At 37.5% G+C, this 72,089-nt stretch overlaps 2 protein-coding genes across 2 annotated transcripts; both read right to left on the bottom strand.

The window, feature by feature from the left end:
- Positions 1 to 644: 644 nt before the first annotated feature.
- Positions 645 to 2,249, bottom strand: LOC122139947 (zymogen granule membrane protein 16-like). Its single transcript, XM_042740471.1, has 4 exons — positions 2,208 to 2,249; positions 1,914 to 2,003; positions 1,524 to 1,668; positions 645 to 1,261 (listed from the first exon to the last, which is right to left on the bottom strand). The coding sequence occupies exons 2-4, from the start codon at positions 1,966 to 1,968 to the stop codon at positions 943 to 945; spliced, it is 519 nt and encodes a 172-aa protein (XP_042596405.1). The 5' UTR covers positions 1,969 to 2,003; positions 2,208 to 2,249; the 3' UTR covers positions 645 to 942.
- An 11,039-nt stretch (positions 2,250 to 13,288) lies between these two features.
- On the bottom strand, positions 13,289 to 31,783 carry LOC122140082 (zymogen granule membrane protein 16-like). The gene is made up of 3 exons (XM_042741874.1): positions 31,735 to 31,783; positions 13,728 to 13,872; positions 13,289 to 13,466 (listed from the first exon to the last, which is right to left on the bottom strand). Exons 1-3 carry the CDS (start codon positions 31,748 to 31,750, stop codon positions 13,289 to 13,291), a joined length of 339 nt encoding a protein of 112 aa, XP_042597808.1. The 5' UTR covers positions 31,751 to 31,783.
- Between the last annotated feature and the right edge of the window lie 40,306 nt (positions 31,784 to 72,089).

Raw genomic sequence — 72,089 nt, forward strand, 5'->3', positions numbered from 1 at the left:
GACATGCCTCTGAGATCTGCAAGATTGTCTACGCAACTAATTTTGCACAGTTGGCTTGAAGATTTCTGTCTGGTTCTCAACAAAGCTGAACCCATGTCGATAAATGATAGCACAGCTTTGTGGCCGTCATGTTTTTTGAAAAATTGTTTGTTCACACAATAAATATTGAAATGATTTGTTGTTTACTTCATACTTGGTTAACATTGCCATAGTTTTCAATATGTAATAGTTCATTTTCATATGAATTTGTAAAGTTTGATAAAAAGTTTGGGTCAAGAGTAAAAACCATAAAATCTATCCATCTCTTTCCTGTAAGACTGGGAGTGGCCATTTGTAAATTTTATCGGCCTGGCTTCCAGTCTCATCCGCATCCAGCTATTTTTAGCTATACAAAACAGCTAATTTTGCTGCATGATATTGCAAATTAGTGTGTCTTCCCATATTATTGTAATGTATGATCTTAATTATGAGCACACTGGTTTGTAGTGCTAACAGTTTTACCATTTACTGCACGTTGTTATTCTTCTCATTATTTCCCAATAGTGGATAATGAACCAGAAGTCTTACCCAGTCTTACATCCACATTGAAGAAAAAAGTGGATACATAAAAAATGGCAAAAAATAAATGATAAACCCATGGCAAATGTTTTAATAAGGCAGTTTTATTGTGATCTTCATATAACATAAAATGTTTATCGGTTGTTTTAATTCAAATAAACTTCAACACTTGATTAGGAATAAAACAATTTTATTCCAGTCTTCTTAGTGTTTAATTAATTGATCAGTAAATTATTAACCAGAAATCATTCTAATAAAGCTGACAGCTCAAAAAAGTACCAAAATTTCATCCATCATAAAGAGCTCAAGAAAAACATGCTACTTGTTAACTAGCGTTTTCCTCACATACACACATAATGTGCAGCCTGTGAGATATTTCTGACTTTATGAAGTGGAATTGTAGTAGACAGCCCAATGAGCCCCAATGGAGCTGAGGGCAAATCCATTCTGACGACCGCTGATGAAACGTAGTTCACTTCCATCGTGGGTTGGGTAGAAGTTGAATGAAATTCCGTAAGGCTGCCCCACTTTAAAAGAGCGCCCCTCGTTAGTGACAAACATAAGCTCACTGATGTAACCAGAATAATACTTTCCTGAGATCTGAACAAAATGTTCATTGTTGAAGAGTGTCATCTCCTTTTCATTGCCATAAACGTTCACACCAACCAGTTCTGTCCAGTTACTGTTATATTGCAGCTGGATCCTAAACAGATAAAGTATGTGCCATTACTTTTAAATAATTCAGAGCTAAATATCATACAACTAGATCATTAAAAAACAATACAGAATATGAAACATAAAATAGAATACTAAATATGCTGTATGAAGTATAAAGTGTATAATTTGTGGCAAAATGGTTTTATGTGAGGTAACAAGTATAATAATTACAACAGATCAGGTTCTTATGGACTTGGATAAGATGTTATCCAGTGCGTGACTATCTAGTGTTGTTTTGGGAAACCTACCCATTGAGGTAGTTGTTGGAGTAGTATCCATAGTTTGGATATTCATAAACTCTGACTCCAGTGATGCGACCCTCGTGTGCAGTGGAAAATTCAGTTCCACTGCCATCCCCAGCAGCAGGGGAGTATGAGTAAAAATCAGGTAAAGCTGAAAAAGTAAAAGATTATCACCTGTAACTGATCAGCTGTTTTTTTTTTCTTTTTTAATTGAAACCTTTATTTTGACTGTTTTAGTTATACAGCTCAAAAATCCATTGTTATGATACTTTTAATGCCTAATTCTAACAGTGTGGTACAAAATAACAGTAAGCACTTGATGAATAATTAGTTAATCAGTGCTGATTTATTTATTGCACCGTATTTGTATTGATCTTAGCAGTTAGTAATACTCACGCATGGTCATGCTCATGGCACAAAGGGCAGAGAGTACCAGAGAATGATGCAGCATTTTGGATTGTTATCTGTCCACTGCTATCTGAGAATCTAGATGGAAAATTGTAGATTGCTATTTTTAAGACATCAAATAGTACAGACTTATAATTTGTTTTTAAAAATAAACATATATCTATTTTTACTGTATTCACAAATAAATAAATAAATCTATAGATAAACAAATAAATAAACTATTTAGATTATTTATTCATGATGTAGAGTATTATATTGTTAATTGTTATATGATGCCATTACATAGTGAGCCTGAGAGGGTGTTCCTTGAGTAGGATGGTTAAAACAAGCCTTCATTTATACTCTCTTGCTTGTCCAGCCTCTTCTTTTCAGTCATTTAGATGAGGAATGTTTTGAAACATTTTTGGAATATTTTTAAAGCGTCTTTTTCAAAAGAGTATTACTGGAAGGAAAACATTTTAAGAAGTAATTTCCTTGTTGTTTGTATCATAAGTCAGCTGACAATTTTTGGGAATAAATAACTGAACGAATACTAATATCAGATAATTATCAGAAATAGTATTATATGATGTAAAAGGATATTTTTCCAGTAAACCTTTGCAAGTAAAATATTTAGTGTTCTAAAAAAATTTTAACAACTGAGCGTTACAAAACTTTACAGGTGATTAAAAACTAAGAAAATAATTATGACAAGTCTAAGCTGATCAGATGTGCTGATCAAAACTCTATTTTTATCAAAATATTAAAATGAATATTTTTTTTACTTAATCTTAATAGCATTATTAACCACTCCCCCAGCTCCATCCCATTTTATTTAAAGCATTTGTTTAAAAAGCTAAAATATTTAAAATAATATGAAGTTTATAAAAAAAATGAAAAATATTGAAGAAACACATTAAACATGTTAAAAATAATAATTCTTAATCAGTATGTGTATATGTTAGTCATTTTCTCAGTAATACTCAACTCACACACCGTCCACAATATTTTGAGTTTATATAACAAAACAGGACATTCTGCTTCAAATGATACCAGTTCTGTCATGTAACATGCATTACCTAATTATAAATCAGATTATAACCCAGAAGGAAAATAGTATTTTGCCTTGTAAAATCTGTGTATTTGTACATGAGGGTAGGTTTGAAGACAAAATATGGAACGTAAAGTTGAATGACTTGAAATGGACAAACAACGTTGACGTGTCTGACAAAAGAGGGGTGGTGCATTCAAAATCCAATTGCCTTAAACAACTGCAGAAATTCCCCTGCCTGTCACAAGAGATTCAAGGTTTGTTTGTGAAGTTTTGAGGTCTATGCACAACCTCCTGTTTATATCAACACTTTCACTAAAAACAAAACCAGTTATACAGCTTACAGTTGAAATAACTACAACTGTGTCAATATAAAAATAAGATTTGTCAATGAATTATTCAACTATTTATTTAGTTAGTTTGTTAGTATCTTAATGAAAGCCACCTTTTTCAGCTCTGCCTGACATGGAGTGAGCAAAAAGTTGAGTAAGTCGATTCTAAAAGTACTTAGCAAAGATGAAGGTGGAAAAAAATAAAAGGGATTTTTTTTTTTTTTTAAATTGTATGTATACCTGGACTGGGGTCAAAATTACTGGTCAATTTTACTGGGCCACATAGGGCTCAGCTACATATGGTACAGACAAATATTTAAGTTGTTAAATTAAAGTTTGTGTAAAATTTAAATTTATTTTCTAACAATACAAATAGCATTGTGCAACACTGCTCACCCTCACACCCCCAGCTTCACTGGGACTGGTAACTCTTCTCTCAGCAGTTTCAGCAAGGGTTGGTCAGGACTGAATTGAAATTTGGGTCTGACCTCTGAATAGTATAAGCTTTTAGAGTTTGGCTTTCAGGCCTAGAAGTCACTGAGAAAATCCTCTATAGAGCTCCTTTTACTAGGAAGTTATATGCCCTGAAATGACAACTATTCATATCATGGCGCAGAGAGCATGAAGTGAACCCAGCTCACTGCCTAGTTCAGGGGTAGACAAGTTCTGTTTTAGAAAGCCACATACCTGCAAAGTTCAGCCTAACAACCTAATTAATGTATTTAGGATTACTAAGGCTACAGACAAGTGAGTTTTTTTTGGGTTTTTTTCACAGTTGGACCTGAACTCTGCAGGACTGCATCTCTCTAGGAGCAAACTTGCCTACCCCGGCCTAGTTGGTCCTATGAGGCACATGGTTTGCTTTCGCTTCTAGGGGACAGGGCCCACTCCATTTGGAGTCTCACATCTTCCAAAGCCCTTGCTAGGGCTGCACCCTTACAAGATGTTTGTGTTGTGACAGGATGATCCTCTTTGCATATATTCATCAGATCAGGCCCTCCTTATACGCAAAATACGCAAGCTGCGTAAGGCCCCTGAAAAACCAGGGTGCCCACTTGCTCTCAAAATTTAATTTTAGTTTAATTTTTGAATTTGTCCAGCAGTTATGAAAACATAAATGATCATTTCTTTTAATACGGTGCGCTGTCACCCTATCTACGTAAAAATCAGTCAAATCATGCAATGTGAATGTCGTACAGTCTTGCTCAAGACTAAGAAAAACGAGTTGAAAGCATATAGAATCTCAGAAGAGACACTGTTTCTCAAGCACTTTCCGCACGTGCAATTTCGAGACGGAGTGAAACACAGTCAAATGTGTTTCATTCATTCGTTCCTAACCACTCATACCCCACTCCACCGCAACACAACCTCCCACAACCCCACGACCTGAAACAACCCATCAAAATCAACATGACCCATCAAAATCAACACTGCATCAGGTTCCACAGTCTTAATGTGGATTGGACCCCAGGATCAAGAGTACTTCGGGGGTAATCGGAAGTACAGTCTGTGTTCAGTAACTGTCTGTGCCTACACACAGCCTTGCTCATGGAGAAGTTGAAATGGTTTCCTGAGAGAGGACGAGATGCTGCATCATGTTCCCCTTTCCTGGCTATGACTGTGCATCTTTTTCAGACAAACTAATGTGTTTGGTGTGCATTTCAGGCATCTGTTTATGGATTTAATGTTATGTTACGCCATGCCATGACATCCAAACATCTTGCCAATTGGATTAGTATATTTACAATAGATATGTGCTTCAGACACCAGTTCACTTGGAAGCATTCCCATAGCATCGAAAGCTGATGCAATATCTTGTTCCCCTTTACTTACTTTAGCTCTTAAAGATATTCAAAAAGGTAATGTGTTATGGTAACATTACAGGGAATAAAGAACAAAGATTTCCTCAACATGGGACTGGTACTAAAATATTGCCATCACAAGTCGCCAGGCATGACGAAAGTGTCTTTTGCTAGTTTCAGCCCAACACACGTCCTGCGCCACGATGTTTAACCCTCTGGGGCCTGAGGGTGTTTTGGGGGCCTAGAGAAGTTTTGACATGCCCTGATATTTGTGTTTTTTTCAGTTGCTTATAAACATATAGATGGCTAAAGTCTAATAGCACTGTAATCAGCACAAACTGGGCTTCAATAATATGTTAGCAGCATGTATGTACATGATTGTGTTTTTGACAAAGCAATGTTTATGCGTGGTTGGTGAAAAACCAAACACAGAAAACAATATATTGATTTAAATTTTCTAAGACACTTTTTGGGTATAAAGGGTATATGCGAGAAAGTGTCAACTATCATGAAGACAAAGGCCCGCATAATGAGCTGCATAATGAGCCTTTAAGGCAGGTGTGTGACAGAGAGGAGTTACACGAAAGAATGTGAGGACAAAATAAATTTTATATTTGTTGTTTGTAGTTTATTTAGAGTATATTTAACTATCACACAAATTAACTTTAGAAGTTATTAATAACACAGAAGACACAATCAGGGCAAAACTGTGCAAAAAAAATAAAATAAAGAAGAGTGCAAGATAAAAAAGGGTGTAAGGTTTGTAGAAGCCCACAAACCTACTCTCTCACATAGTACACGGAATTGAACACCTATACATCTTTGTGCCACTCTAGGAAACAGTTCTTTTTCATCTGAACACACAAGTGAACATCACATGCCTGGCATTTTCAAGGAGTGTCCTGCCTCTTACCATGCTTTGCTTTGCACAGCACACAGGTCCGGCGAACAGTATTGGCATCTGAGGCCTGCTCAGCTCTTGGAAAAGGATTCGCAGTCCTAAAAAAAGTGTTGTAAACAACTTTTTGAATTTATTAACACAGTGTTGTAAATACTATAATATATATACAGTACACTATATTTTATTATAGTATGGTTCAAAAACACTATATTATTTACTATAAATTACTATAGTGTTTTTTCATGTGGGATATAGGCATAACAAAAGTACAATTTCTATTAACCCATACAGGAAGATTTACTTATTGTGTCATCCCAACCACTGACAATGTTACCGTATAGGCATAATAAAAGTACAACTACTGTGCACTTATTTAGTATGATTTTCCAGGGAACTCAAAACACGACACTCGCGTGCCTTTCTTGTGCCAGATGCCGGTGATGCAGCCATAGTCCTAAACGAAAGTAGTCCTAAGCTTTCTGATACATTTACACCTCGGACGATCGCAAACGGCAATAGCCGGGTATAACGAATTTCAAACATTTACCACATCAGAGCTAAGTTGGTGAACAATTTCACCATTTGGAAAAATGTAGTCTAAACAATCCACAATAAAACGATATATATATATATATATATATATATATATATATATATATATATATATATATTATGCCACAAAACGCATTTCTGGGTTTGTCGGCCACTAAGGGTTAAATAGCAAATGCATTTGCGCCCATTTATGAGCTCATGGGCATGCTAGTCTGAAAATGTGGTGTTTTCAGGCGCATTGTTGGCGCGTTGCCATTTTGAGACAACTGAAATAGACTGTGCCATTGATCAACTAAAACCTGGTCCAAAGTCAATGGTGCATTAGTTATTAATTTTTTGTTATTTAAAGAGTGTGTTACTATAGGTGGTTCCACAGTGCGCATACACTCTGCTTACTACACACACAGGGACGCCCAGCAGCACACAAACATGCCAAATATTAAAAATTAAAGGATTACAATATAAAAGATTATTATTGTGTAGGCTACATAAATATAAAAATGCCTTAATGGATAGTTATTGCATGTATCAGAATTAGGCTACCTATTTGCTCATGCACAAGCAGCTTGTTTTCCTATCTGGAGCCGTGTTCTGTCTTTGCGCTCCGGGATGTAAATAACAAATCCGCCATGGTGCAAGCTCAACTGGTTCTTAAAGGGAATGGGAGATGAGACTCTGATTGGTTTATTGCACGTTATGCCCAAAACACACCCATTACTCATTAAGAGAATAGGGACAACCCTTTTAGACCATGCGGCAGGCATGCAGACCGTTTTTCCCATTGTTAAACTAGTAAAAGTGGATTTGGACACGCCTTAAGTGCACCTGCGCTGAGCGCTTTAGACCTTGCACTTAGATCGTTAAAATAGGGCCCTCAGTCTCTGTCACCTCTCTTCACAGACACGTAAATAAAATGACCCTTTAACCCACAAGAAAAATTAAATCTAAAACACCATAAACCACTTTCTCACAAAACAATGGCTCTTCTTGAGCGCTGGGTTGCAGCAGCAGGCCTCCAACGAGCCGCAACGTCGTATGCAGCCGGGCCTACAGCTCTTGTAAAAGACGCTGGCGCAAGGCTGCCTCCACTAGCGGCACAAGCCGTGTTGCAGATAAATTTTTAGGTTAAAGTCAATAAAAGGCAGATCGTTTGTCGCTGAAAGTTGTTAAACGACGTTGTGACAAAAGGATGTTTATGTCATTTTGTAACCATGTTGCAAACGGCGTAGAATACACAAATTACTCAGATTTTCTGAATTTTGCTAGCATTTTTACCTATATTTTAAATTACACATTTCACTCAAATAAACGGATGAAAAAGATCCATTTTCGAGAAAATAAGTTCAACTATTTACCTAAATGATTAACGATTTAAGGCACAAACTAACAACTAAGGTTTATCATAAAGGAAACAATTATTATTGAACAAGTGCAACTAGCAATCTAATTCACATGTGACGTGAGTACTACTAGGCACCTCTCTCAAAGTCTCTAGTCGACGTGCCGTTTGGTCAATACTTTGGCTGCCACCGCATGCAGCACAGGCAGCACAGGCCCACACATATATGTCTTTTTTGACATATATGTCAAAAAACATGGCCGATTCACACGGAATTAAGATCACAGACAGCCTCCACAATTATTACATATGACTGGAGGTCACCAGGTAATACTAATCCCATGCGAATAGGGCTATATTCTACATTTTGCATTCTGTTCTTTTTCTATAGATTTCAAGTATTTATTATTATTATTATTATTATTATTATTATTATTATTATTATCATCATCATTATTATAATTATTTATTCTTACAGTTACTGCGTTTCTGGTCTCAGATTGTAGCTTTTTACTACTTACAGTTTATAAATGTGTGAATTTCTACCATGATGGTTATTTTCCATACACTGAATGTTGTAACAAAAATAATAAACAAATGACTATAAAAACCAAAAAACCCCATTCCTGCTCTAGACTGCAAAGGTTACGCTATGGGTCTGTCATGTGATGAATGAATAACTCGATAAACCCGAAGACCCGAGAGATGAACTAATCAATTGTCTTTCCGGCTCAAGACTGCATTGGTTAAGTTTATGGGGCTATCACGTGATGAAAGAATGACTCAAACCGGAGGACTGGTCAGATAAGAGGTGAGGGGAGCTATTCATAGACTGAAGAACCAGGTAAACAATGAATTAATCTTTTCTGTTTCTTATAGCATTATAGTTTTGTATTGTTTGTAGTGTGATCAACGTTTGCAAGTACTAGTAGACGTTACGGAAAATTATATGTAACATTTTAATTATACTTTGATAAAATGAACGAAATTAATGAAATGACTCGAAAAAAGATTTGTTCATTTTGCTGAACGAGACTCAAAGGTCCGAGTCGGTAAAATGATCCGAACTTCCCATCACTACAGTAAAAGTTAATGCTCTATTGTGTTGGAAATATGCCCTACACCAAACCGAACCTTAAACCTACCCGATAGTGTTAACAGATGCAAAACTGATCGCATTTATTGATGCCATTTTAACTTTCTTATATGCAGATTTGAACTGCTTTGTTGAACCGGAGCTCCTCACCTCTGAAGTCTCCTTACTCCATGAGCTACCGAACAAACCTACCGTCTATGAAAACCATAGACTGTATAAAAACATGGATGTAGTGTCCGTGATGTCACCCGTAGATTCCTGAAGAGCGTTTTTGAAGCTCAAAATGGACGGAGCCGGCCATTGCCATCTTGGCAGCGCGTCACCGCACGTCACTCCCGGATAATCGAAAATTGGCGAAAAGGCGGGAGCTGGTTGCTGAAGCCATGCCCACTTAGCTTGACAGCAGTGTCAGCAGTGGCTATCTACCTGTAACTCAAGTGGCCACGCCCTTAATTATGCATAACTTTAAGGCTGAATATAATATAAACAGAAGAGTTATAAAAAAAAAAATCACCCCCTCACAGTTGTCATGAAGGGCAAAATTTTTGAACCAGGCTGTAAACATGTTTCTTTCTGCTGTAAAGTTGGCCATTTTAACATGGGGAGTCTATGGGATTGACTCTCTTTTGCAGCCAGCCTCTAGTGGCCAGTTGACGAATTACAGTTTAAGTCACTTCCTTGTTTGCTTCAGGAGAGAGAGCGGGAGGTTCTATGAAAACACAGATATGAAGCTGGATATGTGCGATGCTTACAGATTTTCAATTCTCCCAGCATATTAATATTGTTTTGAAGTCATAACATGATATTCTTCAAGTAATTGTGTGAAAATTACGCTTTATCAAGTGACACTGTAAATTTGTGTGAAAAGGAATAAAAGGTGTCTGAGTTTTACTGCCTCTAGTGTTCATTTATTTTGGAAACTGCACACAACATGCTTAGTAATCACTCCTCTCTCGAATAATCTGCGCATAGTTTTACAACTTGCGTGTTTTCTAGTGATGTTACGTTCAACATGGAAGCTCCAAAGCTTGTATCAGAAAAAAAAAAACACATATCACATTGAAGCACTGTATAGGAGGCGGAGCTTGATTCGTTTTGCCAAAAGCATGTGATCTATGACGTCTGAAGCTTCATTCACCTTAAAACCACGTGCCTGCTTCAGTATCTGGTTCGAACAGGTTGTGGCTAGAAGGGATACAGCAAAAACTGGAAGATAACAATAAATTGAAATTTCTACCTCTACCTCTACCTTCTATAGAATTTTCTATTAGATTTTGTTTTATTAATGTCTACACCTACCCCAACCCTAAACCTACCCCTTACAATAATGCAAAAAAAGTCATTATTGCTGTACAGTGCGAGAAAAATTACACTGACTATATTGCTGTGTACATGTCCAGTAGTTTTTGCTGTATGCCATCTAGCCTTAACTGTTCAAACAAAGTGAACCTCAGCACTTACATCCTTTACATTATATTACATTATAAGGCGTTAGCATTTTTTAAAATCATTATTTATTTATTGAGCTCAAATGAACTTTGCCCATGAAAACATAGAAAGATCACAGATTTAATTTCAGAATTTATGTTTTATGTTACTTATTTTAGTTCCAGTACACCGACACAACTGAATAACTTTGACAATGACCATTATTTATATACAATAAAATAAAACAAAGAATTGGATGTAGAACCAGATATGAAACCAGCAGCTGAAATGGAACAATGCACTTTGGAAGGTGTTAGTAATTTTACTAATAGATGGCCACAACATGAACCGTGTTGAAAAGCTTAGAGTAATGAACCTTTTTCCGATACAATTGTGATGAAAGCTTCACTGGTTCAGAATGCTTCTCTTCGCAATCTCTAATGTTTTCTAGGGTAGATGTAAAACTGACGATACAATAATGCACAGAAATAAGAAATGCAGACCGTTCACTTATCTAGCTGTTGAGTTTCAGAGGAACTCTGAAAGCATGCTGCCAAAAGCTGAAGTGAATGCTAACCAGCCATTTAAATGTAAAGCAGTAAGTTCATTGGCTGGGTATGCAACATGAATCAATCAGCTTGTGCATTTAACGCTGTGAATATCATCAGTTACGTTAAGAACCCATCAGCCTGTGCCATCTAGAGTTTCATGAAAGAACTTGGCATTTGTCCACAAGATTCCTGTCTGCTTCTCAACAAGAAAAAGCTAACATCATTATAGGGTGAAAAAAAAAAATATCACCAATTGAAAATGGAAGATTACAAAGAAAATATGACCAGCAAAACAATGAGAAAGCAACTGGGATACCATTTCACAGAATATCAGGGCAAGTGCAATAAAAAAGTCATTGTATCATTTGTCCATTTAAGCATATATTAAAATAAATCAAGTTTTTGGACAGAAAATTATTTCCATTAAATGTGTAATAATGAGCATAAAATGTCAATGTTTTGTCGAATGCTAAGTTGTTTTTATTTGCTGCTCTAGAACTTGCAGTCATCCTTGATAAGGAGCCAGATGCTCTGTTCAGAGCTAGCTCAGCTTTACAAAGGCATATCATGAAATATTTAAATTTCTAGTTAACTAGTTCATTGAAAGGAAAATATTTGTCAAGGCAGGTTGCAATAAGAAAGTCGTGTCATTTGTACATTTGAACATATATTCAAGTAAATTAATGAATTAATTTTAAAAGATATTTATTTATTATTTGTTAATCATCTTCCTAAAACGTGTCTTAATGGGTGCACTATGCAAATGTTGTGCAGCAAGCTAAGTTGTTTTTAATATCTTTTTTAGGCCTTGCAATCATTCTTGATACGAAGAAAGATGCTCTTTTGCTAACTTAGCTTTTTAATTGATATAACCATTTTATTGAAGTGAATTTAACAGTATATGTTTCTGCCCTCTTCTTTTGCCACAGTATTTGAGACTTCCAACATCTCTGAGACTCACATCGCCTCTCAGACTGGCACTTTTTCTGAAACTGAGACCACCTGTTCTCAATGGCAGAGAATTCTTGCAGCAGTGAAGTGCACAGGAAGTGAAATGTTGAAAGCAATGTACTGCCTCTGAGACTACCATTGCCTGTCTAATGGGACTCTCTCTGGGACTCTCTCTGGGACTCTATCTGAGACTGTCTCGGAAACAGCCAGTGCATGTGTTACTGCTAATGCCTGTAATTTCTATGAGACTTCCACTTTTTTGAACTGACATGCCTCTGAGATTGCCAGTATACTGCAAAAATCTGCAAGATTGTCTACGCAACTAATTTTGCACAGTTGGCTTGAAGATTTCTGTCTGGTTCTCAACAAAGCTGAACCCATGTCGATAAACGATAGCACAGCTTTGTGGCAGTCTTGTTTTTTGAAAAATTGTTTGTTCACACAATAAATATTGAAATGATTTGTTGTTTACTTCATACTTGGTTAACACTGCCATAGTTTTCAATATGTAATAGTTAATTTTCATATGAATTTGTAAAGTTTGATAAAAAGTTTGGGTCAAGGGTAAAAACAATCAAATCTATCCATCTCTTTCCCGTAAGACTAGGCGTGGCCATTTGTAAATTTTATCGGCCTGGCTTCCAGTCTCATACGCATCCAGCTATTTTTAGCTATACAAAACAGCTAATTTTGCTGCATGATATTGCAAATTAGTGTGTCTTCCCATATTATTGTAATGTATGATCTTAATTATGAGCACACTGGTTTGTAGTGCTAACAGTTTTACCATTTACTGAACGTTGTTATTCTTCTCATTATTTCCCAATAGTGGATAATGAACCAGAAGTCTCACCCAGGCTTACTTCCGCATTGAAGAAAAAAGTGGATACATAAAAAATGGCAAAAAATAAATGATAAACCCATGGCAAATGTTTTAATAAGGCAGTTTTATTGTGATCTTCATATAACATAAAATGTTTATCGGTTGTTTTAATTCAAATAAACTTCAACACTTGATTAGGAATAAAAAATTTGATTCCAGTCTTCTTAGTGTTTAATTAATTGATCAGTAAATTATTAACCAGAAATCATTCTAATAAAGCTGACAGCTCAAAAAAAAAAAAAAAAACCAAAATTTCATCCATCATAAAGAGCTCAAGAAAAACATGCTACTTGTTAACTAGCGTTTTCCTCACATACACACATAATGTGCAGCCTGTGAGATATTTCTGACTTTATGAAGTGGAATTGTAGTAGACAGCCCAATGAGCCCCAATGGAGCTGAGGGCAAATCCATTCTGACGACCGCTGATGAAACGTAGTTCACTTCCATCGTGGGTTGGGGTAGAAGTTGAATGAAATTCCGTAAGGCTGCCCCACTTTAAAAGAGCGCCCCCTCGTTAGTGACAAACATAAGCTCACTGATGTAACCAGAATAATACTTTCCTGAGATCTGAAACAAAATGTTCATTGTTGAAGAGTGTGTCATCTCCTTTTCATTGCCATAAGCGTTCACACCAACCAGTTCTGTCCAGTTACTGTTATATTGCAGCTGGATCCTAAACAGATAAAGTATGTGCCATTACTTTTAAATAATTCAGAGCTAAATATCATACAACTAGATCATTAAAAAACAATACAGAATATGAAACATAAAATAGAATACTAAATATGCTGTATGAAATATAAAGTGTATAATTTGTGGCAAAATGGTTTTATGTGAGGTAACAAGTATAATAATTACAACAGATCAGGTTCTTATGGACTTGATAAGATGTTATCCAGTGCGTGACTATCTAGTGTTGTTTGGGGAAACCTACCCATTGAGGTAGTTGTTGGAGTAGTATCCATAGTTTGGATATTCATAAACTCTGACTCCAGTGATGCGACCCTCGTGTGCAGTGGAAAATTCAGTTCCACTGCCATCCCCAGTAGCAGGGGAGTATGAGTAAAAATCAGGTAAAGCTAAAAAAGTAATAGATTATCACCTGTAACTGATCAGCCGTGTTTTTTTTTTTTGTTTTTTTTAATTGAAACCTTTATTTTGACTGTTTTATTTATACAACTCAAAAATCCATTGTTATGCTACTTTTAATGCCTAATTCTAACAGTGTGGTACAAAATAACAGTAAGCACTTGATGAATAATCAGTTAGTCAGTGCTGATTTATTTATTGCACCGTATTTGTATTGATCTTAGCAGTTAGTAATACTCATGCATGGTCATGCTCATGGCACAAAGGACAGAGAGTACCAGAGAATGACGCAGCATTTTGGATTGTTATCTGTCCACTGCTATCTGAGAATCTAGATGGAAAATTGTAATTGCTATTTTTAAGACATCAAATAGTGCTGACTTATAATTTGATTTTAAAAATAAACAAATCTATTTTTACTGTATTCACAAATACATAAATACATGTATAGATAATAAATAAACTATTTATATTATTTATTCATGATGTAGAGTATTGTATTGTTAATTGTTATATGATGCCATTACATAGTGAGCCTGAGAGGGTGTTCCTTGAGTAGGATGGTTAAAACAAGCCTTCATTTATACTCTCTTGCTGGTCCAGCCTCTTCTTTTCAGTCATTTAGATGAGGAATGTTTTGGAACATTTTTGAAGCTTATTTTTCAAAAGAGTATTACTGGAAGGAAAACATTTTAAGAAGGAATTTCCTCGTTGTTTGTATCATAAGTCAGCTGACACTTTTCAGGAATAAATAACTGAATGAATACTAATATCAGATAATTATCAGAACTAGTCTTATATGATGTAAAAGGATATTTTTCCAGTAATCCTTTGCAAGTAAAATATTTTGTGTTCTATTTTTTTTTTTTTTTAAACTGAGCATTACAAAACTTTACAGGTGATTAAAAACTAAGAAAATAATTATGACAAGTCTAAGCTGATCAGATGTGCTGATCAAAACTCTATTTTTATCAAAATATTAAAATGAATATATTTTTTTCTTAATCATAATAGCATTATTAACCACTCCCCCAGCTCCATCCCATTTTATTTTAAGCATTTGTTTAAAAAGCTAAAATATTTAAAATAATTCATATAAAATAAAGTTTATATAATTTTTTTTTTGAAAAAATACTGAAGAAACACATTAAACATGGTGAAAATAATAATTTTTAATCAGTATGTGTGTATATGTTAGTCATTTTCTCAGTAATACTCAACTCACACACCGTCCACAATATTTTGAGCTTATATAACAAAACAGGACATTCTGCTTCAAATGATACCAGTTCTGTCATGTAACATGCATTACCTGATTACAAATCAGATTATAACCCAGAAGGAAAATAGTATTTTGCCCTGTAAAATCTGTGTATTTGTACATGAGGGTAGGTTTGAAGACAAAATATGGAATGTAAAGTTGAATGACTTGAAATGGACTGACAAAAGAGGGGTGGTGCATTCAAAATCCAATTGTCTTAAACAACTACAGAAATTCCCCTGCCTGTCACAAGAGATTCAAGGTTTGTTTGTGTTTTGAGGTCTATGCACAACCTCTTATTTATATCAACACTTTCACTAAAAAAAAAAAAACAGTTATACAGCTTACATTTGAAATAACTACAACTGTGTCAATATAAAAATAAGATCTGTGAATGAATTATTCAACTATTTATTTAGTTGGTTTGTAAGTATCTTAATGAAAGCCACCTTTTTCAGCTCTGAGAGCTCCTTCTACTAGGAAGTTATATGCCCTGAAATGACAACTATTCATATCATGGTGCAGAGAGCATGAAGTGAACCCAGCTCACAGCCTAGTTCAGGTAGGGCTGCACGATTATGACAAAAATCATAATTGTCGATTATTCCTTTGAAATTGTAATTGCGATTATTAATTACGATTATCACAATTTACATTGGATGATGTTTATACCATTGTTTGATGCAGCTGCATGCTGTATTATTATATGAAAATAAACAAGCTGAAAACACTCTAACTGAAAAACCTTTAGTGCTTTTCTATAGTGTTAAGGCTCAAATGTCAACTAAACATCGGATTGATTTCTTCTTTAAATTATAAAAAAGTAAAAATATGAATGGTATTATAATATTATACTAAAACTAAAATCAAAATAATGGGGAAAACCCATAAGATAACATGTAAAGGTATCTTAAGCACACAGAATAACATAAGTGGACTTTGAACGATTAATTGCCACTTTGAACGATTACATAATTGTGGCATCCATAATTGTAATCGCAATTAGAAATTTGATTAATTGTGCAGCCCTGAGTTCAGGGGAAGGCAAGTTCTGTTTTAGAAAGCCACATACCTGCAGAGTTCAGCTCCAACCCTAGTCAGACACACCTGAACAACCTAATTAATGTCTTTAGGATTACAAAGGCTACAGACAAGTGAGTTTTTTTTTCCCACAGTTGGACCTGAACTCTGCAGGACTGCAGCTCTCTAGGAGCAAACTTGCCTACCCCGGCCTAGTTGGTCCTATGAGGCACATGGTTTGCTTTCTGCTTCTAGGGTACAGGGCCCACTCCATTTGGAGTCTCGCATCTTCCAAAGCCCTTGCTAGGGCTGCACCCTTACAAGATGTTTTGACAGAATGATCCTCTTTGCATATATTCATCAGATTAGGCCCTCCCTATATGCAAAATACGCAAGCTGTGTAAGGCCCCTGAAAAACCAGGTGCCCACTTGCTCTCAAAATTTAATTTTAGTTTAATTTTTTTATTTGGCCAGCAGTTATGAAAACATAAATGATAATTTCTTTTAATGCGGTGCGCTGTCACCCTATCTACATAAAAATCAGTCAAATCATGTAATATGAATGTCGTACAGACTTGCTCAAGACTAAAAAAATGAGTTGAAAGGGTACTGAGTCTCAGAAGAGACACTGTTTCTCAAGCACTTTCCGCAAGTGCAATTCGAGACGGAGTGAAACACAGTCAAATGTGTTTCATTCATTCGTTCCTAACCACTCATACCCCACTCCACCGCAACACAACCTCCCCCCTCCCCCCGGCTTACACAGTTTTGCGTAGGGCCCCCACAGGGGAGTATACAAAACTGCATCAGTTTCCACAGTCTTAATGTGGATTGGACCCCAGGATCAAGAGTACTTCGGGGGTAACTGGAAGTACAGTCTGTGTTCAGTAACTGTCTGTGCCTTCCCACAGCCTTGCTCATGGAGAAGTTGAAATGGTTTCCTGAGAGAGGACAATATGCTGTATCACGTTGCCCTTCCCTGGCTATGCCTGTGCATCTTTTTCAGACAAACTAATGGTGTTTGGTGTGCATTTTAGGCAGCTGTTTATGGATTTAATGTTATGTTACACCACGCCATGACATCCAAACATCTTGCCAATTGGATTAGTATATTTACAATAGATATGTGCTTCAGACACCAGTTCACTTGGAAGCATTCCCATAGCTGATGCAATATCGTGTTCCCCTTTACTTAGTTTAGCTCTTAAAGCTATTCAAAAAGGTAATGTGTTATGGTAACATTATAAGGAATAAAGAACAAAGATTTCCTCAGCTATGAGGAAATCTTTCACTTCTCCACAGTGCTTGACTTGTATTTCTAGACTTTCAAGTACCTTTCTTGTAATTGTTGGTTGACTTTCATCATAAAGAAAATAATATACACTTGAATGCTTGTGCATTCCATCAGGGTAGTAGGAGTCACGCACTGAGGGCTAAATGCTCTTGTATCTTGAAAGAAACAAGAGTTCCTCAACATGGGACTGGTACTAAAATATTGTCATCGCAAGTCGGCAGGTGCGACGCAAGTGTTTTTTGCTAGTTTCAGCCCGCCAAACATCGCGCCATGATATTTAAATAGCAAATGCATTTGCGCCCATTTGTGAGCTCATGGGCCTGCTGGTTTTCAGGCGCATTGTTGGCGCGTTGCTATTTTGAGACAACTGAAATAGACTGCGGCATTGACAAACTAAAACCTGGTCTAAAGTCAACGGCGCAGTATTTTTTTATTTTTTGTTATTTAAAGAGCGTGTTACTATAGTTGGTTTCCACATTGTGCATACACTCTGCTTACTACACACACAGGGACGCCCAGCAGCACACAAACATGCCAAATATTAAAAATTAAAGGATTACAATATAAGAGAAAGTGATGTGACATACACCCAAGTATGGTGACCCTTACTCAGAATTTGTGCTCTGCATTCAACCCATCCAAAGTGCACACACACAGCAGTGAACACACACACACCCGTAGCAGTGGGCAGCCATATATGCTGCGGCGCCCGGAGCAGTTGGGGGTTCAGTGCCTTACTCAAGGGCACCTCAGTCATGGTATTGCCGGCCCGAGACTTGAACCCACAAACCTTAGGGTTAGGAGTTGAACTCTCCCTTCATCATAATGGATAGTCATTGCATGTATCAGAATTAGGCTACCTATTTGCTCACGCACAAGCAGCTCTGTTTCCTCTCTGGAGACGTGTTGTCTTAGCGCTTGCAAATTCCGCCATGTAAATAGCAAATCCGCCATGGTGCAAGCTCATCTGGTTCTTAAAGGGAATTAGAGATGAGACTCTGATTGGTTTATTGCACATTATGCCCAAAACAACCCTTTAGACCATGCGGCAGGCATGCAGACCGTTTTTCCCGTTGTTAAACTAGCAAAAGTGGATTTAGACATGCCTTAAGTGCGCCGATCGCTTTAGACCTTGCACTTAGATCTTTAAAATAGGGCCCTCAGCCTCTGTCACCTCTCTTCACAGACACGTAAATAAAATGACCTGAATCTCCGTGAATACTTACCTCAAAGACATAAGTAATATATGTATAGAAAACTTGAAATTTCTACTTTTAAATGAAGTAAGTCATGTCCAAAACAAATATTTCCCTGTTAAAAAATAATCCATGTGAAACAAACAGGATGTCCAGTTTTTCCTGTCTCAACTCATTGGGCCCTATTTTAACGATCTAAGAGCAAGGTCTAAAGTGCCACGGCACAGGTGCTCTTAGGGCGTGTCCGAATCCACTTTTGCTAGTTTAACGACAGGAAAAAAATGGTTGGTGCGCCCGGCGCATGGTTTTAAAAGGGTTGTCCCTATTTTCTAAATGAAGTTTTATTAACAAGGTTCGGGAGGATCACGTCAGATACTTAGCCTAATTAACACAGGTGGAGCGCACTCAAGTTAATCAACACCATGGTATAAATACAGCTGACTTACGGTCTATCCATTGACAGTTTATTAGCATTCGGTTTGCACTTTTTGCCATTATATCCCAGACTCAGCTTCTCCCATCTAAAAGACGAGACCTATACTGGGGATTTTTCGGTTCTCCGGCAAATCTGTCAGCCCCAGGATTGCTCCTTCTCCGCCAGACACCGCTTCCGAGCTCCAGGCTTCATCGCGGCTGCTGCTCTCTGCTCGACTAGCCACACGCTATCCACGACACCGAGGCTTAACCTTCCCTCTACCAGCGTCACTTCCAGTTTTTCCCTGGCATTCTCCTATCTTTCGGCTGTACCTACAACTCCTCCAATCAGAAAGTGAACCGTATTTAAGCCTGAGGCAGATGCTAATTAATTCCGACACACAGTCCTCACAAAGGGTAAACAAAGCGGATCTGTACGATCGAAAGTTATTCGTCTCCCAGCAATCAGCCTAAATCCACTCCAGCAGGGCGGCCAATATTTCGAGTGTAGCTCACAAGGCCCCAAACTCCCCTCGATCGACACCACCATTGTCCTGTGGCACACAAGACACGGCTCTCCTTGAGCGCTGGGTTGCAGCGGCAGGCCTCCAACGAGCCTGGGCCGCACACCAGATCTAACCACAGCAAAGCCTCACTCACTTCCCGCTTTGGCTCAACCTTTTAAAAAGATCTATTTGAGAAAAATAGATTACCTACCTATGTACCTAAATGATTAACGATTTTAGGCACAAACTAACAACTAAGGTTTATCATAAAGGAAACAATTATTATTGAACATGTGCAACTAGCAATCTAATTCACATGTGACGTGAGTACTACTAGGCACCTCTCTCAAAGTCTCTAGTCGACATGCCGTTTGGCTAGCTTTTCAATACTTTGGCTGCCACCGCATGCAGCACAGGCCCATACTTCTCTGTCTTTTTTCCTCCCGCTACTAATAACCCCTTTTTTCCATTTCAGTGACCTCCAGCTCCCATAGCAGACATTAGCGTGAAGCTGCCTCCACTCGCAACAGACAGCACATCTCTTTCTTTTCCTCCATTTTTCTCTTACACTTCTCTATTTCCCACCTCAAGCCCCAGAGGCCAATATTAAGTGTAAAGGCTGCCTCCCCTGACAATTGCAGCTCCTGCTCCTCTCCCTCAAAGCTCTCTACTTCATTTAAAATCACAATATTCTATTTTCCTAGCAATAACACTGCCCGTTCCACCAAATGCTGTTGCCTCGGAGCCATCTCCAGTGGTTCACAACATATGAGCACAAATCCTGGCAGGTGCGGACATAGACCCCTTATCTAAGGCTGTCACTAACGATTTTACAATATAACATAAAAATCTGTGGATAATTCTGTTGATTAATCAGATAATTATAATTTATATTTATGGTAGGAAAAATATGCCTAATCAAACAATAGCCTTTAAAATTACCTAAAATAGCAATTAGGCCATAATAATTGGTTCAAATAAAGTATCAAAAGCAGTTTTAAAAAAAACTTAACATAATGTATTATAAACAATATAATGTACATACACATTATATCAAAAGCCTACAAAGGGCACCAACAGCCCGACAATAGTTTCTACGTCACTGTGCTATCTAATCGTTGTTTGGCTTAACAACATTTAATTCAAATGTACACTTAATCTTTAATATTTGGAAAAAAAAATTACAACAAAAATGCTACAGCAATCATAAATGGCTTGAATGTGGACAACAAAAGTTGCCATTTTTCTGAGTTTTTTTGTTTCCATTACGTTCAGCCATTTCACTGAAATAATCTGTTCAGTTTTCCGCCATAGGCGGCGTGAATTAAACAAGGGTTCATGATCAACCCTTTCGATGCCCCCGCCTTCTCAGTTTTGCACTAGGAAAATTCTGGGGTAAGAAAGACCTATTGATCTGTCAGCACCGCATAACTCTTTGTTTTCAAAAATAATCTCCTCGATTGCTCTTGATGAAATCTCTCTCTCGATAGTAGGATATTGATCATGCAGTCAGTATAAAAAAATCAAAAAAATTCATGGGTCTTAGCATTTGGCTGGAAAAAGTCGACATCACCTCAGCTTTTAAAGCTATATCTATCCATCCAGATCCATGACACTTATTTGGGGTACACTGGCACAGGAAATTCTATTTTTTCACATGCTTAACTTTCGAATGCAAAGCAGCACCAAGATTTTCTGACTTGTTATCAGAAGCAGTTTATTGGATTTGTCAAACAATTATGCGAAGTAATCCTCATAGCATCTACCCTTTTAGACAACTCAAATTGTTCTGAGTATTGAACTCCCTGTTGTCTCTCAGATCTGTTGCATTTTTATACTCCCTCTAGAAGTCTAAGATCCAGTGATCAGAATCTCCTTTTAGTTTCTCAGTCCAGATTTTTTCTGTGGTTGGGCCTTGGTTATGGAACAATCTGCCGCTTGAGATTAGAGTGGCACCTTCCCTATCCATTTTTAAGGCAATTTTAAAACTAAATATCTATATGGGATATATATACTAATATCCCATTCTTATTACATTTCATTATGGTTTTGATTATTACTTTGTCTTCAGAATGTTTATCTGTCATTGCTTTTGGTTTTAAATTCATGTGTTTTATTATTTCTGTTTTATGTTTATGGTTTGATTTTAATGTACAGCTTGTCTTGTTGCTGTTTTTACAGTCAATCTGCTTTATAAATAAATGGACTTGAACTTGAAAATAATAAAGTTATAATTACATAATTTTTCTTCATTTTTTTTTAGGCTATAAACATTTAAATGTTAAATGTCATAAAACTTTATGGATTTATTCAAACATAAATTAAACATAAAGAACAGTAAAAATTAAAATGAAGATGTTATATGGTGCATATATTTACCAACATGCCCCTCTCTACAGTTTATTTTTCTAGCTGACTAATGAGTTTATGGTCACCGAACATGTTTTTCTGAGGTAAATGTTACGTGACATTGTTTACAAGCCGTTATATTGACGTCTTTGTGCTGCTGCTGAAACACTGATTAAGCGATTACATGATACAGATTGTGAAGTGGTACTCCTTTTAACTTACCGTTGGACGTTTAGTCATGTTTATTTTGTGCTGAAACTGGTATTAATGTGTAGGAGATGATCAGTTCACGTGTGCCTCGCGCTGCTGCATCTGTTGAACTGAGGCGCTACATCGAGCTGTCACTCAGATTAAACAGCGCCAAAAACGGCGTGTATTGTTTGTATACTGCAATACAAAGGACAGAATTTAAAATCTGAGACTTTGTTTCATATTAAAAGTACCAAAGAACAAAACTTATTGCGATATATTGGATATTGCCCTTCAATGTTCCGTCTGTACACAGGTTATAATAATCGATTCTTGGATTTAAGAATCGATATCGTTCTGTGAAAATGAGAATCAATATTTTTAACCCAGCCCTTATATGCACCTTCTGTGAAAATTAATTTCTATCTATCTATCTATCTATCTATCTATCTATCTATCTATCTATCTATCTATCTATCTATCTATCTATCTATCTACTTCCCAGTTCACTTTACTGTTCTAAGTTGTATTCTCACATACATGAACTAGATAAACCCAGCCTAGTCTCATAAAAATATGTACCTCTGTGCACTTTTTGTGCGACACCATTTTTACGTACCTTACTGCACGTTTAGCGAGAAGGGTCTGTCTGCAGAGTCAGACTGCAAGAGAGCGGCGTAACTTGAAGTTGTCCAAATCACACAGAACCACGCGAGAAGTCAAAACGAGATGTTGTCGGGCTGCGTGCGAAACTGCATACTCTCTTTCAATAAGTACTAACTTAACGAGCGCCAAAAGAGTACATAATCTACAGCCTGGAATGCGTATGTATGAATCACCCGCTATGTTGACGTTATCATGTGACCTACGGCTACGAAGTTAAAACAAGCACAACAATTTAAAAGATATGTATACTGCAATACAAAGGACAGAATTTAAAATCTGAGACTTTGTTTCATATTAAAAGTACCAAAGAACAAAACTTATTGCGATATATTGGATATTGCCCTTCAATGTTCCGTCTGTACACAGGTTATAATAATCGATTCTTGGATTTAAGAATCGATATCGTTCTGTGAAAATGAGAATCAATATTTTTAACCCAGCCCTTATATGCACCTTCTGTGAAAATTAATTTCTATCTATCTATCTATCTATCTATCTATCTATCTATCTATCTATCTATCTATCTATCTATCTATCTATCTATCTATCTACTTCCCAGTTCACTTTACTGTTCTAAGTTGTATTCTCACATACATGAACTAGATAAACCCAGCCTAGTCTCATAAAAATATGTACCTCTGTGCACTTTTTGTGCGACACCATTTTTACCCACCTAACCACACGTATATCGAGAAGGCGTAACTTGAAGTTTAACAAATCAAAAAAACGGCGTAACTTGAAGTTGTCCAAATCACACAGAACCACGCGAGAAGTCAAAACGAGATGTTGTCGGGCTGCGTGCGAAACTGCATACTCTCTTTCAATAAGTACTAACTTAACGAGCGCCAAAAGAGTACATACTCTACAGCCTGAATGCGTATGTATGAATCACCCGCTATGTTGACGTTATCATGTGACCTACGGCTACGAAGTTAAAACAAGCACAACAATTTAAAAGATATGAGTGACAGGTTTAATTAATCTATTTGTAAGTATCTTAAAACTGATGAAACTTGCCCATGTTGTGGTGTTGTTGAAGAAACAGCTGCCTTTTTATTTTGTGATTGAAGTATAGCCAATACATTTTGGGTTGATTTAAGTTCTTATATTTTTAACTCCATTAATGTGATCAAGTTTTATCCTTAAAGCATTTTTTATTTATTTTTTTTTTATTTTTTTTTTATTACGAATACCCAAAATCGTCATCTCTTGAATATTTTGTTAATTATTTAATGTACAAAATGTTTCATCCACAAACAAAAGTGGCTTGAATCTCCTTTGATTTCTTCTTTTTCTTATTGAATATAACGCTCTTGTTTCATCCCCTCAGGCTTCTAAAAAAGGCATCATAAATTATTCAAAGATATTTAACATTGTCACTGTGTATATTATCTCATGAACACATGACATTTTTGTTTACTGTTTTACTATGATTGTTCATTGTTAGATACAACCATCTTACCCTTTTCTTTTATGTAATTATAAGTTCAGCAATAATAATAAAAAAGAGGGACAGGTGTGCTAACACCTCAAAGCATCACTAACTCAACAATAGTACGGTTTCCCTCAGCATTTGCAATATTTGTAATATCTGCACAAAGAAAACATCGATCAGCTGCTAGAAGATCTTGACTTTGGAGAAGACTGTTGATTTTTATACTCAAAAAATGTCAGTATTACTACTTAAAAATTAAGATTACCCCAGAATGAATTGCATCGTTTGCTCACCACAACACTTAGATGCAATAATAATGATAAATGCCAACCAATAATTATATTACTTTTTTTTCTTAAAATGACATTTTAGTAAAAACAAGCAAAATGTAATTTTTGTCATGACATAGCTATACGTGAATATCCACTATAGTTGAACAAATGTAGTCAATGTGAATACATCAATTTTCAGTCAAGCAATTAATACATGAATTAGTAAAATATTTATATTTTATTTACTGACAATAAGAAACATGAATAAAAGAGTAAAGGAATGAATAAAAGAAAGCATCACAATAAATACATACATATACAAGTCAACAACAGATGAAACAAAGCTTCATTCAAACTTATTGTTCTAACAATCATGTATTTACAGATGGTGAACCCCACATCTTCCTGCAATCTCAACACAGCTGTGCCAATTCTGTAGTTGCGCTGTGCTTCACAATCTCACTCTTCTCAATGGGGAAATCGTTGAGCAAGAGGATGAGGAAAACCATGATGATGGCATTCTGAACCACACAACCTTGAAGTCGGAGCAGGGAAGATGTGCGGGACAATCTGCCTGCCACTGTGTCTGCTCCAAACATTTGTGTGTCTGCTCTCCATGAGCACGACTACCTGTAAAACATTTTACAATTCATGTTGTCAGCGTTCCATTTATTGCCAAATTTCATTTCATGTTTACAATTACATGCATTTTTTTGTTGTTGTTGTTGTTGTTGTTGTTGTAGCTTTATTACTTCTGTAGTGGGCTAAACCACTGAAATGGTGAGCAGAAGGTTGCTGGTTCAAAATCACCAGTATGTCCTTGAGCAAGGCTCTTTTCTCCAGGTTGTAGGTCCCTGTAATAAGAGCACTGTAAATCATTTCGGATAAAAGCTTCATGACTTTTTGCGATGATGCTTTTGAAGCTTCTGAAAGTCAGCCTTCATTGTATAAACAGAAACCAGCAGAACAAACTTTACCAAAATCACATCCTCAGTGTCTTTTGGTCTTTCTCTAGATGCTCTCGCTGGCTCTGGGGTCACTGAGAATGAAGAGACCACAGCAACATCCGGTCCAGATGAGGCAGTAAGAGCAGGTGGAGAGATGGAGAGTATCATCCGTGTCACTGGACATTTCCAGGATGCTGCTGTGGACTTTTCTGCAGTCATTTCAGATCCTACAAAAATACACAAACACAATACAAAAGTCATTTTAACAGCATAATGTAATCTGATCTCTGTTTTAGAAGTAAAAAACTTACGGATCCTTACTTTATCCTTTTGTTTCAGGTTTTTCCCTTTTTTTTTTTTTTTTTTTTACAAATTTCACCTATCCTTGCAGTTCCTTTTCCACCACAAAAGATCTGCAGCAAATGCACGGGAATCAAGCATAAGAAAAGTGCTGTAATAGTTGATTAAAATTACAACAATAAAAATAAACTTAAGATTTAAAATGTTTTATTCATTTCTGTAGTGTACTCACACAAATCCTTTGATGGCAGCATCCCTTCATCAGTCACTCTGTAGCAGATAAACACACGTGTCTCATCTGTCCCTGTAACATCCAGACAAGAGTCACTCTCCTCTGTGATTTATCTGCTCAATAGTAACTCGCTTTTTATCCAACACAAATGTTCCTTAAATTATCAATATTACAAATTAACAAATAAAATGGATAACATATGTTTAGTTACTTTATGTAGATTTGTTTGTTTACATGACTTACATTCATCTAAAGAAGTGTTGACAACAGTGAATTCTACACAATAGCACACATACATCACTCAGATGCCTGTTTCATGTCTATTAGATGTGCTCATCTCCAATACTTACCAAAGATTATCCTGTCATATGTTAAATAGACATTTAGTAATCGTCTTTAAGATGTATATATGGTTTATGTAAATCCACTTTTGAGATGTGTACTTAATGGAGCTCTCCTGTTAGTGATGCATTATAAAATGTGTTTTTATAGCAAAATTACAAATATGTTATATTATGTAGGTCACAAACAGGATTTAGATTAAGCCAGGTTAGGCCATAGTTCAGTTAGGATATTTAAGTAACTTTTATAAACACAGAAACAAATATAAATTCCTGTGTTTTTACGCTATAACACTGGTTCAATTTGTGAACCCTGGCACGTTTTTATTACATTGAAATAGGTATGTATTGCTGTGTTTTTATAATGTTGCTTCTGGTACGTATTGTGGCGGTTCAGAATTCAAATATCTGTGGCTGTCGCTAAAAGTTAATGCCCTATTGTGTTGGGAAATATGCCCTACACCAAACCCAACCTTAAACCTACCCGATAGTGTTAACAAATGCAAAACTAATTGCATTTGTTGATGTAACCGTGCCATTTTAACTTTCTTATATACAGATTTGAACTGCTTTGTTGAACCGTAGTTACACGGGATTGAGCTCCTCACCTCTAAAGTACGTCTCCTTAATACATGAGCTACCGAACAAACCTAACGTCTATGAAAACCATAGACTGTATAAAAACATGTACATAGTGTCCGTGACATCACCCGTAGATTCCTGAAGAGAGTTTTTGAAGCTCAAAGTGGACGGAGTGGGCCATTGCCATATTGGCAGTGCATCACCGCGCGTCACTCCCGGATAATCGAAAATGGGCAAAAAGGCGGGAGCTGGAACTTTAAGGCTTAATATAATTTAAACAGAAGAGTAATAAAAAATTTCAAACCCTCACAGTTGTCATGAAGGGTAAACTTAACTATATCAACCAAAAAAAAAAATTTTAACCAAGCTGTAAACATGTTTCTTTCTGCTGTAAGTTTGGGTATTTTAACATGGGGAGTCTATGGGATTGACTCCCTTTTACAGCCAGCCTCTAGTGGCCAGTTGACGAATTACCGTTTGAGTCACTTCCCTTGTTGGGCTTCAGAGAGAGATCGGTAGGGTGCTATGAAAACTCACAGATATGAAGCTGGATATGTGCGATGCTTACAGATTTTCAAATCTCCCAGCATATTAATATTGTTTTGAAGTCATAACATGATATTCTTCAAGTAATTGTGTGAAAATTACGCTTTATCAAGTGACACTGTAAATTTGTGTGAAAAGGAACTGAGCTCAAATGAACTTTGCCCATGAAAACATATACAGATCACAGATTTTATTTCAGAATTTATGTTTTATGTTACTTATTTTAGTTCCAGTACACCGACACAACTGAATAACTTTGACAATGACCATTATTATATACAATAAAATAAAAACAAAGAATCAGATGTAGAACCAGATATGAAACCAGCAGCTGAAATGGAACAATGCACTTGGGAAGGGTGTTATTAATTTTACTAATAGATGGCCACAACATGAACCATGTTGAAAAGCTTAGAGTAATGAACCTTTTTCCGATACAATTGTGATGAAAGCTTCACTGGTTCAGAATGCTTCACGCAATCTCTAATGTTTTCTAGAGTAGATATGTAAAACTGACGATACAATAATGCACAGAAATAAGAAATGAAGACCGTTCACTTATCTAGCTGTTGAGTTTCAGAGGAACTCTGAAAGCATGCTGCCAAAAGCTGAAGTGAATGCTAACCAGCCATTTAAATGTAAAGCAGTAAGTTCATTGGCTGGGTATGCAACATGAACCAATCAGCTGGTGCCAAGCCATTTAATGTTGTGAATGTCATCAGTTACGTTTAGAACCCATCAGCCTGTGCCATCTAGAGTTTCATGAAAGAACTTTGTCCACAAGATTCCTGTCTGCTTCTCAACAGGAAAAAGCTAACATCATTATAGGGTGAAAAAAAAATCACCAATTGAAATGGAAGATTACAAAGAAAATATGACCAGCAAAACAATGAGAAAGCAACTGGGATACCATTTCACAGAATATCAGGGCAATTGCACTAAGAAAGTCATTGTATCATTTAAGCATATATTAAAATAAATGAAGTAAATTATTTGGACAGAAAATTATTTCCATTAAATGTGTAATAATAAGCGTAGAATGTCAATTTTTTGTCGAATGCTAAGTTGTTTTTATTTGCTGCTCTAGAACTTGCAGTCATCCTTGATAAGGAGCCAGATGCTCTGTTCAGAGCTAGCTCAGCTTTACAAAGGCATAACATGAAATATTTAAATTTCTAGTTGACTAGTTCATTGAAAGGAAAATATTTGTCAAGGCAGGTTGCAATAAGAAAGTCATGTCATTTGTCAATTTGAACATATATTCAAGTAAATTAATTAATTTTAAAAGATAATTATTTATTAATCATCTTCATCAAATTTGTCTTAATGAGTGCACTATGCAAATGTTGTGCAGCAAGCTAAGTTGTTTTTAATTGCTTTTTAGGCCTTGCAATCATTCTTGATACGAAGAAAGATGCTCTTTTGAGAACTAGCTCAGCTTTTTAATTGATATACTGTAACCATTTATTGAAGTGAATTTAACAGTATATGTTTCTGCCCTCTTCTTTTGCCACAGTATTTGAGACTTCCAACATCTCTGAGACTCACATCGCCTCTCAGACTGGCACTGTTTCTGAAACTGAGACCACCTGTTTGTCTATGGCAGAGATTTCTTGCAGCAGTGAAGTGCACAGGAAGTGCACTCTCTGGGACTCTATCTGAGACTGTCTCGGAAACAGCCAGTGCATGTGTTACTGCTACTGCCTGTAATATCTATGGCTGCATTTACACTGCAAGTCTTGATGCCCAAATCCGATTTTCTGACTATATCCGATTTTTTTTTTGACCGACCCCGCTTACATCATCTTTTAAAAGTGAACCCGTATCAGATTTTTGCATTTACACTATACCTAAATCAGCAAAACATTGGTCTTGTACGGCGGAAAAAAAAACTTAAAAACACAAAAAACATCAAAACTCCTCAACAAAAAAAAAAAAATGAAACTTAAAAGACATGCACCTCAAACTCGCATTGCTCCACTTTGTGTATCCTTCATCCTCCATCGCGCCTAAAATAAGTCATGTGATCTCAGTTGGTGGTGTCCACCTGAGTTGACATCACTTTTTTAATGACGTACGACTCGCATTTACTGGGGAATATCCGATTTGTCTGCTTACATGGCACACGCAAATGCATGTATCCGATTCATATCCGATTTATTACCACATATGAATGAGGCCTGAATCCGATCTGAGAAAATCGGAATCCATGCGTTTTTTTTGCTTTACACGTTCACGGTTCATATCTGATCTGTGCCACATGAGAGGGAAAAAAATCGGAATTGGGTCACTTGAACCATGCAGTGTAAATGGGGCCATAGACTTACACTTTTTTGAACTGACATGCGTCTGAGATTGCCAATGTACTGCAAAAATCTGCAAGATTGTCTACGCAACTAATTTTGCACAGTTGGCTAGAAGATTTCTGTCTGGTTCTCAACAAAGCTGAACCAATGTCGATAAATGATAGCACAGCTTTGTGGCAGTCATGATTTTGGAAAAATTGTTTGTTCACACAATAAATATTGAAATGATTTGTTGTTTAGTTCATACTTGGTTAACATTGCCATAGTTTTCAATATGTAATAGTTCATTTTCATATGAATTTGTAAAGTTTGATAAAAAGTTTGGGTCAAGGGTAAAAAAAACAATAAATCTGTCCATCTCTTTCCCCGTAAGACTGGGCGTGGCCATTTGTAAATTTTATCAGCCTGGCTTCCAGTCTCATACGCATCCAGCTATTTTTAGCTATACAAAACAGCTCATTTTGCTGCATGATATTGCAAATTGGTGTGTCTTCCCATATTATTGTAATGTATGATCTTAATTATGAGCACACTGGTTTGTAGTGCTAACAGTTTTACCATTTACTGCACGTTGTTATTCTTCTCATTATTTCCCCATAGTGGATAATGAACCAGAAGTCCACCCCAGCTTACTTCCGCATTGAAGAAAAAGGTGGATACATAAAAAAATGGCAAAAAATAAATGATAAACCCATGGCAAATGTTTTAATAAGGCAGTTTTTATTGTGATCTTCATATAAATGTTTATCAGTTGTTTTAATTAAATAAAACTTCAACACTTCAAGTTTAATCGTTACCTTGAATAAAAATCAGCCTCTGTGTAATAAAAATTTTAAATCATTGTTACAAGAGCCTTTAGCAATTGTTGTGTTAAAGGAGAAGCCCTTAAAGCATCATTAGAAGTAAAACAATTGAGATTCCAGTCTTCTTAGTGTTTAATTAATTGATCAGTAAATTATTAACCAGAAAATCATTCTAATAAAGCTGACAGCTCAAAAAAAGTACCAAAATTTCATCCATCATAAAGAGCTCATGAAAAACATGCTACTTGTTTAATTAGCGTTTTCCTCACATACACACATAATGTGCAGCCTGTGAGATATTCTGACTTTATGAGTGGAATTGTAGTAGACAGCCCAATGAGCCCAATGGAGGTGAGGGCAAATCCATTCTGACGACGCGCAGATGAAAACGTAGTTCACTTCCATCGTGGGTTGGGTAGAAGTTGAATGAAATTCGCGTAGGCTGCCCCACTTTAAAAAGAGCGCCCTCGTTAGTGACAAACATAAGCTCACTGATGTAACCAGAAATAATACTTTCTGAGATCTGAACAAAATGTTCATTGTTGAAGAGTGTCATCTCCTTTCATTGCCATAAACGTTCCACACCAACCAGTTCTGTCCAGTTTACTGTTATATTGCAGCTGGATCCTAAACAGATAAAGTATGTGCCATTACTTTTAAATAATTCAGAGCTAAATATCATTAAAAAACAATACAGAATATAAAAACAGAAAACAGAATATTAAATGCTGTATGAAATATAAAGTGTATAATTTGTGGCAAAATGGTTTTATGTGAGGTAACAAGTATAATAATTACAACAGATCAGGTTCTTATGAACTTGATAAGATGTTATCCAGTGTGTGACTATCTAGTGTTGTTTGGGGAAACCTACCCATTGAGGTAGTTGTTGGAGTAGTATCCATAGTAGGGATATTCATAAACTCTGACTCCAGTGATGCGACCCTCGTGTGCAGTGGAAAATTCGGTTCCACTGCCATCCCCAGCAGCAGGGGAGTATGAGTAAAAATCAGGCAAAGCTGAAAAAGTAATAGATTATCAGCTCAAAAATCCATTGTTATGATACTTTTAATGCCTAATTCTAACAGTGTGGTACAAAATAACAGTAAGCACTTGATGAATAATCAGTTAATCAGTGCTGATTTATTTATCGCACTGTATTTGTATTGAGCTTAGCAGTTAGTAATACTCACGCATGGTCATGCTCATGGCACAAAGGGCAGAGAGTACCAGAAAATGATGCAGCAGCATTTTGGATTGTTATCTCTGTCCACTGCTGTCTGAGAATCTAGATGGAAAATTGTAGATTGTTATCTTTCAGACATCAAATTAGTGCTTGACGACTATAATTTGTTTTTAAAAATAAACATATATCTATTTTTACTGTATTCACAAATAAATAAATACATGTATAGATAATAAATAAATAAATAAACTATTTAGATTATTTATTCATGATGTAGAGTATTAGTATTGTTAATTGTTATATATGTCATTACCACTAGTGAGCCTGAGAGGGTGTTCCTTGAGTAGGATGGTTAAAACAAGCCTTCATTTATACTCTCTTGCTTGTCCAGCCTCTTCTTTTCAGTCATTTAGATGAGGAATGTTTTTGAAACATTTTTGGAATATTTTTAAAAGCGTCTTTTCAAAAGAGTATTACTGGAAGGAAAAACATTTTAAGACGGAATTTCCCGTTGTTGTTTGTATCATAAGTCAGCTTTTACACTTTTCAGGAATAAATAACTGAATGAATACTAATATCAGATAATTATCAGAACTAGTCTTATATGATGTAAAAGGATATTTTTCCAGTAAACCTTTTCAAGTAAAAATATTTTTGTGTTTTCTAAAAACATTTTAACAACTGAGCATTACAAAAACTTTACAGGTGATTAAAAAACAAAGAAAATAATTATGACAAGTCTAACGCTGATCAGATGTGCTAATCAAAACTCTATTTTTTATCAAAATATTTAAAATGAATATATTTTTTCTGAATCATAATAATATTATTAACCACTCCCCCAGCTCCACCCCATTTTATTTAAAGCATTTGTTTAAAAAGCTAAAATCTTCAAAATAATTAATATAAAATAAAGTTTATATAAAAAATGTGAAAAAAAAAATATTGAAGAAACACATTAAACATGTTGAAAATAATAATTCTTAATCAGTATGTGTGTATATGTTAGTCATTTTCTCAGTAATACTCAACTCACACACCGTCCACAATATTTTGAGCTTATATAACAAAACAGGACATTCTGCTTCAAATGATACCAGTTTTGTAATGTAACATGCATTACCTGATTACAAATCAGATTATAACCCAGAAGGAAAATAGTATTTTGCCATGTAAAATCTGTGTATTTGTACATGAGGGTAGGTTTGAAGACAAAATATGGAATGTAAAGTTGAATGACTTTGAAATGGACCAACCACATTGACGTGTCTGACAAAGAGGGGTGGTTGCATTCAAATCCAATTGTCTTGAAACAGCTGCAGCCCTGCCTGTCACAAGAGATTCAAGGTTTGTTTATGAAGTTTTGAGGTCTATGCACAACCTTCTGTTTAACTAAAAACAAAACCAGTTATACAGCCTTTATTTTTCAGGTTTGAAATAACTACAGCTGTGACTGTACATATAAAAATAAGATTTGTGAATTAATTATTCAACTATTTATTTAGTTAGTTTGTTAGTATCTAGTAAGTTGATTCTAAAAGTACTTATCAAAGATGCAGGTTGAAAAAAAATAAAAGGGAAAGGGATTTTTTTTTTTTTTTTTTTTGTAGGTATCCTTGGATTGGATCAGAATTATTGGTTTATTTTAACTGGGCCCGCATAGGGATCAGCTACATAAGGATACAGATAAATACTTAAGTAGTTAAATTAAAGTTAATGTAAAATTTAAAATGTATTTTCTAACAATACAAATTGCATTGTGCAACACTGGTCACCCTCACACCCCCAGCTCCACTGGGACTGATAACTCTTCTCTCAGCAGTTCCAGCAAAGGTTGGTCAGGACTGAATTGAACTTTGGGTCTGACCTCTGAATAGTATAAGCTTTTAGACATTGGGCTTTTAGACCTTTTGGCTGAAGTCACTGAGACAATCCTCTATAGAGCTCTTTCTACTAGGAAGTTGTATGCCCTGAAATGACAACTTTTCCTATCATGTGCGAGAGCATGAAGTGAACCCTATGGAGTCAATATAATGCCCCATATATACGCAAAAAAATAAAGTTTTGCAAAAGAAAATAAAGTTTTGCAAACAAAAATTAAAGTATTGAGTAAAATAATTTTGCTTTTTGCAAACAAAAATAAAGAATTGCAAAACATAAAGATACCGTGCACGAAAGCAATGATTTTGCAATACATATTTTCCATGGTCATATCTACAATTTTTTAAATTAAATAGTAAACGGCCCCCTTTAAGGATTCTGTAGCAAAAGGTTTTCTTTTTAGAAAAAAATCCCTGGTGCAATTTAAATTTTAAAAATTATATATTTTTAGAAAAAAAAAAAACCAAAAAAACCTTTTTTTTTGGGGGGAAAACCAAAAAAAAAGTTTAAACCGGTTCAAAAAATTCCTGAAAAAATAAATAATGTCAATTTTGCTAAAGGGGGCCATCATTAAAAATTTAATTTCATCCCGGGTCCTTTTCCCCCACCTTTAAAAATTTTTACTTTATTAAAAAAATTTAAAACATTTAAAAATTGCCTTTTTTTAAAAAACTAAAAATAAAAAAAGGTAAAAATTAAAAAAAAATGCTTTTTTAATTAAAATTTAAAAGGTTTTTAAAAATTTTAAAAAAGAATGGGGGGGGAAAAATTGAACCTTTCATTGGGTTTTTAAAGAAAAAACTTAAGGGTCTGTAAACATGAAAATCCCGGAAACATTTGGCCGCCGGGAAAAAGAGTTACTTTGGGGAAAAAATTTTGGGACCAAAGGCGTTTTGGGCAGGAAAAAAAGCAACCAAAAGGGGCAAAAAAAAATCCTTTTTCAAATTTAAAAAATTTAAAATTACCCTTTAAAAAAAGTACCATTTTTTGGGTTTCATTGGTTTTAATCCCTTTTTTTTTGGTTTCAAAAACAAAAACCCAAACTTTTAATTGTTTAAAACATTTTTTTTGAAAATTTTTTTAAAATAACCCCAAAATATTTTAAAATCCCCAAAACCCAACCCCTTTTAATTAAAAATAGGGCCCTTTTTAAAAGCCTTATTTAAAAACTTTTTAATTGAAAAAATAAAATCGGGTTTCAAAGGATTTCTTCCCCCTTGGAAAAATTTAAAAACAGGAAAAAATTTAACGGCCCCCAAAAAAGGGGTGCCCCATTCCCCTTTTGCCCAAATAAAAAAAAAAACGGAAAAAGAAAAAAATTGGGAAACTGTGCTCCTAACCCGGGTTTTTTTTTTTTTTTAACATGGAAAATTTTGTATTCCTCAAAAAGTAAGGGTTTTTTTATTTTTAAAATTCTAAACCTTTAAAAACCTTTTAAGAAAAAAAAAAAAAAAAAATAATAATTAAATTTGTAAAAAATTTTGGGGGTTTAAAAGTGCCTGCTTTAAAAAATTTTTAAATTTTTTTTAATTTTTAATCCCAAAAAAACCCCGGGTGTTTTCCAAAAATTCTCGTCATTTAAACTAAGGCCTTCCCACAAAAGGGTTTTTTAAAAAAGGGACAAAACCTTTATCCCCAAAAAGGCCTGCCAAGGGCAAACCCTTTTGGGGGTTTTTCCCTTAACAACCCTTTAACTTTTTTGATTTTCCTTCGGACTTTGGGGAAAGGGGTTAAACCCACCTTTCTTTAAATTTGCCAACCCCTTTTGGGGCCCAAAACTTTTATAGGATTTTGTTTAAAAAGAAAGGTATAAAACTTTTTGTTCAAAAAAATTTCCCCCTTAAAAGGCTCCCAATTCGGAAGGGGACAAACCCCCCTTATGGCTTCCCCGGCCCGGAAACGTCTTAAAAGGGGGCCCCGGGGGAAAGGCCAAACGAAACCACCCCCTTGTATCCGTCTTTTTTTTTTCCTCCAAAATCTTTCACCAAAACCCAAAACCCGACAAAAAAAATTTTTAGTAATATTCAAATTTCCCTTTTCTTAATCCGCCCCACCTCCCAAAATGGGGGGAAATTTACAGCGATAAAATTGAGCTGGTTTCAAAAAAAAAGGGAACAATACCCCTTTTTAAACCGGTTAAGGTTTTTTAAAAAGATAAGTTTACTGTTTTCCTTTTTTGGTTTTATGGACGGAGTTTCCAAAATTTTTGGGCCGAACTTGGGACGGATGTTCATCCCCCCTTTTAAAGGAAAAAACCTTTTTGTTTTCAAATAAAATAACCCTTTTTTAAAATTTATCCAAAAACCCGGGAACCCAAAGGTTTAAAAATTCTTCCACACTTTTAAAAACCCAGAAGGTATCCCCCATTAATTCAAAGTATGCCCGTGAAAAAACCATTTTTTTTTTTTGTACCGGGGGGGTCCAAAAAACGGTTCAAAAGGGGACCCAAAGGAAAAGTTTGGGTTAAAAAGGCCCCCGTGGAAGAACACTTTCTAGTTCTTTTCTACCTTTTGGTTTTTTGTTAAAAACCCGATTATCGGAAAACACGTTGGGAAACCCCGGATTAAAAATCCCAAGAAGAAATTTATTTTTTATGGCAAAAACCTTTACGGGCCCCAATCTATTGGGCCTTTTCCGAAAACTAAAGGAAACCCAAGGCGTTCATTGAAAGGAAAAGGGACGGAGACCCTTCCCCACCCGGGTTCCCCACGATGTAAAATTTGGGAAATTTTTGCTTGGGTTAAAAGACCCTCACTTTTAAAATGAAACTAAATGAAGCTTTTAATCACCCTTGGCAACCCAATTTTTTCATTTTGGGGGCAACCTAATCCACCCGGGCCGATAAAGGGGGATGGAATGTTGCTTACCCGGTTTTCCCCCCGGGCCGAGATTTTCCTTTCAGTGGGAAAGGGGGCCACGGCCCGGGCAACCCCCCCTTCCCGGGCCAAAAAACCGGGCTCCAAAAATCTAAGCCAAAAGGGTTCCGGGGGGCCATGGGAGGTTTTCCCCTACCTTCCGAAAGGCGGGGGCCCAGGGAAAAAAAAAGGAGGGATTTTTCTTAAAGGAAACTTTAAATTGGAATGGGGTGCCTCAAAAGGGCCCCCGGGAAGGGAATTTTAAAAAATAAGCAAAGCCCCCAAAAAGGGTTATGGGGGGGGCCAAAAAAGGTTCCACCTCCTGGGCCCTTTTTCCTGATGCCCCCCGGGGGGAAGCCCCACCCCATTCGTTTTGTGGGTTAGCGGCGGGCAGCTAGGGGCAAACGTGGATGTGATGTCATCGTTTCAGAAAATATACGGATTCGTTGTCCACATGAAAACGCAAGGGTGCTGTTTTCAAATTTATCCACTCTGGACCCGTTTCAAAAATATCGGTTTCACACTCTCAAAACGCCAGATCCATGTGGATGAAACGCCTATATGATACAAAATGTATGCATATACAGTGAAACACATCTCCGTGTGGACAGGGCAGCGGTCCACATAGAAAAGTTCAAAGCACAAAGTGAAGAGATATTGTGTATAGTGCTTGTGAAGAACAATTCATAGTGCTCTCTACTCCGGTCTTGTGATCTAACCAGAATTGGTGAAATTTCACGATTAAGAAACAGCACTAAACTCCAGCAAGATGAATTTATGTTATGCGAAACCATTTACAGATCAATTATAACATCTCAGATACATATGATAACCCTCGTTCCCTGAAGGAGGGAATGGAGACGTCACGACGGTGACGACGAATTGGGATATCGCTTCGATAGACCAATCTTCTTCAAGTGTAAACTAAACGAGCCAATGCACATTGGCATGCAATTATTGCATCCAGCTGCAGCTGATCACAGCGTGAGTATAAGGCGGCAGCAGGTGCAACACTTTGGAACCGAGGTGCTGAGAAACCGAGATGTTTCCTTTCAGTCGGTCACTCTCGACGTCACGGCACAGGGCACACCCTCCTCTGCTTAGAGATGGCATTCCCCTTCTGCCGGCCTCCATAACAGACAAAGAACTGCTCCGAGGTCCTAAAGCTTTGTGTCTGGTCTACGTAGCATCTGAGGGCTCGGACGGGACAGAGCAAAGCTAGGGCTAGGTCTGCCTCTTCTGGGGGCAGCGCTTGCAGGTTCAGCACCTGATCCAAACCGGTCCAAACTCTAAGCACGAATCGTCGATCGAAAATGCATGCAGGTTCCCTAACCTTCTTGATGGAGGCCAGTGCAAGCAGGAATGATTCAACCTCCTGACCTTCTAAGGACCCTGATGACCAGGTCAGGCTTACCCCCCACTTCCCTTCTACTGGGTCCTGTATGCAGCAATCACAGCAACCTGGACTGGGTGGAGGGAAACAGCCTTCGCTCCAGCCCTTGCTGCAAAAAGGAAAGCACGAACCTGATCAGGCATCTCCGGGGGTCTTCTTGTCGAGAAGAGCACCACTCGACAAACAGGTTCCACTTCATGGCGTAAGCATGTCACCGTATGGTGCTCTTGCCAAAGTGATGGTGTCCACTGCCTCTTTGGGGTAGCGTTCACCTAGAACCTTCACGTCCCATCCAGGTACCAGACAGAAGTTTCCAGAGGTCTGGACGCGGGTGCCATAGGGTGCCCCTTTTCCGAGTCAGTAGATCCTTCCTCAGAGGAGTCTGCCAGGGAGGGGCTGCTGTGAGGAGCACTAGTTCGGGGAACCAAGTCAGAGTGGGCCAATACAGTGGCACATGCAAGACCTGCTTCTTGTCCTCCCTGACTCTGCAAAGTGTCTGTGCGAGAAGGCTCACTGGGGGAAACGCATACTTGCGCAGACCCCGCGGCTTGCTGTGTGCCAGTGCGTCCGGACTGAAAGTATGTTCCCCATCGATCAGGGAGTAAAACAACTGGCAGTGAGATGTCTCTTGAGAGGCAAACAGGTCTACCTGAGTGGCTCCAAAACGGCTCCAAATCAGCTGGCCCATATGGGGATGGAGTTGGCACTCTCCCGGAGCGTAGCTCGAGACAGCTTCGTTGCCATACGGTTGAGCAGGCCTGGAATGTAAATGGCACGCGCAGACTGGGGCACTGCAGCTGGCGGACGGGGTGGAGGCAGCAGCGCTGCCTGCAGGGGGCAGGATGTGTGCGGATCACCTCCGTCCTGCTTCTGTTGCAGCTGAGAATTGCTAGGCCAGCTCTCAGACCCCGCCCACGGGGGCGTCGCTGAGAGGCCTGTCTGAGACACAGGGGTGCGAGGAATGTAGTCACTGTGTGTCGAGTCCCTCTTGTCAGCCAACACAGCCAAGATGGCATTCCTGACCACAAGTGTGGACATATCGCATGACCCAGAGACTTGGGGTGATGCCCCTTCATCACTCGGAGCGCGAGTCATTGTTGGGTATCCAAGTCTCTTCCGAACTTCCGGAGCTCCCTGACACACACCCCCTTGCTGCAGGTTTCCCTTCAGTGCCTTGTGCCGGGTGCACCTCGGCAGTCACGCCCATAAAGCATGTAACGGGCAGAAAGCTAGCTTCCCAACACAAGCCATATAGGTACACTGCCAGTTATAACCAGCACTAAATGTTGCCTACAGGCTACGCGCGGAAATGTGTTTAGCATACGGAGGAACTCAGCCCTCCAGGATGGAGATGGACTTAGGACACAACTGCAATCGATATCCGACCTACCTGCCACCAGGCGGAATGCGTATGAACGAATACCCCAGTTCGCTACACTGGATCCCGACAGGTGTAAGTAGTACATACTTCAGAAGCGGACGAAAGCCTGCGCGGAAAACGTTCTTAAAAACAATTATTGTCGCACACCGCCCAAAGTGAGACTGACAACAGTACCCCTCGAAGCGTTTGATAAACACCAACAACCCGTAATGTGTCAATTACTGCCGTGCGCACGCCAAGCAAACCTTGTCGGAAACGTAGAGTCATCAAGATCCACATATCAACCCACGGGGCGGTGGGAAGATTTTAGGTAAATGCCTCTTGTTTAATTGAATGGGTAAATATTTGTTAGTGACGTCAAGCATTGGTGACATGTACATGTGGGTCTGTCGCGTATGCGTTGGTGTCTGCTGCTCGATATGGGCCAACCAAGATAGAGCAGACAGAAGTTGTGTAGGCTTGTTTTGAGAGTGAGATGATCCAAAAAGCTGCGCAGAACCACGATCACCGGTGATCACTGCAAGATGCATGCCGGTTAGTAAAGTGTCTGAAGTTTTACGTCCGCCTTGCTCTGAGTGCTCAATGCTGACGTGTGCCCAAACAACTCTCGCGACACACGGAGGCGTGTCTGTGGCTCAGAACTGAGCAGTCGAGCGCACGTTGCTCTCAACCGACCCTGCCGCATTCAACAGGCATGATGGGAAACCGACTCTGGGACCTGACGTCCATTGATCGCGAGCTTCAGGACTCATTGGCTGAGAATGTCAACGGGATACATTTTCCTCTTTTATTTATTTATTTATTTAGTTATGTATTTATTTCCATCAAACAAACAACAAATAATCATACAATTAACATGTGAAAGCCTAACCAAAAACACAAAACAGCCCTAAATTAAACGTTAAGAATTAGGAACATGGGTTTAATGTTCATTAATTTCTACTGGTAGATGTAGCCGAAGATCTTCCTTGTAATTGTCACTTACTTCTATTGTACTGTTTGTCCGGAATTAATAAAATCAATACATTACAATAACATGCCAAACGGGCATAATATACGAACATACGAAATTGATTCTGTTTAAGCTACGATGCCTCATCATTTGTGTGGTTTCTATCTGAGAATAGTGTCAGGTCTGGCCTTAAAAACAAGGGAAAGAGAAATTATTTAGCAATGATTTGCTCCAAAACAACTTTACCTTGCATAGTATGTGAAAACACCATAACTATGGGAGTTGAAGACTGTGGCCAGAAACCTGCTTGTTTGCAAACATCTTCTAAATTCCTTTGTGTTCAGCAGAACCAAACAGGATAAATGATGCACATGATGACAAAACAGTGGTATTTCGAGTTACATCCAACTTCGCGTCTGCGATAAAAACCGTTTATGAACGTGTATCCTCCATTGCTGACGGTTTGCAGGCAACAAAACACAGCAGAGAGATTCAGGAAGTGTCCGACTTCAAAGGTCTTTTTTGACCCCTCCCCTTACTGCAGCTGCCTACTCTCGCCTACATTTCAGGCCCTGTCCCAAATGGTGCACTTCAGCAACTTCATGTGGACTTTCGGTCTCGTAGACTTAAATTGCGTGTGCTCACCGAGTCTACGAGTCTGTAGGCCGTCCCATTCAGCATTTTAACGCTCTGAAGTGTGCTCAGCAGTGCCCCCGTTTGTGTACCCTTGAAGCGGTCTTCCGTGAAGCCCGCATAGATGCAGGCCTCCGCACACTTTAACTACCCAGGAATCCTTGCGAAATGCCAATCAGACAACGGATGGGAGGATATTCGCGCAAGAGCAAATTAATGACATGGCTTAGAGAAGAAAGTGTAGGTATCATTCCGGTTTTTTTATGACCTCCAGGTGTAGCATGTTTACCAGTTGTTACCTACAGTTTATACAAACCATTATGGTCAAACGACCAAATTGGTTGATATCTCAAACAAAAACATAGCGGTTGTGAATAATAGTCGATCGCATTATGATTCTTAAATAAATAGTGAGCGCAATAAATGTAATGATTTCGCTGCAAATGGCAAGCCATCTCGCAAACACAATGGTAAAAATAAAACAACAATAGGCAGCATATTCCCCGAACCTGCAGCTCCTGTCAAAAAACAAACAGACCGTTATTTCCAGCGTGACGATCGAGTCTGTCCCAAAAATACCTCTCAATGCTCCCTCGTGGACTCGCGCCGAGGGCCCTATAGGTCTGCACTACCTTGACGTCCACCAAGTGTGGACTCTGAGGACAAGTCCACAAGTCCGGAGTGTGCCATTTGGGACATGGGCGCATCGCGAGGCAAGGCTCATCTCAACAAGCCCTGTTGAAAACTTTTCACGTTTCCAGGCGCCAACGGAGGCGTCAGCCAAATCAGATCGCCCTATACAAAATATCCCGATGGCGACGCTAGCCCATCACGTTCATGCAACACCAGAAAACTAATGTGATTGGCTGTTGTCACTATGAACGGTCGCGTTAGCACCAAGCTTCAGAAACGCCCTCCGTCAAGGAGTCAATCAGCATTGAGGCGCCTACAGCGATCAAACCGACGCCTTCTCCTTCATCATTTTGGGTCATACCGTAAAGGCATAATTTGAAAAGTGAAAAGTGTTACAGTTTGAAGAGTCAAGAATATTAACAAAGTTGATAAGAATTCCAAGGTGGCCTTAACACCGGCATAAGCCTTAAGAGTTATTTATTTATTTATTTATTTATAAATTAGTTAATTAAATTAAAACAAAAAAAACACAACTACTTAATTTAAGCATCGATTACTGTGCAAACATAAATCTTGCTAAATGCAACACCTGTGGCTATTAGCCTACAGTACAATAAAAATGTATTTCCAATCCACCCACAGCCAATTTGCATTTACAAGTTGGCTATTGCAAAGACCCACCCCATCTTCAAAACTGAGTGTATTGTCTAAAACAGTGCTCTAATTTAGGTAAATCCAATGGGGGGGGGGGGGGGGGGTCCCTTTTTTTTGTTGTTGTCGAACAGGCTGGGGGGTTATGTTAGTGTTGCTATATATATTTTATATATTATAAGACTGTTTATTGTATCATGGTGTCCATGACTATATTATTTATAAGAACAGGCTTTTTGAGTTCATCAACAATAATATACAAAACATATAATATTCAGTCAATGCAATGTGAGGCTATATAACAGATCTATATAAGCTATTGTTTGTCTTTTAAATTTTTTACCCTAATTAATATTTGATATGACTTTCAAATACATTGAAATATGTAAAAAAAAATATAAAAAATGTAGTAAAAATAACCCAATCACTTGAGGGTATTTACTGTCAAATTCAGTAGCAATTTATTTGATTATTTTAATCTCCATTTACTACTGAAAATTCCAGTCTGAGCAATGGTTGACAGAGCAATGGTGCCAGCTGTCCCTTTGTGCCACCAGGTGGAGATTTCACTAATGCCGTCTGTATGAGCTGCATACTGTATACTTCAAAGAATGCGCATGCACAATCATTTTTGATTCATTTTCAATATTTTGGGTAGTTTTGATGCCATCAGACAGTTTTGATGACTTTGATGAATAATCATAAATATAGACTAATAATCAATTAATGATCAGTTATAATTACATACTTGTCACAGCACTCATTTGTAAACCAGTTTGGATAAAATGTCTGCTAAATGATTACATTTAAATGTATAAAATGTTAAGAATTGTAATAATGAAAAATGAGTGCACGTTTCCAATTTATGTAAGATACAAAAGCTTTAATAAATATAGTAAAAAGATAGAAAAAGACAAAATTAGCCTTCAGAAAAATCAGAAATATGGTGACATGGTTGGTTTACTTAGTTTTGTCATGGCCACGACATAATAACTCATGGGAATGGGATAATATGTCATGGCCACGAGATATTAATTTGAGGGACCATCATATTAACTTGTAGGAACGTGATATTATGTTGTGGCAACAAGATCATTTTGTCGAGGTAACAACATCCTTATGTCGTGGCCTTGAGATGTTATTTTGAGGGTTGGTGGGAATGACATCCATTTCTCATGGCCCACGAGTCAAGACTTCTTGTGTTGAGGGAACAACATGTTTTTCTTGTAGCCACGAGTTTAATGCATAATCAAACCTGTGTGACCAAATTATTATGAAATTATTATATTATTTATTATAGAAATTATTACATTATTAAATTAATTATATTAACCATAGGCCTTGGCTACCGGGCTGTATTACATGCGAACGTCAGCATTCAAATGAAGTTCATCATAAATTAAATGTTACATAAATTGAATAATATAAAATATAAAAACATTTTTATCCATCCTACAGTCTTGTAAGTCCATTAATTTAGCGTTTTTTTCCCCGTAATATTTGTATATTAGGCTATTATTAGTAGTAGTAGTAGTATTGTCCTCTTATTATTGGTTTTATTTTTATATTTTGTTATATATTTTTTATAATATTTTTTTTTCCCCTTCATTTCGATCTCTTTTACTTAACAATTCTGAATACTTTTGTAAACAATAGCCTACTGTAAATGCTCGACATGCCAATAAAGCTGATTATGCTGACTGGAATTTTTTGCTGAAATGCAGTTTAAATTTAACATATATTTCATTTTATTTCGCCTAATAAATAGTCTATAATTATAAATATTATAGTGTTTTGGGAATTCACTGTAAATGAAAAACAACACCGCTCGTTTATCATTTATCTGAACAATTATGCCAATAAACTTTTGATTTTATGATTGTATTTGATGCCCATGTGTGATGATAACTGAGCGTGTTGTGTTTTCAAAACATAGCATCTCGAGGCCACTACATAAGGATGTCGTTACCTCGACAAAATGATCTTGTGGCCACGACATAATATCACGTTCCCACAAGTTAATATGACGTTCCCACAAATTAATATCTCGTGGCCACGACATATTATCATGTTCCCATGAGTTATTATGTTGTGGCCATGACAAAACTAAGTGAACCGACCATGTCACCTTACAGGCACCGTACAGAAGCTTTCTCTTGCCGGCTCATTTTTTTTCTGTTAGCCCCACCTAAGCAAGCACAAAACCAGCAGTAGCCTAAACGATGTCATGCTTTTTGCAGTCTAGATGTTGTTGAGGCATTTACATTTTGACAGCCTAACTGACTTCATTCACATGAATGACTGTAAATAAATAATTAATGATCAAAATGTGCCGTATCTTAACTGCGTGAGCTTAATCAGATTTGTCATAATTATTTTTTACAAAAAAATATCTGGGGGAACCCCCTAAGTCTATTTTATTTATTGTAGTTGTAAATACATGTATTTATTTTATTTTTATTTGTTTAGTAATTGTGTAGTTTATTTTATTTTATTTTATTTTTTATTTTATTTTATTTTATTTTATTTTATTTTATTATTTTTTATTTTTTTTTTATTTATTTTATTTTATTATTTTTTTTATTTTTTTTTATTTTATGTTAGTTTATTTTATTTTATTTTATTTTATTTTATTTTAAAAGGAGCAAAGGTTTTTCAAAAGGAGGTTTTATTTTATTTTAGTTTTTATTTTATTTTATTTTTTATTTTTTATTTTTTTCAATCTGCACTGTCTGTGGGCATAGGACATATTCTGACAAGAGTGAAAGCCAACAGAATGTTCCATTGCAACAGCGGCACCCCCAGCAGCAGCCCTTCGCTTCCGCCATTCTGGAGTGAAAGCGACACGGCACTCCACTAGCTTCTTGCTGTCGCTATGGCAAATATCAGCTACTTTGTTTAAAAAAACGTACATTAAAGCTGAAATACAGCCTGAAGGATGACAACAATAATGTACATTTACTAGACTAGTGGTCATCAAATCCTTTTAACAGTTTATTTTACAGACTTAATTAACAAAACCTTTTTTCACAAAACCTTTTGCTTTCTAGAAACCATGTCAGTTTTGTGACTTAAAAACACAATTTAAGTTCAAGTTTTAGCATTATAAACACTGAATTAAAACCAACATATGAAATTAAATTAATCACAGAAAAATTAGGAATGTTGGACAATAAATATTTAACAGGAATATAACAGCTTGACAGTAAAATGTTTTTTGCAGTATTGTCTTATAAAACTGTAAACAAAAAGAAAAAAAAAAAATTTCTATGTAAAAAAAAAAACACAAAAAAAACAAAACAAACAACAACAACAACAACAAAAGCCCATATGTACAGCCACTTTCTCCAAAATTGTTTAATTATTTAATTATGACAGAGAGACACAGCAATGCATCATCTAATCTATTGTGTTCCAGGGGATTAACACGTACAATATATATATTTCAGACCTAGTGGAGTAATAGTAAATAGTAATATAGTAAGTAGTTGTAAATGTGTAAAGTTGCATAAGCTTATTACTTAGTGTAATGTCCATTTAAATCATTATTATGGTTTATATGGCTAGGACCTGCAGTTCCTAAAAGGATTTAAGTTTACTACTAGACTAAAAACACTTAAAGTTAGCAGGTGCATAAGAAAGCGCTACGTCCCACTTCAAAACACATACTATTTTTACACTTTTGTGAATAATTACCTGTCAGGGTCTTTGGAAAAAACAATGAAAGGCAAGATATTTACTGTCGCACTGATAGTTTTTGAAGTGGATTGCCCGACATAGCGTTTTTTTATTTATTTTTTTATTTCACTTGGACCTCTCTTATTATGGAGCCCGAGAAGTCACCTGTAGGAGAAAAAAAAAACAATCCTGTCGACGGTTTTGCAATCTGTCCCCTAAGTTTATAAACCGTACTGACAAATTCTTAACCTGTTCCCTCGGTTTAACAAATTGTGCCCACGGATTATTAAACCGTACCCATGAATTTCCAATCCGTGCACTCAGATTTTGTAAACAGTACCTTCGGATTTTGAATCCGTATCCACAAATTCATAATCCGTGCTCACACTTTCGCAATCCGTTCCCTCGGGTTTGTAAACTGTACTCACGGATTCATGGAGCAAGCTCATAGGTAGCCTACGTGTTAACAAATCATATTTTATATTGTTTTATTGCACATTATTATGTGGACTAGGCCTACAGCAAAGTGTCTTAAGTGATTCTCTATCAATTGTAAGGGGTATGAGGTGGAATACAATGATTTTATAAGAAAGATGTGCGTCAAAATGTTGTTTAATTTGTGATAATCTTAGCACTTGATAATTACTGTATAATAAACCTTGCACTGTGACTGACTTTTGAGTCATTTGATCCTCTTTTGTAAGTCGTTTTGGATAAAAGCTTCTTCTAGATGCATATGTGACCTAAATGTATAATAATAATAATAGTAATAATAATAATAATAGTTATTATTATTATTATTATTTTAATTTATAGGCTAAATAAATGAGTGCACTTACGACAGTAAAATGTTTGTCATAAAATAATTCATGAATGCTTTATTTTTAAATTACCTTTTGCAGTTTTGGAAATGTGTTTGTGTACTATTCATTCTTCACATGAAGACTTATTTTATTAGTGATTTTATTATACTATGCTTTTTCCCCCAGAGTTTGATGCATGCTTCACTGTTAATGTTATTATTAAATAACTACTATTATAACATTGCATTCAGTTAGAGAGCAAAGGAATGACAACATAACTGGTACATTATTTGTTTTGTATTGCTTTTTACCTCCTTCTCTCGAAACTCTATAGTTTTTGTAGAAAATTCAGGAAATTTTCTATTCTTTTTAATGTGTATTTTAGGCTATAAAACACAGGTGGCGGTGTTTTATCCTATTGATGATTAATGTAAAATAAACGCTAAAAAGAAAACTATTTTGTGAGTGCGGATCATTTTCTCATAGGCTACTATGAAAAATAATGTTTAATAAAGACAATACAATGCATCTCGCACCTAAACAGGTGGCGTGGTCGAATCTGCCGGTGGGGGCAGGGCCACAAATCCGTGAGTTTACAAACCTGAGGGAACGGATTGCGAAAGCGTGCGCATGGATTATGAATTTGTGGGTACGGATTCAAAAACCGAAGTTACGGTTTACAAAATCTATATGCACTGATTGGAAATTCATGGGTATTGTTTATTAATCCGTGGGCATGATTTGTTAAACCGAGGGAACAGTTTAAGAATTTGTGAGTAAGGTTTATAAACTGAGGGGACGGAGTGCAAATCCGTCGGCATGGATTGGCTTGATTTTTTGGTTTGTTTTTTTTCCTACAGGTGACTTCTTGGGCTCTGTATTTCATTGTTATTCTGTCTGTTTCTGTGTATCTGTGCTGTTGTCCAGTTGGAATTTTCACTCCAAAATGGCGCCTGCACTACCGAAGCGCCACCTAGTGGCTGTTACCCAAAAAGCATCAGAGTTTCACTTCTTGGTCTTCTATACTCTTTGCTATGGGTAGCGCAGCTTCACCATACAGATTTAACTATGCACAACTAAATAAAACAGGCTGGGTGCTGATAAAAATTTCTGAAATAAATATTTCTGCGAAATGCGTTAGGTTGCACAGAAGAAAGCCTGATCTAGGACCTGCCCCTTACGGTAGCAGAGGACTATTATTTTGCTGAACGAATGGAGGATGACGTCACGGGCTCAGATTTGGTTGACCAATCGGTGGAAAGGGGCGTGTCATGACTGCCCTCAAATGGAAAACAATTTTTGAAGTTGTTTATCCGTTTTCTACTCGTGAAACGGAAAAAAAAGAAAATCGAGCCAAATCTTTTCTTTTTTTTTGAACAAATTGAAAAAAATACCGTTTTCTCCTTTCTGCTTATTTCATTTCAAATATTTCAAATAAATCGCTGCTCATGCTGCTTTCTGACTAGATACATAATCAACATATTTTTACAAAGCTGACACTTCAAAGTTTCCTGTTTAAGAATCAGAATGACTCAGATATGATAGAGATATATAAGCTCAAACATAAAAATAAAAATAAAAATATAAAAAATATATTTGTTAAATGTATAAAAATATTGTTTAATGCATAAATATTTCAAATGAATCAGCATTTATTTGAAATAAAGGTAATTTAAAAATTATATTTTTGAATGGTAATATACTATGGTTTCCAAAAAAAAAAAAAAAAAAAAAAAAATGAATAAGCACAATGTTTTCACTGAAGACTGGAGTAATGATGCTGAAAATTCAGCTTTGAATCACAGGAATAAATGACATTTTAAAATGTTATTATAAATTGAAATAATATTCCACAGTATTACTGTTTTTATTGTATTTTTAAACAAATAAATGTAGCTTTAGTAAACATAAGAGACTTCTTTCAAAAAGATTTAAAAATCTTAATGATCCCAAACTTTGACCAGTTATAGGCCTGTTTTAAATTAACCATTCAATTTGGCAGTAATGCAGTGGTTATAATCTTGGATAATTATGTGAGAAAATCTACATAATTTAAATCACTTCTATATCAGTTCTTACTTAATGAAATCAGCATATTTGTGACATTATTATTATTTTTTTTTTAACTAAAGAAAGGGCAATTCTTTTAACTTTTTTCCTAATCTAATAAAAATGTTTGCATTATCTGTCATATCAAATTCTTACATTTCATTATGGAATTTACATTTACATTGCAAAATTGCAACTGCATGAATAATATTATGAGCTTAGTGTTTTAAATCATTTTTAATATACAAATATGAAAAGTTGGAAAAAAAAAAACAATGATACTTTTAAATATGTGAGTAAACCGTCAGTAGGTGGCATCAAGTGACTATGTTAATTAGTGAACATTTAAATCATTAGTTCAAGCGATTCATTCAGACAACTGATTCATTCAAGAATCAAGCAAATGCTGTCTTTACAAATGGATCACTGAATCATTGACTCAAATGATTAAAGGGGGGCTGCAATGGTGTTTCATGTATTCAGAGTTGTTCACAGTGTTAAAGAGATGGATTCTCATGCTAAACATTGCCAGAGTTTTAAAAAAAATAATTTGGATGAATGATGGAGAATTTCTGTGCCGAAAATCCTACTTCCGGGTTAGTACAAGTTTCTGCTTTTTTTTTTTGTTTTTTGTTTTTTATTGTGGATTTAATGACGTAGACAATGGTGGAACTCCTTATATGAGCATTTCTCTTGGAAAAGCGCGCCCGCGCACACCTCGACCAGAGGAGAGTGAGACCGCGCTCATTAATGCGCTTCATCAGGAAATCCTCAGCAGCGCTGCATAGGATTTGTTCAAGAATGTCTCCAAATAAGTGTGTTTTTGGATGTGAGGGAAAGTTTACCGTGTTCAGCTTCCCAAAGAACCCAGCGTTACACAAACAGTGGATGCAGTTTGTTTCTCTGGGGCAGCAACGGAGTGTAGCAAGTGCATTTGTGTGTTCTCGTCATTTCAGTGACGAATGTTTTATAAACAAGGCCCAGGTCGATGCTGGATTTGCACATCATTTGCTGTTAAAACATGGAGTGGTCCCAGTGATAAAAGATCCCATTCGTACAACTGCATCAGATTTCTGTCTTTTGTAGGAAATCAGCACATAAGTGAATATACTGTATGTTAATGGAAACATCACGAAACATCAGTATTATAGCTCAGCCCACGGCATGCCTCCAGGAGCTTGGCTTTTTCCGGAGAGAATCGGAAAGCTGTATTTTTCTGTTATAAATATGATAAAACTAAAGAATTTTGGAGATATGAAGGATGCAGTACTACTCTATAGGTACTCAAGATTAACATGAGATTAGGTGAAACTGTGTATGTTATGTACCCTTTAATTCAAAAGCGCTGAGTCATTTAGTAACAAAACAACACTGTGTGCTGCTCGGAGATTAGTGAATAATTATTACTTGTTTATTGAATGAATAAAATCAATGTCAAATCTGCAATCATGCTGATATTTGGGAATCAGCACTCTCTTGGTCATCTCCTGTTGCTTAACTAGGCTACTTCATATGGTATAAATATAAAAACTCGATTTTTACCGCAGTATGTTTGTTCTATGAGTTATCTGTGCAGTTGCGCTCATTTGTTTTGATTTCTTCACGAGATTCTCTCACACACACAGTCTGTACAATGTAACAAAAGTTTTTTTTATGCTGATCTTTTGATCTTTCTATTCAACTTCTTTCTATTCATCAGACAATATAAAATAAAAAAAACCAAAAAAAAAACTTTGTACATTAAATATCGATAGTAATAATAATAAATGTTTCTTGAGCAGCATATTAGAATGGTTTCTGAATGATCATGTGAAACAAAATCTCTCACTCCACTTTCAGGTACAATGTGAATGCAATGAAAATGTCTCAGGTTACGAATGTAACCATGGTTCCCTGAGTAGGGAACGAGACACTGCGTCCTCTAGGGGTCGCTATGGGGAACACCTCGTCGTGACCCGTGTCTGAAGCATACAATGAAAAAACACCAACGAGTTGGCCGGCGAGAGCCTCTGACGTCACTACCGGTGCGACTATACAGGCACCAGGAAAACACGTCATTCACTTCTTCGTCTGAAGCTTGCGTCCGAAGCATGGCAGGGAGCTAGAGGATGCAGTGTCTCGTTCCCTCTCGCACTCAGGGAACCATGGTTACATTCATAACCTGAGACGTTCCTTTCAAGGGAACTTCGAACTGCGTCCTCTAGGGGTCGCTATGTGGAACAGTATACCCACGCCGCCATGCTGAGGGGAGTGCAGGCCAGAATCATGGCGAACACTAAGTACCAACTCTACCATTTAAACGGCTGTTTGCCCCCGGGACATTTAGATGGCTGTCTGTGACAATACCCCTTACGGCCAAAGACCTAAGCTACATACCCAACTTAATTGTTAGGGCCTCGGCCCGGTGGTAGAGCTAAAGGCTTGGAATCAGGAAAGATTCCTTTAAAGGGATATGGCTAGGAACCTAGCATTTTATACTAATTCTTGCCTGTCACAGGGGCTACCGCTTGCTTCTGCAAAAGCTTGCTGAAGGAGCTGTCTCAACAGATCTCCAGTAGCAACACCCTGTTTAGATAGGTATCCAAGGATACATGGGTGGAGTGGCGCCCAAGATGAACGGGGCTTTTACCAACTCAAGAAAGGGCACGAAGCAACCGCGCGAAGCCCTCACCATATATGATTTTAGAAAGAACGCAGAGTACTAGCGTGCGAACTTACCACAGTGTGGATTTCAGAAAGTGTGCAAAGACTTCACGTGCACACTTACCATAGCATGGATTTTCAAATACTGTTCTAAGGAAGGGCTCTCGTGGCACTCTGATAGAGCAGCTCATAGAAGGAATGGTGCATCTCAAAACAGTATGCTTGAGAGTCATCAACTCGATCTGTGGAAATAATGCTGAAGCGGTCTGGGGAAAAACAGTGAACTCAGTCTCATATGAGAGGAGAACTCCTAAATCAGAGTAGCGCGCTCATAGGCGACCCTTCTTGGAAAAGGGGAGCGCTGCTAAACTACCACGAGAATCGCCCGAATAGCCCCTCATTTTGAGGGGAAGCGATGCTTGAAGTGTATAAACGAATACACACTGGCTGAATGGAGCCCAAGGAACCAAGGTCTAATCATTTCAAGAAAGGGAACGAGGCGGAGCGCGTAACCCTTACCATACAGGATTTCAGAAAGTGCACAGAGTCTTGCGTGCACACTTACCAATACGTGGATTTTTAGAAAGTGCGCAAAGTGTTCACGTGCACACTGACCACCATGTGGCTTTCAGAAAGTACACAGAGCTTAGCGTGTGTACCTAAAGGTTCCTAAGCATCGCAGAGGCGCCTGAACCGCACGTGAGAGGCAAGCTCAAATTTTACAAACCTCTACAAAGGGGAGCATCACCTGAGGCAGCATATACAAGAAGACTTCTGTAACTGCCACCTTCACTTCCCGCTGGATGCGACAGCACCTAAGCGGCCAGGAGACCCCTCAGGGTGACCTGGCTGGACATCCATGAAATTCCCTGCAGTGCTGTGCCAGGCCTGATGATCAAGGAGGCTCCCGCAGAAACCTGTGATCTCAGCCGCCTAATACCGGAACATGAAACCGGATGGCTGGTGCTGACGAGTGTTTAGTAAACACTGTAACTAAGCACTGCAAAGGAAACTCACAGAGTTTATTAGTAGACACATAACCACCAGCAATTTACACATAAGTATATACAGAAAGGGTTATTTTTATACTCCCACCCTCCTGCGCTGGAGCCCCGCTCAAGGGGCACCTCCTTTTAGTCCGGTTGCTATGAACATAGAACCAGCCAAAAACATTATAGGTCCAGCATAGGAGATGGTTATGCATTAGAGGTTTCCACCTAACCTCGATCAGGTGGAGAGCTGGTGGTTACTGGGGAATTAGGAAGGGGAGGATAAAAGCAGAATTTAAAAATCCCTAAAGGGAACGAGTAGATACCTCAGTATCACTCTGAGTCAGACGAGAACGCTGCCTCATCTGAATCACATCCCTTAGGTTCTGCTTACCTCCTTGTGACCCACAATTCCTCTTAACCCTGCCCGCAGGTGGGGGAGGAGCGCGAGTCGCGACACTAGCCTTCTGTGCTCGTCTTTGATCCTCAGATCGAGACAGGCCAGGACTCCTATGTTGTTCGGGCTCAGACCTGGACCTTCGTGGAACGAAGGATCTGAAAGCAGCGGAGTGCGCCTTCGTCTCCCCGAACTTCTCGATCACCGACTCAACGGAAATACCGAAAAGTTCAGAAGGCGAAACCTGAGCTTTGAGAAGAAAGCCTTATCTTTCTTCCCGATGTCTGCCAGGTTCATCCACAGAAGTCTCTCCGCCACCACCATGGCCACCATAGTCCTGCGCTTGGCAGAGGTGGCCTGCTTGGTAGCCCGGAGAGAGGCCTGTGGTGCGGTCGAGCTCGGCTACCTGATCAGGAAAAAGGCCTTTGCCTCTATCCAGGTCTCTTAGCAGATCAGTCTGATATGCTTGAAGCATTTATTTTGTAATAAAGCCACAGCCTGACCTGCTGCTGCGTATGCCTTGCCATTTAAGCAAGATGTATTACTTGAAGGGGCTTAGATGGCAAGGAGGGAGATTAAGACAGGATGTCTCCCCCGCAGAATGAAAGCTCTTTCTACAGGGGCCATCCTCTCAAGCCGTTTTCGCGCATCGCCTCGATGTCGGCAAAACTCTTACGCCAAAACCAATGGATGCGAGAAGAAAATGGCCTCTTTCATTTCCTTTCGATCTCTGTATGGAGATCAGGCAGAAATGGAAGGCTCACCTGAGCTGGAGGGTTATGGTCGGAAAGATAACGCTGATCAAGGCGCGATCCATAAACTCCAACAGCTCTACATACGCAGGGCAGGAGAATTGAGAAGGCTCAGCCTCAGCTTCTTCACCATCCTCAAATATCTCCTGCTTTTCCTGGGTAAAAACCCAGCAGAGCACTAACCTCAGTATCAGAAAGTGTTAAAGATATAACATCATCCTCCCGAGGCTCTCTCTCGTCCGCCGCCATTATGAGCGCGAAAGGGAAAGTCCCTCTTTAAACCATTCAGACAGATCCACCTGAAATTCTCACAAGCTAATTCTCCTCCATGCCTCAGCAGCGGCGGGTCCTGAACCGCGGGAAGCAGATGGCTGCCTTTTTTTTCTCAGAAAGAGAGACGAACGAGAGCGGAGCTTTTTCCTTGAAAAAACGCTCGCAATACACGCAGATTGCCTCCTCAAAGACATCGTGTGCGTGCTCTTTACCCAAACAAATGACGCAAAGATCGTGTGTGTTATCGGGTGTCAAATAACGCCGACACGGATGCACACATCGTCTAACCGCTTGCTAGTAGTCGCCATGATAGACAGAGAAAGAGCGCTCTTACCGGTTCTTTCAGTTGCACGCTTCAAACAAAATGGTCAGTTTTGAAGACGAAGAAGAAGAATGACGTGTTTTCCTGCTGCCTGTTTTATAGTCGCACCGGTAGTGGCGTCAGAGGCTGTCGCCGGCCAACTCGTTGGTGTTTTTTCATTGTATGCTTCAGACACGGGTCACGACGAGGTGTTCCCATAGCGACCCCTAGAGGACGCAGTGTCTCGTTCCCTTGAAAGGGAACTGGTTTTCACAATTTTCACTTTTTGGATCATCAGCTGAAGTGGAAATAAAAACTGATCTCACTTCACTTCAAGGTACAATGCAATGAAAACCAGATTTTTCACTTTTGGATCAAATTAATAAGGTCTAAGTTTCATTAATTTCAATGTGAACACCCTTAAAGAGAAACAATTGTTTACAATATGAGCTTTCAAATGTTTAATTATGTCACAATATGATTTTTTTTTTTTTTTTTATCAAATCATGCAACCCTAAATCCTTTATCATAGTGAATGATCATTGAAAATTTGTTCTGATAAGGCCAATGAGTCTGAGTTTTTTAAAAAAATAATTAATTGTATAATTTTTCGTTTGATAAAAAGTGAAAACGGGTCCCACAGGTCCGAACATCATACAAGGGTTAAATAGTAAAAATATTTCACAATATAACTGCTTTTTCTGTACTTTGGATCTAATAAATGCAGACTTGGTGACCAGAAGAGAATTCTTTAAAAAAAAAAAAAAAATGTTACTGTTCAAAAACTTTTGACAGGTAGTGTATATTTTTGTAATTTTTTTTTTTTTTTTTTTTAAAATACTAAATAAAAATACCCAATGAAGCAATGTTTTTTTTTTTTTTTTTTTTTTTTTTGCTTTGTTACATATGTGTCTTCCCTTTTCTTCCACTGTCCACAGCTCTTGTCATGTATTTCTATCTTTTTAATTAACCCCATTTATTTAAGCTTTCCTAGAGGGACATAACATTTTTCTTTAAAGGCTTTTTTTTTTGCCAACTCATCTATTTAATTTTACACAATCCCACATGTGTCACGATCATCAGCTGGAGTGCCCATCAACTGCAGTAGGGGGCACTCCACTCAGGACTCTTGCATTTGATGTCCATTTCCATTCTGAACTCCAATTCCCATCCTGCCTCATACCTGGGACTGATTGCACACACACACACCTGCATCTAATTACACACACACCTGCAGCTAATACACACACACATATAAGCAGCACACTCACTGCAAAGTCTTGTTCAGCCCCGTCTAGCATTTCTGAGCGGTTTCCTAGTGTTTGTTCTTTCCGTGTCTGATTTTGGATTGTCTATACTGCCTTTGATTCTCTCCCGCCTGCCCTGACCTCTGCCTGGTGCTGTTATTGATTTTGGATATCCCTTTACACACTTGATGCTGTTGTTGGATTACTGCCTGTTTGTTATGTGACTCTACGTTCACTGTGGGAGAGGCAGAGGACAGCACTGAACCCCCAAATAACTTTTTTTTTTTGGGGGGGGGGGGGTCAACATTGTTAAGCGCAGTCGGCAGCGGAGCTTGAACGCCCGGCACCACTGCACAAGATGGCCGCCAATCCAGAGCCCTCTCCTCACATGCGCCCTCTAAAGGGAGATCGGGTCGTGCCACTTCCTCCAGAAATGGCAGCCACAGCTGACCTTCCGGAGTCAAGTCAAGTCTCTGCTGACCTTCCAGAGCCTCGTCACTTCTCCGCTGAATTACCAGAGCCTCGTCTCATCCTGTCTGTTGCGCCAAGCAATGTTCTCTCAGCCTGTTGTGTTGCTGTCAAGGATACTGTTACTGCTGTGGAACCTCCAGAGGTGGCAGCAACTGCTGCAGAACCTTCGGAGGTGTCAGTTGTATCCATCCATGAACTCATTGCCTATCCTGTCACGGCCACGGAGGCCATCCACCAACTCACGGCCTGTCCTGGCACGGCCATGGAGGCCATCCATGAACTCTCATTCTGTCATGCCACTGCTATGGAGGCCATCTGTGAACTCTCTGCCTGCCCAGTCTCGGCTATGGAGGCAGTGTGGAAACTTTCTACCCACCTTATCACAGCCACGGAGGCCGCCGTTAATCTGTTTATGTTCTCTGTTTCAGTCCTACCTGACCAGACTTGCTCTCCTGTGCCATCGACTCCACTGTGGTGGTCCTCTGCTCCACCCTGGTGGGTTTTTGTCTCGTCTGATCGACTGTGGTGGTCCTCTGCTCCGCCCTGGTGGGCATCTGACCTTGATTTGCCCCGGCTGTCACTACTGAGCGTTTGTATTCCTCTATTCTGCCTTCTCGTTTTGACCTGGACTGTTTATCGTTTACTGATTGTTCTCTGCCTGCCCTGACTCGGATTTACCTGTTGTTGTGACTGTTTGCTAACTGCCCTGATCTTGTGCCTGTCCCTGGCTTTGTCTCAGCCTTACCTCCTCCACTGTATCCACTGGTGATTGACCCTGTCTTGTCTGACTATCCAAATAAAAGCTGCAAATGGATCCCGCCTCCGCTGATGCTTCGCAACAATGTTTATATATAATTTTAATGTGGGTATTTCATATATTGTATAAACCTATATCTACATGTATTGTGGTGTGTGTGTGTGTATTTAGGTGCTAATAATATATTGTCTTATATGAAAACATATGAGATCACTACTCTGATATAGGGCCATATATGCACATTACATTTCCGTATGGGTTGTAAAACAAACATAATTCATTATACCCTTGTGTACCCTTAATAAATGCTTTGCATCGAATGTACACTTGTACTGTACTTCAGATCTTAAAACTTGCCAATAATACTTATTAAATGAAATGCCACATATGTGTTAATAAAGGGAGCATACTTTTATGTCTGTTTCTTAACACCCTTTAGTACACTTTAAAAAAAACAAAAGTGCACTTCGAAATAATTTCACCTTTTTAAGTTGAAATTGTTTCAATAATCTTTTGTCATACTTTACACTTATTTGGATGTGTTGACCAACATACTGCACGTGTAAAGTACTTGATTATCATTTTAATCAGAGTTGGAAAGTAACGAATAACATTTACTCGCATTACTGTAATTGAATAGCTTTTTTTTTGTGTACTTCTACTTTTTAAAGTAATTTTTAAAATCTGTAATTGTACTTTTACTTAAGTATATTTTGTTTGAAGTATTGGCCTTCGCTACATTTTAAAACGCATTAATTACTGAGTAAAAAAAAATAAAAATTGCACCCTCAAAACTACTGCAGTAAATGATGGGCAGGAGAACAAACTGGTGCTAAAATCACAAGAAAGATGGACAAGACAGGCGTTATGGTGCAGGCCCAGCTGAAAACAAAACCCCCTCGTATTCTACTGAAGTTGAAGGAAATTAAGTGAACCCCTGGCCATATTTATGCTCTGTTATGCAGTGTAAGCTGTGTTTGCTTAGGGAGACCAAACTAGCAGCCTATAAAACCTCGACATCAACCCTTCGCAAGCATGTAACTTAGAGGTAACGTTAAGCTATATATTTACATCGTTACATCGCATTGGTGGTTAAAATGAAGCTTTGACAGTTTAGCAAGAGGTCATTTTGCACAAATTAGCCAAAAAGACAGTGGTGCCAGACTTAGGGGTGTGTGATATACTGTATATTGTCTGCAATAATATCGTAATTGTGCGATTTGACATTCTCGGATGATTCTGTAATTGCAGGTACATTTTGGTGTCCGTAGCCTTTTTTTTCAGCATTTTTTCCAAATGGTTATATTTTTAATTATTTTAATAATTTGTTACTTATTTTTATGAATTACAATATGTTACAGTCAATAACAATATAATAATTTGTGTAAAAAGTGTCTTAAATAGCTAAAAAAAAACCTGATTTCTTGTTGTCCAAATTAGTGGATTTTTTCCATCATGTATCGCGTAATCAAAATATTTTATTGTATTTTTCTTTTTGTAATATTTCATTCATTTTATTTTTAAAAGCCCTAAATACTATAATAATTCTACAACATTAAATTGTTTAAAAATAACTTCTGTCTTATAAAAATGTGTGTCCATAAATCTTGCATCAACTCTGTTACCATACAATATTTTACCTTTAAATTGGTGAAATTATCTCCCACAACTATGTAAGATACAGAAAATGATGACACTTTCCCTCACTGATAAGATGTGATGCACTGAAAAGTATGTGCTCTCTTTGAGAAAATATTTTAATCTAAAAAGTTCTTATACCAAGAGTTATTTTGAAGAACATCAACACTGTTACCACAATATCAAAAGGAAAACAAAATGTATTACTGATCACAAACTGGGTTATTTATAATCATGATTTCATTAGTGCCATGTGCTCTTAGCATTTATGCTAGCAAGTGGAGTTTTTGGCAAAAATAAAATAAAATTGTCAATTCTGTTAACGTCAAATTCTGTTACCAAAGTTGAATAACAATGCTGACAATAGGGTTAAGCCCGGGACACACCAAGCCGACGATCAGCCGTTTGCCATCATCGGGCTGACGGCGAGCGACGGTCAGGCTAGTTTGTTTGGTGTGTTCCACTCGTCGGCTCTTGTCGGAATCACATCGGCGGCAGTTTGCCCGACTCAACATGTTGAATTGGCATCGGGGAAGTCGGGGCCGTCGGCGAGACTGAGAACTCTGATTGGATGTTCAGTTTAGCTAATGATAATTAAAGCAAAAGTGATGAAAACAAGCATGTGAATGAAGGTGGTACAGAAGGCTGTTTAAATGTTATGTGATCTTTCCCAATCATTCTAATAAGCGAATGTTTTCATAACAACATGAGCCGCTTAAAATGATTAAAGTTATTCAAAATGATAAGCAAGCACTGCTTTGTTTACATTTCGTATATCTGCATTTATCTCGTATATCTTTGTTTTTCAGTTTCTCCTTTTGAATGTTGTACATATACTTTTAATAGCTGCTGATATGAACAGCTCGTTCCTCTCACGCATGCGCAGAACGCACGTGTTAGTTTGCCGTCGGCTGTAGTCTGTGCGGTGTGTTCCAGCCAGGGGGGCAGGGTTTCATATTTTATTGAAGCATCCCTGGGCGCGGACCCCCACCTGCTGTTAGCATTCCATTGACTCCCATTCATTTTGGCGTCACTTTGACAGCGAATAACTTTACATCTGAGGCGTTTAAAGACTCCCATTTGTCCATTCATTATTTCTAAAGAAACACAAAAATGTAATAAAAGGCCCCATTACCTTGTATCTTACGTTATGGCCCCGTAGAAGCAGTTTTTGTAAAAATAGGCTAACGATTGCATCATAACCTGCGACTCTCTGTCGCACAGTAGAGAAATTACTGTATGGACAGGAGGAGAAGCTCGCAGGCAATCTTTTATTGTCTATGAGGCTATCGGGGGGGCGTGGAGGCATGAAGTCAAGGGAGAAGCCCATAGAGAGTCCATGAAAGCAACGGGACAAAATTATTCAACAACGTCTGCAAGATTCGGTGGGTGATTCAGCTTTCTCTTGGCACAGCGATTAGAAGACTTACAATTGTCAGACAGGTTGCTCACGTGACATTTAGGTCATCAAGCTGAGTTTGAGTCTGCGCAGTATGCTCGACCCCCAGGAAGTGCGTGCTTCTAATTGACTTCACTTGTCTCCGTTGAATCCAATGGGGTCGCTGTGTCCATTTCTTTTACTGTCTATGGTTCCAGCGCAGCTTTTTGGTCCGACGCTGCCAAAGCGAGGCGACAACACCGTCGGCATTCGTCACCGCTAGTTCTTTGAAGTCGGCTTGGTGTGTCCCGGCCTTAACAGAATTGACTGTCCACCGGACAATTCTGTCAGTTCTGTTAAGCCCGTACACACCAAGCTGACGATCGGCCGTTTGCCATAGTCGGGCCGACAGCGAGGGACAGTCGGGCTAGTTTGCTTGGTGTGTTCCACTTGTCGGCTCTCGTCGGGCTAACATGCGCCTGGGACGTCGGGACGTCAGCGCGAGGGAGAGCTCTGATTGGATGTTCAGTTTAGCAAACGAGTCAGTGCAAAGAATTAAAGCAAAAGTGATGAAAACAAGCATGTGAATGAAGGCGGTACAGACAGAAGGCTGTCTAAATGTTACGTGATCTTTCCCAATCATTCTGATACACAAATGTTTTCATTACTACATGAGCCACTTAAAATGATTAAAGTTATTAACGTTACTGATATTCAAAATAGTAAGCATGTGCTGCTTTGTTTACATTTCTTATACCTGTATTTATCTCGTATATCTTTGTTTCGGTTTCTCCTTTTGAATGACAAATATATACTATTAATTGCTGCTGATATGAACAGTTCATTCCTCTCATGCATGCGCAGAACGCACGTGTAAGTTTGCCATCGGCTTTGAAGTCGGCTTGGTGTGTCCTGACCTTTACTTTACAATACTGTTACCGAAAGGGTCAACTCTGTTTATGAACTATTTTCACAAAAAAACTATACAATTGTTGTTTAAAATCTCATAAACATTACTGAGATATGATGCACCCTTATGATATTTAAACAACATTTTTCCTTTTTTACTGGATATTGTATATAATACATTTTCAGATTAAAAATATTTGCTCCGAATTCTGTGAAGACATAGGTATTTTTATTTTTATTTTTAAGGTATGCATAGGTGAAATATTATCTCATGACAATGCCAAATGTATCTCCACTTACAGAATCACCCTCTCAAGTATTTTGCATAAACCAAACAAAACACTCCTACAGAGTGCACACATACATTATGTGAAGTCTAGTAGATTAGACTAGATTTGTTTAGAGTTTGTTCTTTCACCGTGTGATTCAGTCTGTTAAAGTGCATTTAGAATAATCACAAAATTGAAGATATAGGGACAGAAAATTAATATATTTATATAATTTCATATAGATAATCAATATCACAGGAAGACTGCCATTTTTTTCTCCAAAAATCAGCACAATTTTTATTTTTTTTTTAAAGTCTGACTTGATCATTATCAGGTTGGTCCAGTCAATGTGCATTGTACGGCAAAGTTTCTGGAAGGAAAGAGATACAGAATTTTTAGGCATGTGAGACTAGCAGACTTTTGAGAGAAGGTGTACGCATAGAGACATCTACATGAACGCAGATGTGCATAGTTTAATACAACAAGCCACACAAGGGCAGATGAGGCCACACTGATTTTGAAAATGAAATTGATGTGCACGAACAATCAGTCTAACATGCCACAAAACAATGACCTATTCAAGAATGCAGATAGCTACAACAACAACATTTCTTTGTATGTTCCGGCACACCAAAGAAAACAAACAAAAGGAAATGTATAACCATTGCCAACAAAAATGCTGTATGAGAATGCACAGTATTCACTTGCTAAAGAAAATAATTCTAAATTGATTGTAACTTAGAAATATAAAATTAAAATTTTCTAATTGTGAAATCATACATGTTAAGTCTAGTTTTTTTAAGCAACAGCAAAAAAAAAAAAAAAAAAAAAAAAAAAAAAAAACACTCCAAATCAGTCAGAACCAAAAATAGTGGCTTTCATTAGTTTTGAAGATACATAAAATAATAATAATAATAATAATAATAATAATAATAATAATAATAATAAACTGAATAATTAATTCACAAATGTTATTTTCATATAGACAGTTATACAGGTGCTGGTCATATAATTAAAATACCAGGAAGTTGCTGCTGCTGACCAACTTTATGGAGATGCAGATTTCATTTTCTAACAGGACTTGGCACCTGCACACAATTCCAAAGTTACCAGTACCTTGTTTAAGGACCATGGTATCCCTGTTCTTAATTGGCTAACAAACTCGCCTGACCTTAACCCCATAGAAAAATCTATGGGGTATTGTGAAGAGGAAGATGCGATATGCCAGACCCAAGAATGCAGAAGAGCTGAAGGCCATTATCAGAGCAACCTAGGCTCTCATAACACCTGAGCGGTGCCACAGACTGATCGACTCCATGCCACGCCGCATTGCTGCAGTAATTCAGGCAAAAGGAGCCCCAACTAAGTATTGAGTGCTGTAGATGATCATACTTTTCATGTTCATACTTTTCAGTTGGCCAAGATTTCTAAAAATCCTTTCTTTGTATTGGTAATAGTAGTCAATACCATATACTAAGTGTCAACTTTGATTGATGAGTTTGACCTTTGAAATAGTAATTATATCCAGATGTGCACTTTGCCCTATTAATGTCCATATGCGGACCCATCCCGGTGTGCGTGAAATCCATCCTCATCCTTTGAGCTCAGCGGGGTGAAATGTGTGTGTTTGTTCAGTGACCAAGTGATCAATGAGATCCCTGAAGAATGTGTTTGTAGATCTTATACACATTCTCATATCTGGACTCATCTGCGGACGTGTCTGTGTCAGGCGCGGATTTATGGGTGGGCCTGGGTGGGCACGTGCCCACCCAGATTGACTGGTGGCCCACCCAATCAGATTAATAAAAACAATTTATTTTTTTAATTTTAATAATAACGAATTAATAAATAATTTAATTTTAATAGTTTCCTGAGGACATTTAAGTACAGTAGCTACGAAAAATAGCTACAAAATAAAAATATTATTTCGGCATATCACGTGTCAGTCCAGTGATGCTATCACGCAACACCGCGGGCGCGTTTCAGACCGAACGTTTTCCGCGGCAAACTAACTGAGCTACTGAGGATCCAAACGCGCCTGAGGTCATCCATGCTGACTGGACGCCTGAACAACTTGGCACTTCTGTCCTTTGAAAGAGAACTTATTGACACTTCGGATTATGATGACATAATCAGCGTTTTCAACTCAAAGCCCAGAAGACTCCGCCTGGTTTAGAGCTCAGGTAGCGTTGTGTGTGTTCTTATGCTGGCCCGACGTGGCATTACTGCTGTTTCTGAAAGGATGGTTCGAGTTATTTCAGTTTGGGTGTAGCAACTCTTTTAACGAGTTTTATGAGACCTGTTGTTGTTTCTTATTTTATGTGTAGCGTCATCTAACAGGCTGTTATCTGTGTTATTCTGGCCCACTTTTTGTATAATGTTCACCGTCTCCTTTGGCGTTTGTTTACGTTTTGTGAATGCACTTCTGGCTCTGTGTCTCGAAATACAGCTGAGTATATTATGGTATTTAAGTCACGATGAATGAGACGAGAGTTGTTCATTATGTCGCCTTGTTGAAGTAAATTTTATTTTTCCTTGCTTTACCCCGGTCCTAAAGTAAAAAAAAAGACTGTGTAAAAGAGTATAATTAAATTAAACGCATTTATGGTGAGATTATTATATTTTCATGTCAATCTGTGTTCATTTTGACCACGAACCATGCACTGTCAACCTGTCACTTTAATTAAGCGCGTGCAGCACATCAGAAATGATCTCTGCACTGCATCGAACATGGAACGGATCGCCGGACCGCATCCGCGCGCAGTGTGAAAGCTCTATAATACGGAGCCCGGGAATCAGGTGTATAAAATTTAAAAAACCCGAGGCCCCTCCGTATATTCACCAGGCCCACCTATTAATGACGTTCTGTATCCGCCACTGGTCTGTGTGTGTGTGTGTGGTACGTGACCGAGGTATCAGGTTGCCTTCTGTAATGCCCGCATGCACGCTCTCTCTCTGTCTCTCCCGCTCTCTCTCTCTGTATGGGGGCTGTGATAAAAACAAGGACGTGTTGATGAAGAATAAACAGAATAAATAATTTTAACAGATCGTGAGATCGTGCGTGTGTGTGTGTGTGTGTGTGTGTGTGTGTTTGCATTTAATACGATTATGGTATAAAAAGAATCTCAACATATTAATAAACTGAGAATAAATCAATAATAATAATAATAATAATAATAATAATAATAAAATCCCCTTACATTATTCCTCGCGCAGGCGTCACAATTCTTCAAATGAGAGGTTTACAAAAATCTGCTGTTTAAACTCCGTGTTTAAACACTCTCTCTCTCTCTCTCTCTCTCTCTCTCTCTCTCTCTGCGTGTGGGTTGCATGCTGGGAACGGAAGTGTGGTGTGGAGGGTTGAGAGCGGCACGGTTTGAAGTTGTTTTCAAGTTTAAACTTCTTTTTCTGTGGTTTTGGGTTTTTTTTTTTGGTTTATCACTAATTTTATTTTATGGTTTTGAAAAAGGGGGAAAAATACAAAAAACTGGGGTAATTTATTTATTTAGTTAAGGCCATGGCGTCTCTCCCAGGCGAGAGAACGCCGGGGTTATCAATTAAAAATGGGTGTAAAGTGTTCTCGGATCAAGGTTTTACCGTAGAAGATGTATTGCTAGCAATGGGCGAGATTGTGGGGCACGAAAATATAGCATCGGCATCTAGAATGAACAAGGCGGTAGTGGTGTTTTTAAAAGATGAAAAATTCGTAAACACCCTTGTTGAAAAGGGAATTGTTGTTGCCGATTCCCTGGTGCAAGTAACGCCTTTGCGCGCACCTGCTACCAGGGTTACCATTTCAAATGCTCCGCCATTCATTTCCAACGAGCAAATTATAAAAGAATTGAGTCGCTTTGGAAAGTTTGCGGGATCCATTAAAATGTTGCCGGTCGGGTGTAAGAACGCAGCTTTAAAACATGTACTGTCTTTTCGAAGGCAAGTTTTCATGTTTTTAAACGCGCAATCTAAGGAATTGGATATCTCGTTTCGTATTCAACACGGGGACAGTTCCTATATGATTTTTGCAACAACGGATAGCTTGAGATGTTTCGATTGCGGGGATTTAGGACATAAGAAGTTCACGTGCCCGCATAAGAAACATTCAGAAAATGAAAAGAATGAAATGGATAAGCAAGCAGTGCAAAGCGAAAGTCAAGATAAAGAAAAAAAGCCCATAGTCGCAAAGGATGGAATGATTCCAGGGAAAAAAAAACAAAAGATAATCGCGGTTAACGAGAACGATTCGGAGGCTACGGTTTCGGCAGGGAATCCCCAGCGTTATCCCCCAGACTGGTTCTCCACCCGAGAAGAGTGCTTTAGATCCAAGTTCAAAGTCGGAGGTGAGTGAGTTTATTTCATCTATGCGAGCTGGTGATAATGCTGTAGGCTCGATTGGTTTTGGGGATGTAGTGGATGTTGTTAAGGAGAAGGAATGTGTGTATGTTGAAGAGGTTGCGAGTGTTAGCGAGCTACAGAATAATGTGATTATGGAGAGTGAAAACAGTGATGAAGACTTGGAGGATTGTGACAATTGTTCGGGTTTTCTCGGAGATTGATTGTAGTCAGGCGGTGGAGGAGGTGTATTCGGTTGAAGAATTAAATGCTTTTTCTGGATTTAACTAAAGGGAGAAAAAGGTTGATGTTGCAAAATATTTCCCAGATGTTAATAAGTTTATAAAATCCGTGGTGAAAGCACAGAAGGCGACGGGCTACGAGGTCATTTCAAAACAGAAACGATTTCGGCTGAAAAAGTTTCTAACAAACGTACGTAAAACTCAGAAAGAAAACGTAAAATTGTCAAAACGGAAAAAATAAAGCACATGGGTGTGGGATATATTCTAATTGTTGTTTTTCTTTTCTGTCTTTTGTTTTTTTCCATCTTTCCTGCCATGCAGATTCTTAGATTAGGATCACTGAACGTTAATGGGTTAAGGGATGGAGGGAAAAGAGTTTTACTCTCTGAGTTTCTTAGGCTTAAAGACTCAGAAGTAATATTTTTACAAGAAACCCACAGTGATATAAAAAATGAATCTGAGTTAAATTTGTGGTGGGAAGGAAAGTTTTGTTCTAGCCATGGCACAAATGTTAGTGCAGGTGTAGCTATTTTATTTGCAACTCATCTTAATGTTAACATTTTATCAGAAACAGAAATAGAGAGAGGACGTATTTTGATGGTGAAAGCAAAAGTTGAAAATCAGATATTCGTTTTTGTTTAAATATTTATGCTCCAAAGAAAGGGGCAGATAAAATAATCATGTTTAGAAAATTAGGAGAGTTTTTAAAAAGCTATACTTTAGATGGGATGTTAATCATTGGTGGGGATTGGAATTGTTCTCTTAACTTTCTTGTAGATAGAAATAATGAAGAACCACATCCTGTATCAGCTGCTGTTTTAAAAAGTTTTATAGTTCAGAATGACTTGGTAGATGTATGGAGAGACAGGAATAAAGAGGTGAAGTACTTTACATGGACCAAAGTTTCGCAGGGAAGGATAAGTGTAGCCAGACTGGACAGGTTTTATGTCAAGTGTGCTGAAAATAATAGAATAATGGGGTGTGATATTTTTCCATGTTGTCTATCAGATCACAATTTGATCACAGTGAATATTGTTTTGAGTCAAGCAAAATGTTAAAAGTCCATATTGGAAATTTAATGCTGCATTGTTGAAAGAAAGAGAGTTCATTGAGAGATTTGAAATGTTTTGGAAGGAATGGGTTTCTAAGAAAAAGGATTTTGATAATTTGATACAGTGGTGGGAAATAGGAAAGACACAAATAAAAATATTTTGTCAGCAGTATTCATGTTTTTCAACAAGAAAAATAAAACAGAAAATTTCTGAAATAGAACAAGAGATTTTTTATATTACATCTGGTATGATTCAGGAATCTAATGCATGTTCAGCTGGCATGTTGGGTGAAAAGAAACGAGATCTAGAAGATTTGTTGCAAGTGCGGGCAAAAGGTGCCCTGATAAGATCACGATTTATGTCTGTTCATGAGATCGATGCTCCCACTGCATATTTTTTTAATTTAGAAAAGGTGTCAAAACAACAAAATGAAATGTATTGTCTGACAAAACCCGATGGACAAAAGACTTTTGAGGCAAGAGAAATGAGAAAGATTGCGGTGGACTTTTACTCAAACTTGTATAGAAAGGAAGAAACGGATCCTGAATGTGTTTCACAGATACTGCAGTAGTTGCCTTCTCTCACTAAAACACAGAGGGAGAGTTTGGACAGTTCTGTATTATTTGAGGAGTTGACTGATGCCGTTAAACAGATGAAGGTGGGAAGAGCCCCTGGAATTGATGGACTATCAGTGGACTTTTTTAAAGCTATGTGGAACTACATCGGAAGAGATTTGTATGAGGTGATCCAAGAGTGTTTTAAAGAAAAACGCCTTCCCACAAGTTGCCAACGGGCAGTATTAACATTATTACCGAAAAAGGGGGACTTGAGTGATCTTAAAAACTGGAGGCCTGTGTCAATTTTAACAACGGACTATAAGCTAATAGCTAAAGTGTTGGCAAATAGGCTGAAAACTGTATTAGGAGACGTAATACATCAAGATCAATCCTACTGCATACCAGAAAGATCCATATATGATAACATTTTTATGATCAGGGACATTTTAGATTACACTAAACTACATGAAGTGAATGTTGGTTTTCTGTTCCTAGACCAGGAAAAAGCATTCGATAGAGTGGATCATGGTTTTCTGTATGATACAATGACTGCTTTTGGGTTTGGAGATGGTTTTATGTCGTGGATCAAACTCTTATATATGAATGCCTCTTGTATTCTAAAAATAGGTGGTGGGTTAAGTAAACCAATAAGTTTGCTTAAAGGCATAAGACAAGGATGCCCACTATCTGGTCAGTTATACGCATTAGCAGCGGAACCACTCCTATGTATGTTGAGAAAGGAAATGTCTGGTCTAAAGGTAGATGGTAGCTGCAATGCGTTTAAGTTAACAGCATATGCAGACAACATAACTGTGATTGTGAAAGATCAAAGAGATCTTGATGTTGTTATTTACAGTATCTCTTTATATGAGAGAGCGTCTTCTGCTAAACTGAACTGGAGCAAAACTGAAGCTTTTTGGTGTACTGAAAAAGAGGAATGTTGTCATATCAATGTAAAACCTGTTATCCCTGGAAATGTAAGGTGGGAAAAAGAGGGATTTAAGTTTTTAGGCATCTTTTTGGGTTCAGAAGAATACCAAAGGAAAAATTGGGAAGGTGTTAATGATAAAATTTGTAAGAGGTTATCAAAATGGAATTGGATTGTACCTCAATTATCATATAGAGGGAGAGTATTGGTCATTAATAATCTTGCGGCCTCTATTTTGTGGCATAAATTAATTGTTTTAAATCCACCAGATGGATTAATAAAGAAATTCAGAGTGTGTTGGTAAATTTTTTTTGGAATGGACAACACTGGCTAAGAGAATCAGTACTGTACCTGCAGTTAAATGAAGGAGGTCAAGGCCTCATGGACATTAAGTCCAAAGTCGCTGCGTTCAGACTACAGATTGTGAAAAGACTCCTATATAATCAGCCGCAGAACTGGACTGAAATAGCTTGTGTTTATTAAGAAGAGTTGGGCGGATGAACTTGGATAGGCACCTATTCTTAATGAATTTGAAGGAAGTAGATTTTAATGGACTCCCATCTTTTTATGAATCAGTCTTAAATGTGTGGCAAATATTTATGGTTAAAAGAGAGCTGTCCGAAGTAACCCATGAGTGGGTGCTGGAAGAACCTTTGATTTTTAATCCGCTTTTATCTAGTGTGCTGTTAAAATCTAAAGGTGTATGTATAAGCTTAGTTTGACCAGGAATATGTAAAATCGGTCAGCTTCAGTCGGGGGCCAAATGGATTGCTGCGGAAAAACTGGCCTCGAAGATTGGTGTTCATTCTGTTAGGATTGTTGAAAAATTATTAGCTGAATTGCAGGAGTGTTTTAATGTACCTGTGCAAGCAGAAAGGGTTGAAACTGTTTTCCCCAGCATCAGGGTGGGTGTAAATGTAGGAGATTGGCAGGAGGGTGATGGAAGATTACTGTCTTTTAAAATACCTGAAATCAGTCGTTTTGACACAATATCTAAGAAGGCATTTTATCTGGTATGCGTAAAATACTTAAATTTAAGAGCATTGCAAGATATTCCAGAGACCAAATGGACTAATTTACTTGAATCAGAGCCCTCTCCAAAAGGATGTTGGAGGACGTTGTATAAGAAACCAATTGAGAAAAGAAGTGGAGACTTGCAATGGAGGATTTCTCATTGGATTTTAGCAACAAACCGTTATAAAGTTCATCTTAATCCTTTGCAAGGAGAAGAGTGTTTGTTTTGTGGGCTACCAGAAACGGTGTTTCATATGTTTATTGGATGTCCCAGGCTAGCAGGAATTATGGGGGTGTTAAATAACCTGAGTCATGATTTTGGTTTTATTTTTACAAATAGTTTGTTTATTTTTGGTCCAAAATATAACACCTCAAATAAAAGCAAAATTGTCCTGATAAATGTTTTATTTGGTATGGCAAAAATGGCAGTGTGGTTGACAAGAAAGAGAAAAATGCAGTTCAGTAGTGAAAATGATCCTTTGGACATGTTCAAAGCTCTGGTAAAGAGTAGGCTGGTTATGGAGTATAAGTATTATGAACTGGTGAATGATACTGATTCTTTTTTCTATGTATGGGGTGTTGAAAATGTTCTATGTAAACCCAATGAAGAGGGAGGATGTGATGTATTGCTGTAAAAGAAGCATTTTTATAAAAAAAAATTTTAAAAGAGTTTTTTATTAGGGTTTGCTATTTATGTATTAATGTGTTGAAGGTGTATACTTGTCTGGTATAGAATGTAAATAAAGAGATGTTAAAAGTCAAAAAAAAAAAAGTCTCTCTCTCTCTCTCTCTCTCTCTCTCTCTCTCTCTCTCTATCTCTCTCTCTCCCTCTCTGCCTGCGTGAGAGAGCTCTCCCGTCATCTCGGTCCGCTGCGAGAGAGAATGCGGATAAGTTGGCAAAAACATTTTAAATGCACTACATCTAATTCAAAGAGCGATATTACTTTAATGTTTAAATAAACATACTCCCTACAGCTGTTGTCCAGCGGTTCTTGTTTATATTTTAACTAAGTTTCTTTTTTTAATCATGGTATTCTTACATGATCTAGATTCTAGAATGTGGAGCAATAGATCGTTTTGTTCATCGTATCTAATTCCGTCTCAAACGTGGTTCAAAACGTTTTTATTTTTTTCGCTAAAATTAGCCTACATCTATTTTAAATATTAATCAGCTTTTATTGTCGGAATGTGGCGTTGGGTCCGGTTATTTGACAGTGTTTTTAGCTATGGTGCAGACACGGCTCGTCCTATACAGTAGGCTACATCTAATTTTCAGAAAAGTGGTCCAGAGAACATTGTTGGAATGTTTACAGACAGGTCCCATGCGGATATCTTTACCACCGTAATCTTACACTCTGTTTTAAGAAGCTTGTTTAAATAACATCAAGTATTAGAGCATGTTTCGGCAGTATGATTACTAAAAATAAGAATAAGCACACAATGACATCAATTTTGTTTTAACAAATAAATTAAATTTTGTAGATTTTTCAAACCTAAAACCATAATGCTCTAATGCAGGGAAGTAATCAAATGAGGCTCTGATGAATGCAAGGCGCTTACAGAGACTTTTCTTTATGAATACTTTATGACTACTGAAAATCAGTTGTCATACATTTGTTTCCAGCAAAATAACTTTTAGAAAGGCGCTACGAATATCTGACAGAATCTTTACAACAGATTACACTTTCTTTCTCACTAAAAATGGTATCATTAACCATGATGTTTAAATGCACCATATTTATTTTCACACTATAATGTTTTATTTTATTAAAATAAAAACGAGAGGGTCTATACAGTATTATATTACTAAACTTTGATCAAATAATTGCTAAGAAATAATAGGATAATAATCAAAGTCAAACTTATCACCCCCACCTGATTTGTCTGATGGCTTGTGATGATATAAATATCTTACTCATACAGATGTGTTAAGATGTTAACTATAATATGTGTAAAGTTCAATATTACTGTTCAAATTGTTTAAAATGTAATCTTTTTTGCTTTAATGTCCACGCTCAAATCCTTAGACAAATGAAAATAGTATGTATGAAATATTTTTCTCTAAGATATTTGTAATTACAGACTAAAAGCTTTAGATTTATTAAAACAGTTGAGTTTATACATTTCTCTTGAATACGTATACAGCAACCAGCGAGTACATGAAACAGTATAAATACATAAACTCATAAATTCATTGTGATTCTATCATATTAATGAATATATATATAACTTAATTTATATACATATCTGACTTTCTCTTCAAAACACAACAAACTTTCTTGTGACCTTTTTTTTTATTTTTTAATTGTTGAACAACCGGTTTGTTGGGGGAAAACACATACTGTAGTGTCATGTTTCTAAGGTAGGATGTTTGTAGTTAAATCACATCTTTAACCTAAAACATTTATCATTCAAACTCTCTAACGCACGCACTTACACACACACACAACTTTCACAGACTCCCACAAACTGCAAACAAAACATTTTTAAGTTTGTTTTATCATTTAGCTGTAGCTTAGAACCTAATGGAATAATTTTAAACATTATTACAAGTATAGATACTGAAAGAGCTCATTAACCTGTTTAACTCTAAAAATGTGAATAATGTCGCTTAAGACTAGTTTGACAAATAAGGGTATGCTCATAAAACAAGCCTGGCCCCAATTTGAAGCATTCTAACAACGAGTTCAACCATTGCAGAAAATGTATTATAGCACCGCAGTAAGATATAACTCTGTATGTGTGATTGACCAACTTATCAGATGTTCAACATATTATTACAAGTCCCTGCTTACCTAGTTTACAATGAAACTAAAGAATATATGCATGAGCTAACAATCACCTTTAGAGAAAATCAACAGCAGGACAGTGTATGAAGAGTCAATGCAGAAAAGCTGAGTGGATGTGACGGAAGAAGAAACTTGAAAATTACTATAGCATCTATAAAGACAGCCTTCATGCTTTCAATGTGGAACTAACCACAGCTATAGACAGACCTTATTCTCAAACCTTATAACTTAGACAACACTCGCATACAAACAACAATAGCAACATTTTGGAAGAAATAGTACAGCACCTTAAATCGTCAACCTGGTATCTTGGCACACTTCTCACATCTTTTTTCAAAAGTGTGTTTAACTGTTTAGAAGCAGATGTCTTAGAAGTGGTGAACGCCTCACTTCTTTCTGGGGCTTTTCCAACCCCCCTGAAACTGCAGTTGTTAAACCACTTCTGAAAAAGAGCAATCTTGATAACACCATATTGAGAACTATAGACCAATATCAAATCTTCCTTTTACAGACAAGAC

Source organism: Cyprinus carpio, chromosome B16 (assembly GCF_018340385.1).
Source record: "Cyprinus carpio isolate SPL01 chromosome B16, ASM1834038v1, whole genome shotgun sequence".
NCBI lineage: Eukaryota > Metazoa > Chordata > Actinopteri > Cypriniformes > Cyprinidae > Cyprinus > Cyprinus carpio.

Coding starts and splice junctions, on each gene's coding strand:
- LOC122139947 (XM_042740471.1), bottom strand. CDS start 1,968: ATGCTGCATCATTCTCTGGTACTCTCTGCCCTTTGTGCCATGAGCATG. Junction 1,669..1,913: donor TGCCATGAGCATGACCATGC/GTGAGTATTACT, acceptor TTACTTTTTCAG/CTTTACCTGATTTTTACTCA. Junction 1,262..1,523: donor TCCAACAACTACCTCAATGG/GTAGGTTTCCCA, acceptor TTATCTGTTTAG/GATCCAGCTGCAATATAACA.
- LOC122140082 (XM_042741874.1), bottom strand. Junction 13,467..13,727: donor TCCAACAACTACCTCAATGG/GTAGGTTTCCCC, acceptor TTATCTGTTTAG/GATCCAGCTGCAATATAACA.